Source organism: Cornus florida, unplaced genomic scaffold (assembly GCF_030987335.1).
Source record: "Cornus florida cultivar Cherokee Brave unplaced genomic scaffold, ASM3098733v1 CherokeeBrave_3.0.0_Hap2_Chr04, whole genome shotgun sequence".
In the NCBI taxonomy this organism is placed as follows: domain Eukaryota; kingdom Viridiplantae; phylum Streptophyta; class Magnoliopsida; order Cornales; family Cornaceae; genus Cornus; species Cornus florida.
Window position 1 is genome coordinate 65,541,163 of NW_026775574.1, and position 72,089 is coordinate 65,613,251.

Consider the following 72,089-nt stretch of genomic DNA (forward strand, 5'->3'; position numbering starts at 1 on the left):
GCTAAATATCATAACTCACTTATTGTTCTTGTGTCTTAAGATGTTTTTCAACAAAATTCCATCTTTTGGACACCTAGAATGACAAATTTGCACGCTTATCAGATTTTTTTTGTAATTTCGACTGCAGCATTTTGAAGCGGAAAAACCCATACCCGATTCAAAATGGTCTAAATATCATTACTCACTTTTTGTTTTGATGGCTTAAGATATTTTTCTAACAAAATTCTATCATTTGGACACCTATAATGCCAAATTTGTATGTCTACCATATTTTCGTGCAATTTCGACTAGAGCATTTTGACCCGAGAAGACTTAATCCAAAATTGGCCAAATATCATTACTCATTTGTTATTCTAGCGGAGTAAAATGTATTTTAACAAAATTACACTATTTGGACACCAAGAATGCCAAATTTACATGACTACCATATTTTCATATAGTTTTGACCAGAGCATTTTGATTCGGGAAAACTCATACTTGACACAAAATAGGCTAAATACATTAATCGCTTGTTTTTTTGGTTGCTTAAAATGTATTTCAACAAAATTCAAAATTCTAGACACCTAAAATGCAAAATTTATATACCCACCAGATTTTCGTGCAGTTTCAACAAGAGTTTATGACCCATGAAGACCTGCACATACCTGATCTAAAATGGGCTAAATATCATTACTCACTTGTTTTTATGGTGGCGTAAGATGTATTTCAACAAAATTCCATCGTTTTAAAACTTAGAATGCCAAATTTGCATGCCTGTCATATTTTTGTGTAGTTTCGACCAGAGCATGTCGACTCTAGAAGACCCATACCCAATCCAAAATGGGCAAAATATGATTACTCACTTGTTGTTCTGATGGCTTAAGATGTTTTTCAATAAAATTCAATCGTTTGGACACCTAGAATGAAAATTTTGTATGCCTACCGAAATATCGTCCAGTTTCGACCAGAGGGTTGAGAGACCAATGTGTACACATAAATGTGATGAAGGGATTATTAGGAATATGATATTTTTTTTAATCTAATGATTCAATGAAATAGTCTTTCCATAGGTTTAGTTATAGAATAAATTTCCATTCTCTAGAATGAATTCATTCCAATGGAATGCTCATTCCTGCCTTAAATTGAATACCAAATAAAAAAAATGGTTGGAATGGGTATTCCATTCTATTCCTGCACACCTAACGCATCATTAGGGTAGCAGAAGAGGAATGATACCATTTTAACTGCCCTTGGACAATAAAAACAACATCCCCAATGATAAACCTTTCTAGCAAAGAGTTTGGAGATAGCCTTGTAGATAGTGTTGCAGTGAAAATAGGTCTGAAGTCATTAATTGTGGAGGGGCTAGGGACTTTAAGGAATAGAGTGATGTAAGTAGAATTGATTTCCTTTTGGAGCTACCCATTCTCAAAAAATTCTCTCACTACTTTAAAAACATCCCATCCCACAATAGGCCATGATTTCTTAAAAGAGAGAGCATTATAGCCATCTGGCCCAGGAGATTTAGAATTAGACAGAGAGAAGAAACGATCCCTTATGTCATCCAGAGATAGCACTACCACAAGAGAGTCAAAACAAGTACTTAGAAGGGATTTAATAAAGAAAGAACTGAGAGCTTCCATACTTGCATAAGCACTGGTGTTGCCTAGCTCCCAAAATACTTTTGAATTGGTTGAGAGCTTTAACTTTGATAGCAGAAATGGACTAAGTTGTCTCCCCATTAGATAGAGCAAGGCTAGTCGTTTTCTTCCTGTTACACCTATTATTGATGGTCTACATAAAAAATCTAGTGTTCTGATCACCCACTTTGAGCCAGTTGACTCTAGCCTTCTATTGGAAAAATTGCTCTTTATCACAAGATAACACTTAGTACTTTTGAATAAGACATTTCTCCATGGAGAGTTCTTCATTAGTAGGATCAAAGTCAAGGCTGTTTTGACAACTCTTAAAAGCACCCTTAGCTTTAGAGACTCTTGGAGAAATTTCACTATACTCCTTTGTATTAGGAAGTTTCAGTTTGTGCGTAGGGATTTTTCACTTCCTTACAACTTGGAATATGTAGTACCATGAATTTGTTGATACCACACATATGCCACTACGGACATGTTATGGTCAGCTAAGAAGTAAAAGAATTTGAAGGGAAGGTTTTTCTTTGGCTTAACAATACCATTCTTAACCACCATATTAATAATAGAATGTCAATTAGAGACAACTAAAAAAAGATAAATTAAAATGATTATTGTAAATTTGAAAATAAATATGACAAAGTACTTCTCCAAATTTAATGAAACAAATACTGCATATGATTGTCGATTCACAATACTAATAGGTGATTTTCATATATTGTAGCATCAAATCATTCGGCATTCATTGTAGATTCTCACATGAGAATCCATTAAGATATACTCATAAACAAAATATTACATAAGTGCATATATGTGTACATCGGCCAATTGGTCAATCAAATATTTGTCTCCTATTAAAATTTGCATCATTTGTAGTCATATAAACTGTCTTCAACTATTTAAAATGACAAACATTTGCCAAGACCAAATTCCAAATAGACATAAATGAAAATTTATCATTCTTGTGAGAAAAAAAGACCCCAACCAAATAATAATAATAATAATAATGAAGAATAAAAAAAAAAAAAAAGAAATTCAGAGAAGTTACAAGACTCCAAAACAATAACAATTCAAGAGTTGGTTGCATCATCTATCATCTTGTACAACAAATTCTTGCGCCTCTCAGATGGCATGACAAAGAATGTACTTTTGTGCGCCTGACTTTTAATAGGGAATACCAATGTATCTAACTGAAGTTGCTCAGGGACCCCAATGTTCAACAATTTTGCAAATACTTCTTCTTTTAATGAAACAAATACTGCATATGATTGTCGATTCACAATACTAATAGGTGATTTTCATATATTGTAGCATCAAATCATTCGGCATTCATTGCAGATTCTCACATGAGAATCCATTAAGATATACTCATAAACAAAATATTACATAAGTGCGTATATGGCAATTAGTCAATCAAATATTTGTCTCCTATTAAAATTTGCATCATTTGTAGTCATATAAACTATCTTCAACCATTTAAAATGACAAACATTTGCCAAGACCAAATTCCAAATAGACATAAATGAAAATTTATCATTCTTGTGAGAAAAAAAGACCCCAACCAAATAATAATAATAATAATAATGAAGAATTAAAAAAATGAAATTCAGAGAAGTTACAAGACTCCAAAACAATAACAATTCAAGAGTTTGTTGCATCATCTATCATCTTGTACAACAAATCCTTGCGCCTCTCGAATGGCATGACAAAGAATGTACTTTTGTGCGCCTGACTTTTAATAGGGAATACCAATGTATCTAACTGAAGTTGCTCAGGGACCCCAATGTTCAACAATTTTGCAAATACTTCATCTTTTAAATAGTAACGTGGTCGAGCTCTCTCAAAAATATCAACTCTCTTTTGATAATTACAAGCTCTCTTTCCATAACAAGATTTCTCTTTTTCGACTGCCTCAGCTACTTTGTTAATTCTACCAGTGATAACTTCACACTCTTTCTCAAATAAATTAATCATCCACTCCTTTTTTTTTAATCCCCTTGTATATTTAATTAATAAACTAACCATATTTATATGTGGATCTATGTATATTTACAAAGTGAGCAAGAGAGAGTTTCTTACCTGCGTGAGAGAGATTGCTGAGATCAGTTGATAAAGTCCAACGTGAAGGAGAGTTCTTCTTAATAGGGTTTTGTGTGAGATAAGATTGTGGAGTTTATTTAATATTTGTGAAGGATAATACTATAATTTAATGTTTTTATAATAGCTCCACTTGTTTTCTCTAGTGTCTTCTACCCAAATTTAGGCAGATGAAAATTTATAAAAGATGATGGATGAATCATCTTTCTATTATCAAATCCTCTCCTTGTTTCTTCTTACTGAATGAAGGAACTTTATTCCTTCCATCCTATTTTCCCTACACTCCCATTCCTTCCTTCCTATCATAAAGAGCATCAGCATAAATATACATATGCACATATATTTTTGTAATCTATCACACGCATAAGAATATAAAACACAAATTGATTTTCAAAATTCTTTGTAATCCCACATTACAAGAACTATATTTTGTAAGCAGTGCCAGCAACGTGGATGGAACTTTTTTGCAAAAATGGGTGGCGGCAACTTTATCACTCGTTTCCCCCGTAGAAAGCGATGAATTAAGACAACTTCGAGACATCTTTTGCATCGGTCATCATACAAGTCTCGTGTTGATAATAGGAAATGCATTGTTTGATTTGGGGGGGGGGGGGGGGGGGGGGGGGTTTCAATAACTGCTACCCTAAATACCAAATAATTTTTGTTTTATGTGCAGGTGTTATATATTTGTACATTTTGTACCAGTCATCACTATTTTAAACACAAGTCTCATTTGCAAGTGTGCACCTTTTATATCAGTCCTCTCAATTTAAAACACATGCCCACGGCAAAAACAAAAGAAAACATCAGCCATATGTTGAATTAGGTATTTTCATTTCCTTATAGATGCACCATTGATTTTATTATTTTTTTATATTTGTACATTTTGTACCAGTCATCACTATTTTAGACACAAGTCTCATTTGCAAGTGTGCACCTTTTATATCAGTCCTCTCAATTTAAAACACACGCCCACGGCAAAAACAAAAGAAAACATCAGCCATATGTTGAATTAGGTATTTTCATTTCCTTATAGATGCACCATTGATTTTATTATTATTTTTTAAATTATTTTTAAATATCACTATGTTGAATGAGTTATGTATATAAATTTTAGGATAAATTGTACTCACACTCCTAAGGTTTAGGTTAAAGACAGGTAGTTACAACTTAGGCACTTCTTAGACAATAAAACTCCCTAAGTTTGGTAAATTGAATAATAATTATTGTCTTTTGACTTATGAATTGACATATTTAAAATTTGAATTTACCATTTTAGCCTTCTAAAAACATTTTAAATATAATTCTAAATCAAGGTAAAAGTACCAAATCAAGGTACAATTATCACAAATAGTTTCATTCTTTTTTTTTTGACTCATAAGTCAAATAAATCAATTCAAAAGTCAAATGAGGCAATAAGGTACTTTTATCTTGATATGAGAGATTTGAGGTGTCGTTATTCAATTTACTAACTTTGGGAAATGTCATTATCCAAAAATACTTAAGTTATATTTACATGTCTTTAACTCAAACCTAAGGTGTGAGTGCAATTTACCTTTAATTTTAATATTATATTAAGGGGCACTATTTTTCAAAAATTTATATTAAGCGGTATTTTCATCATTATAAAATACTTTGCAACAATTAGAAAATTCAAGTGGCTTTTAGGACAATTATTTTTTGAAAAATAGAATGAAGAGGATAATGGTAAAGGAAAGTACTGGTCATTGGTCAACTCATCAATTATTTGACTTGCTTATTTTATTTTATTTAAAAAAAAAAATGTTATGTGAATCTATTTGTGACTAATCAGTGTAATTTCTTTCTACAATTTGATGTACTAGATTGACAGTATGCATTTTGTTTTATATGGTACTGTTCTAAATTTCTAATGCTTTGCCTTTGCAGTATTTCTTTGTTCAGTATTTTTTGTTGGAATGTAGGATGTTTTTATAATATAAGTTTTACTTATTTTTTCCTTTCCTCTCTCTTATTTATTTATTTATTACGTGGCAATGGTTAGAGTTATTAGTTAGTGGGGGTAAGGGAGGGAGATTTGAACTTAGAATTATAGGGTGGGACACTTAGGGGAAGGAAATTTGAACATAGAATTATAGGGTGGGACACTTAAGGCTTGACCATTTAGCACTCGAACAATACCGCCACCCATATTATAGTAGGTCCAATAGTGGATAATTCGGCAATTTGGGACTCTTTCTAGCGTTTTGGGTGGTCTAATGGGATCTCCAAAATGTGGACCCAATTTTTTGGGCCGCGGAATGGGTCACCTATAATGTCAACCCTAGTGATCGCGGGCCAGATTTTTTTTTGCTTTATTTTTAAAGCCCAAATCACTGTAGCCCTTAGCCCATAATTAGGTTAAGGGCGTGCTTGATTGGAATAAATAACACAAACTAGTTTTGTAAGGTTTTTTTGGCTCTTTTTATTTACTTTTTCATTTTTTGTCCTCAACAAAAATGAATCAAAGAGCCGTTAAGGCACTGTTTGGCTGACACAAACAGTATCTTAAAGTTTTTTTTTAGATGAAAAAAAAAAAAGAGATAAAATTGTATTTTTTACAAAGAAAAAAATTCAAGATTTATACCGACGTTATAGCCATTTTAGAAATTGTTTGGTTGACCCAAACAGTGCCTTAGCGACAATTTAGGCCCATTTTTTTTTTTTTTTCTAACAAAATGAAATTTATTTTAAACAATGATTTTTTTAAAAAAAAAACAAATTGCCTTTTTTTTATCTTTATAAATAAACATATCAAATGATAATGGATATAGCCGTTAGAAAAAGTTAAAAAAAATTATTAAAAATTTAAAAAATATTAAAATATTAATATTTTTAGAGATCGAAAATACACTTTTGGAGTATCCATGATTGCTAAAATTTAGAGAGTCAAAAATGGTGACGTGACTCTTAAAAATGTTGATGTGACCTATAAAAAATGCTGATATGACAAATATAGAGATCCAAATTTTAGAAACTCCACTCGAGATACATTTAGATGCACGTTGGTTAACAGTTTTTTTATTAATGGGCTTAAGAGGCCTACAATGAAGACTTTTTAAAATTGGGCCGACTTAATTTAAATGAGAAGTCTCAGCCCAGTTTGCAAAAGGCCCATCTGCAAAATGAAAATATTTTAAATTCTGGATCATTAATTCCTTCCAATGAAAATGTTTTAGCCAAACCCTAAACCACACAAAGTTGAAGTTGTTTTACTGGGATCTTGAGACGTTTGAATATAGCCAAAAGAAAGTTCAAAGCATTAGAAGTCAATATGGATTTTTAGGTTTCATTAATTAATTGGAGAAAATCCTTCAACGCTTAAAATGTTGTATCATGTTGACTTCAATATATCTGTATATATAAATATCCCATCATATGTAATTATTATTCAACTCCAAGCCTTTGCTATAAATATTGGTGTTACAGTAGTGCTGTCGTATTTTTCACAATTATATCTTAGTGGTGAAATTAGATGTAATGTATTGAAAAACAGATATAACGTGTTAAAACGTAAATTTAATGTGACGAAAAGTATACAACACCTCTATTATAAGCGGAATTACAATAAAGAATTTAAGCTCTATAATTCAAGTATCTGATTTATTTCGAGTTGGTTTTGACAAAAAAAAAAAAAAAAGGAAGTTAAAATATATATATATATATATATAATTTGTAGGATTGATTTTTCATAAAATTAGTATTGAATTTTGACCCATTTTTCTTTATTTTGCTGGTCTCCAACTTTAATATTTATTGGAATCCGATTTACAAAAATGGTAACATTTGTATTGAAATAGGGAATAATGAATGTCTGGTAAAAACTATTAATTGAAAAAGAGGTCCTACCGGGAGTCGAACCCAGGTCGCTGGATTCAAAGTCCAGAGTGCTAACCACTACACCATAGAACCGCTTGTTGTTTGTTTAGCTAAAAACTTTTACATAAATTAATACATCTGTAGATTTATGTCCCTAATTTGCACGTTGCGGCGACTTCCCAATTTTTGGAGTGAACGCTTCGTACTAGATTATTTTCCTTATCAGCATTTAATTTCCTTAATAATGCACTTAATTACTTGTCTTAACAAAACACCCCCCTAATTATGGAGTTACTGATTGTATCAGATTGTATCACATTAATTTCTAAGTTGTATTCAAAATCCTAATGTTTCTCGATCCATTTAAATATCTTCCATCCTAATCAATTGAATTTCAGTCTTACACACACATAATCAATTGAATTTCAGTCTTACACACACACACATATATATATATTATATGTATATCTTCAAACCAAAAGAAGTATGGGGTGCCATGCACGGAATCTATTTGTAATTTACTTAGATTTAGGTGAATTTCCACGTCTTCAGATGTTTAGCTGCCACCCACATTAGCACATTCCAATGTTGTTTTTTCTTTTCCTTAATTGTTATATATACACACATATATATATATATATATATATATATATATATAAAATGCAACACCATATAAATGCATAAATTCAACAAATTCATCGCACCATTATCATCTTCGCTCTAAATTTTTTTTTAATATCTCGAGATAACCATGATGTAACATTTAATAAAAAATGACAATTTAAAATGACAATTTATTATCGACGTACTACATTATCTGTATTGGTGATAACCAATATTTCTTCCTTTTCCCCATTCCACCCTTATTAATGCAAGAGGTTCCTCATAAGCAAGCACAAAAAATTATTAACTGGTGATCAATCATACAAAACTCTCCCACTAAAAAAAATAATGCGACCCCATATAAAGGAATCACGTAAACTCGCCAAATTCGTCATTATCATCATCTCCTCTCCAGAAAAATTTCCAACATTCTAGGGTACTTGTGATGTGGCCACCAACTCAATAAAAAAATGGCAATTCACAATTCACTAAGTATTATTATATTATCTCTACTCGAGTATTCAATAGTTACTTTACCTTTTCATTCCAGCTTTAGTAGTGCAATAGGATTCCTAAAAAAACACGATATATTATTAGATGCTCATAAATTAAATTATTCAATATCAAAACTCTCTAATAAAAAAAAAAAATTTGAATCCCAGAAAATTTACAAGAGTTTAATAAGTTATTAAAATAAGGACAAAGTGAGAAAAATACGCAGAATATTTAAATTTTTGGCAAATATCACCCCTAATATATATTTTGGATATATGAGAATTATTAAGTTTGAAAAAATAATCAAAGAATGGTTTGACATCACTGTTTGGTTACAAATTTAGTCATACACATTGCACATGACATTCTTAATATATAAAATTTCAAAAATATCATTTTTCTGCCAACAATACCCTTATACATAAAAAAATAAAAATAAAAAATAAAAAAAAAAGAAGATACACTTTAGTCATTTCACATTTAATTATTATTTTTATCCTTTTTTTTATTTAATTATAGAGGAACACTATAGTCTTTTCGACATTCAGTCCCTTATTTGTTCAAAATTAAATGTTAGAAAGTTTTCAAAATGTATAAAAAGTTATACACTCTATATATATACTATAGAGATGTTTTTCGTTCCGAACTTTTAAAATAAATCTAAACGATTGAAGTGAGCGAGAATCTAATCGTTTCTCATCCGTCAAACTATCTTTCAATTGTCAAAAACCAATGAACATATATATACCAGATGTTTGGTTTTGGAAAAATTTGGGGTCCATTGGCCTCTCCATGATCACTACTTACAACGTGTATAAAAAGTTACACACTTCATATACGTACTATAGAAATGTTTTTCATTCTGAACTCTTAAAATAAATCTAAAAAAAAATTAATTTTGATTGAAGTGAGCGCAAATCTAATCGTTTCTCATCCGTCAAACTATCTTTCAATTGTCAAAAACCAGTGAACATATGTATACCAGATGTTTGGTTTTGGAAAACTTTGGGGTCCATTGGCCTCTCCATGATCACTACTTACAACACATGCCACATTTATTGTGTTTGGTGTTGTATTTATCTTAACCATCAATCATTGGATTGACATACTCAATCATATATATATATATATATATATATATATATATATATATATATATCTGTAAGCTTATCACGAGTACAATAATTTGCAATGACAATGACAATGAAATTGCCACGTTCATTAAAGATCAATCTACGTAGCCATTCTGAATAGTTCTTGCCATGTTCCAATTATTAGATTTTATGTTTGACACTACTAAATCAACGTCTAGAATTTAAAATTAAATAAAATTTAGTTAAAATTTTAAATTAAATTTTCTTTAATTCTAAATGAAAATTGTCAATTCTTCCAAACTCAACAAATTTGAAATTCTAGAAAATAGGATTCACACAGCACAAACTATAATCACATTACATGCAATCTAGATGTTGATATACATGGTAAAAAACCAACACATCATATTGCTAGGTAGATCGAAATAAATGAATCATCTTCAGCGAAATCTCTCTTTTGAACTCCGTAGGCCTTAATGTTACAATTTAGTTTTAGTCACGTTATCAACTTATTAATCTCAATGTTGAAATTTCTGCATGTTACAACTAAATTTGTGAATAGTAAAATTGAATAAGATGATGACATGACTAAAACTGAAATACGAGATTGACTCTTATGAAATTTAAGAGAGATTCCCAATCCGATTGTAATATATACAGAAGAGAGATAAAAGTTATTAGGAGTATTGATTTTTTCATCACTTGAAGAGGACAAAAAATTGTGATTGTTCACATAGTGATTTTTTAGAGTTAAAAGTCACGACTTCTCAAAATTATGGTTAATATTTGGATTAATGGTCACATCCATTCACATATTGCAACAATCATGTACATTCAAATGGTGTGTCTACATGACTCTTTTCGTACACTATAAAGAGTACTTGCTCCAAAAATCATATTACACATTATTTTTTATTTAATTTTTAATACTTTCGACAAATTTTGATGATTTTGTCGTATTCCGAAGATGTTCAGCAAACTCAAATAAAATGAGACAATTAACACATTAAAAAAGCGATCTCACACGTCTCAAAAAAAGGTCACAAATTATTTTCCTTCTATAATCTTGGTTTATTTTCCTTGTACAATGTAATTAACACACATTTATAAGAATGGAAAATTGACGTAACACACATGTTCGAGCACTCGTGGCCTCCCCATTCAAGATTCATCTGTCAAGCCATATGATCTACACCTAGCATTCGCACACACATTATGATGATAACAACAACAAGAACAAAAAAGGAATAACAACATCATTATTGTAAATAGGTCATTCAATTTGTCCTATACTTCCATAACATAACCGCTCAAACCGAGCTTCAAGAAAAAGAAACTCGCACCCATCCAAACCAATATAGGGCTTTTAACACATACCCAATTCAAGAAACCGTGCAGCCTCCACTATCAAACAATTCTAGAGAGAGAAAGAGTGAGAAACAGAGGAGAGAGAGAGAGTAATAATTGACAAATTAAGGGTGACGAGGCATGGGGTGGTGTTTTGCTTCTGAGGGAGAGAAACGGCTAAAAGGGTTTTGTGGGAAGGTCACGTGAACCAGGCTTTGAGCAGAAAAGCTGTGCTTTTGTGAGACTTAACGTGAAATTCTAAAAGGTACTACGTGTCCACGCGCTTTGGTTGAGGCGCGTGAGCGCGTGGTTGAGTCACAAGCCAACATTTTTCTATATTATTGTATGAAATGTCTCAATTTCACCCTAGACCCCAATTTGATCGGAGATTCATTTTAAATTAAAATCCAAGAATATCTGTTTCGGATATGAATTCAATTCGAATATATGAAGTTGTAACATGACAAAAATCAAAGATTTATTTTAAAAAAAATTTTAGGGGTAACAAACTCACAGACCAATTTGTTGTAAATGTTTGTATCTATTTGATAAGAATTGAATTCAAATATATGTGGTTATAATATGACGAAGACCACCAAAGGTTTTTTTTTTTTTTTTAATTTGCCGACTGTAGCTTTGATCATTCAGAGCTTTAAGAGATAAAGATAATATTACTCAATTAATTAACAAGCATAGCAGTACTAGGCTCCTATTTTCCTTTTAAAAGTTCGAATCTCGATTAAGGTATGTGTGTGAATACCAATTAAGGAAAAAGAAAAGAAAAGAAAAAAAAAAGATAAAACTTTTTGAGTATGTTAAAATTTGTTTGATCGAATTACTCATTAGGAGAGGTTATATTAATAAAATCTCATTATGTTCAAATTTTTTTATTATTTTTTTGACATTTAAACTTGGTTGAAGATTGTGGTTTTAGGGATTTTGGAAATGTACGCGACTAGAAGAGCACGTGAGGGTAAGACTTGGTGGCTAGTTTGGTGAATGATTTTATCGTACGCCACCTACTAAGCCCCCACTTGTCATGCAACAAGGATGAGTTCAATGCGCATACTCTCTCCTTCACCACCTATATAAATGTTCATCAATTCAACCCCATTTCTATACCTTCACCAATATCTGCATGAGATTGTGGGCACTGGTTTGAAGGTAGAGAGCTAGCTATGTTTAGAGAGCTGAGGTTTCATTAGATACCCTGCTTTTCCAATCTAGAGAGATAGAGAGAGTTCTGAGTTTCTTGATCATTGAAGAAATGGCTGTCTTTGACCTCCACCATCCACTAGTGTTCACATTTGGAATCCTGGGTATATATTTATTGAGAATTCTCATGCACCCACTACATATCATCTTCTAGAACTTCAAATTCATGACTCTGGTTTTGTTGGTTTTGTTTATTTATTTTTATTTCTTACAAAATGCTTAGTTTGATTTTAGATTGTTTTTCCAAGTCTCATGCTTTGTTTTTAGTTGTTTGTTCCAACTTTAGTCAGTTTTTTGTTTGTAGTGCTTCTTTGGTTTCCAAGTTGGTTTATCTATTTTTTTCTTTTTTAGGTGGTTTCTCTAATAAAAATGCTAAATTACAAAAACTTAAAAATAAAAATAATGTGTTTATGATCTTTAATATTATGTTCTTCCTCATCATATTAATAGTCTCATAATATCCTTGCTAGTACAATATGTGATTTATTTATTTATTTTATTTTGTATTTTTGAAATATTCATCATTTACTAATCTAATTGTTAGTCTAAGTAGATTAGATGTCCTATATATGTATTTTGTACGTATCTATTGTTAATTAGCTTATAGTTTAATATTGGGTTTAAAGAAAGTAACACGCTTCAATCATTTCAATTTAAACTAAATTTCATGTTTTATATACATATCAGTATAACATATGCAGAGACGTTTGGTGTGATCAACCATCCACAATGTTGTTGGACTAGTAATTTCATGCCCTATTAGTGAAAAAGAACAAAAATTCTAATTAAGGACAACTTGTTATAGCTAGCTTGTTCAACTGTATTATTGCTATTAAGAAATTGATGTCTTTAGGTATGTTTTTTCGTTTTTTTTTCTTTTAATGAGAATATATCTGAATATCTTCTGAAGTTTATCATTCCGAAAATACTAACTAGTTATTTTATTTTGCATTTGATATTTTAGGTAACATTGTCTCCCTCTTTGTATACTTTGCTCCATTGTAAGTAAATATTTACCCATTTTTATTTATTTTCTTCCTAGAGAATGTTATGCTTTATTTTTATAATTAGTAACCATAACATGTGGAAGTGATTTTTTTTTTTTAATTGCAGGCCAACATTTATTCAGATTTGCAGAAAAAAATCAACCTTAGGGTTTCAATCGCTACCTTACGTCATGGCACTATTCAGTTCCGCACTGTGGCTGTACTATGCATTCCTTAAAACAAACGTCATCCTCCTCATCTCCATCAACTTGTTTGGATGCATCATAGAGACAATTTACATCGCCATTTACCTTGTCTATGGATCGAGGGAGGCTAGGGTACTTAACTATATATATATATATATATTTTTTTTTAAATCAAGCACTTCTATATTCTAATCATGAATTTGGTACTGCAGAATCACACTTTCAAGCTTCTTGCTTTGTTGAATGTGGGCTTGTTCTCTATCCTTTTCGTCACACTCTTTTTAATTAAAAGCACCAATCGTGTAGAAGTTGTGGGCTGGGCTTGTGTTGTTATCTCTGTGAGTGTTTTTGCAGCACCTCTAAGCATTATGGTGAGGACCTACATATATATATATATATATATATGGAACATAGAGTTATATATGTTGCTCTTACAATATTCTTCTTAATTTCTAACTCTAATTTGTGATTTTTCTATTTCAGTTTCAGGTCATTCGAACTAGGAGTGTCGAGTACATGCCATTTACCCTATCATTCTTCCTTACATTGTCTGCAGTCGTGTGGTTCGCATACGGTCTACTGCAGAAGGATTTGTGTGTTGCTGTGAGTGATCTTCACAATCTTGTAATTTTTTTTTCCGGCCACTAATTTGATGTTAATTAAAGCCTCTAATTATTTTTATTTATTTATTCTTCGTTTTGTAGCTTCCAAATGTATTCGGTTTCGTTTTGGGACTGCTTCAGATGTTGTTGTATGGAATCTATAGAAACGCCAAGGAAGTGGTGGTGATAGAGAAGAAGCTGCAGCCGGAGCACATAATTAACATTGTCGTGTTGGGGACTTCGGAAGTGCATCCGGTGGATGCTCAAGCTAAAGAGAAGCGGGACAATGGGGGCGAAGAAGGCGAAAAGAAGAATGAACAAACGGATCATCATGAGAAAAGTGTGGCTTCTGCTCCTGCTCATGAACTCAGTCCTATTGAATGTACAGTTTGATTCACCAATACTTCGCTGTCTGCACAGCTTGGTACAGCTTGCTTTGCGCTTGTCATTGCGTCCATACATACTCTCTGTCTCTAGATCTCTCTCTGTGTCTCTCTCTCCCTGTCGATCTACATTTGTAATGGAATTTATGAACTTATGAAAAAAAATTAATGTTTATAAGACTTATTAATGTGGTGTTTAGTCCACCTAAAAAATTGACGTGGAGTGCTGATTTCCACGGGTCTATCCAACGGCTGTGATAGCTCCAAGTCAGGACACATGCTTCCCTATTGTCCCGGTGTCACTTTTGTTTCTAAAAGTTTGAAAATACCAGACTAGAAGACCTTTTCGCACCACTCTCTATTCCTCCTCAGGGTGAAAGGTCACAGCGACATGATTAATGGTGATAATGGATCGTGATAGATCTCACTTGATAATGATAGATTCATTTTATAATATCAATCACCGCCATTCATTCGCACGAACCTAATCAGTGTAGAATAATAGGAAATGATGCAGACATGAGTGGAATCCGATAAAAAGTTTTTGTCGTTGTCCTTGTAATGGGTTCGACATAGTCCTTGTACGTACAGCGTTGTAAGGCTCATTTGTAGGAAAGCCAAAGACTAAGAATCCAACATAGATATACAACTAATAAAAAAAAACGGAAAATTATATATAAATGGAGTCAAAGTTTCATATTTACTTAGAGGCTGAGTCAAGTTTCATATTTCTCTAAAATGGATTACTGAGGTGGCACATGGTTTTTTACTGTTTAGAAATTGTGGTGCCTAAAATACCCTTCCGCGAAGGTACTACTTTTTCTTCGAAGGTACTACTTTTTTGAACTGAAGGTACTACTTTTTGGTGTCCAGGTACCATGTTTTTTAAACACCGGTACTACTTTTTCTTCGAAGGTATTACTTTTTTGAACTGAAGGTACTACTTTTTTGTTAGGGAAGGGCATTTTAGGCACCACAATTTTCTAAACAGTAAAAAACCATGTGCCACCTCAGCAATCTATTTTAGAGAAATATGAAACTTTGACTCAGTTTCTAAGTAAATATGAAACTTTAACTCCATTTATATGTAATTTTCCCAAAAAAAAAACCATACACATATTGTATTTCCATCACTCCATAATAAAAATTTTAATTTATAAAATCCACTAATATCACTTCACCTGTGTCGAATCTCTCTACACAATTAATCAGTGTCCCAAAAAAGAATAATATTTTTTATTTTTAGTTACTCAATTAACAACTTGTGTTGAACTTGTGGACAGAGAAAATGAAAGGATATATATATATAACATATGGTTAATTTACTTATCTTTGTTTCTTTCTGATCTTCAATGTAAATGTATCAAGTGTCTCACACCTTTATTAACATGATCTTGAAAATATCAGACACGGAAAACCATGATTTTTTTTGCTCAGGTGGATCTGTAGAATTTTACAAAAAATATCACTCTACCTTATATTAGAGTTAAGAAAAGAGTTAAGTGCAGAAAAACTTCTAAAGTATGTTTACAGTGCATATCACATTCCTCATATCTAAAAAGTTAAAGGTATATTTGCACAATGTAAAAAGATTAGGGGTATTTTTTACACACTTTTTTAAATTGGGGATAAAAGTGCTACGTAGAGTATACTTTGGAGGTATTTTCCGCACTTGCCCCCTTAAAAAAACATCTCCTAGTAACGTGGATATAAGAAACTTGAATCCATCTATACTTGGATTTAGTTCGAACATGCAATTTGAACTTGGAAAAATCATACATAGAAGAATGAATGGGGTAAAGTTCTCTAGTTTTCTCTTCTCCAATCTTGATTTTTCAAAACTTTGTTTTAAGGTTCAATTTTTATTTTTTTCTTCTTTTTAATTTGAAAGGTAAAGTTAATTCTATAGATATTGTATAAGATCTATACAGCCCAATTAAGGGAATGTTTCCAAGGCCCAATAGGCACAGTCCATTATCACTACAATACAAGCCCGAAAGCAACCCAGCCCATAATGGAAGACTACCCACTACTGAGTAGTCTAAGTTACAGCAGACATAATTTACATTAAAAAAAAAACAGGCAACACTGGAAGCATGAGCCCTTGTCCTGCTCATCAATCAATCAGGTGGCCGTGTAGGTTTAAGGTAAGTCCCATTCAGTGGCGATGCATCTTGCCATAGCTTCAATTGGATAGAGTCGATGATTTAATTTAGTATCACCATGAGAGGGATTTCCCTTGATAGAGCCGGCGATTCCTTTTGTATCTAAACATCGTAAACAACGGCTGCCAGAGAAAGCCTGCAGATGGATGCTTTGTGGCTTACGGGGCCACCTTTCATGTGATCAGTTGAACTAGAAATGAGTTGTACCCATGAGGAGGGCAACATGTGGAAGCCTCCACGTGTTTGAAGAAATAGCCAGGTGGGAGTGCTGAAGGTGCACTTGAAGAAAATGTGGTAATGTGATTCAGTAACAGTTTTGCAAAGAGGACAGAGATTTGATTGTATCCTTTGTCTCATGAGTCTCCAATTTAGAGTGGGAAGTCTGCGGTAGATCGATGGCCAGCCACAAAACAAAATTATGCTTTGGCAATAGAGGGTTTTGTCCAAATGATGCAGTGCCATGGCACTGTAGGATGGTGAAGATGAATTTCTTTGAGTGTTTGAGAGATATTAGAGAAATCGTGCGGAAGATGAGATCCATTCGTATTTGTCACTTCTGCTTGAACAGGGCGGTGGGAGAAATGATGTGTTGCCAAGTTGTGGTAGGATTCTAAGCAATTCAGGGGGAAAAGCTCATGAGGAGTTCGAGATGAATGAACTGAGAGGAGTCATGCTGTTAAATGCAGAGGCATTAAAGTTAGACGTAGAAACAGGGCAGTGTAGAGGGCCATGGGATAACCAGCTCTCAAACCATAAATTAATCCTCTGGTTTCATTTCCAATTTCGAGCTTGATAAGAGGTTTGATGGCCGACCTCAACTACAGTAGCTTCCTCCAACTCCAGGAGCACTGGCTTAGAATTTGTACCTCCCAAATGCTTCCACCTTTAAGTGCGTTGGTGTTGACCCATTGTGTCAACAACATATCCTTCAAGATTAGGATGTGCTAGTAGTGTTTCAGGACTGCACATTTATTCCAAATGTGTAGATTTGGAATGCCTAGACCACCTGCAGATTTGATAAGGCAAATTTGGTTACCATGCTACCTTAGCATACTTCAGCTCCAACTCAGGTCTTGACCATAAGAAAGCTCTAAAGATGGAGGTGAGCTCAATTAAAGTACTCTTTAAAAGGATAAAATTCGAGCTGTAATACATTTGAGTACTGAAAAGGATGGCATTGACTAGCTGTAGTGTGCCAGCAAATGAGAGTGACTTGCTTGTTCGGTGCCTGATTCTCCCTGTAATCTTGCTTGTGAGCGGTCTACAATCAGCGCACAGCTATCAGTCAAATAGAAATTAGGGGAACTCCCAAGTATCTCATGGGAAGAGAGCTTTTTTCAAAATCAACCAGTGATAATATAAAAGCCTCAACTGATTCACTAACCCAAGAGAGGAAAATATAGTTTTTCCTGCTGTTGAGTTGGAGACCAGAGAGTGAAGAGAATTTTCCAATGGCATTCATTAGGATTTGGACTGAGGAGAGGCTTCCATGGCTGAATAACATGATGTCATTAGCAAATATGAGACATAAGGGAAAAATGTTTACATCTCCTATAGTATTTGAAGGAGGGATCAGCTGCAGTGTAATGATTTAGGATTGATGAGCAAACATGCATGACAATAACAAAGAGAAAGGGGAAGAGCAGGTCACCTTGTCTTAATCCTTTAACCCCATTAAAATACCCATGAAATTCTCTATTAATGGAAATGGTATAGGAAGGGGAAGTGATGCATGATGAGATCGACTAAATAAATGCCAAGGGAAAGCCTAAAAGATGGAGAGTATCAACCAGTAATGGCCTTGAGATAGTCAAAAGCCTTCCTCAGATCCAATTTCATGGTGCATCTTGGTGAAAAGGTATGGTTGTGATACCATTAACTAACTCATGGGTGATGTGTGGCGTGTGTAGTCCGTGGTTTAGCTCAATTTTAATATTTGTAGGACCACTACTTCTGCAATAGAATGGGTCGTATAGCATTGTAGGGTATCGTTCTTAATTTTGGAAAAGTACTTTCAATAAATACAACCAAACTATTTTATGATTTTTTGTTCTACGGAAACTATTTTGTAATTTTCTCAACCAAGCACTTTCTATTATGATTCTCTGAAAACTATTCTTAAAAATTATTTTCATAATTGCAATCCAAGTGAGGCCTTAGATTTCTGCGTGAAAATATGCTCCATAGTATCCCCAAGGGATATGCAGATAGAGAGCATGTACTTTTCTTCCAATCTATTGATCATCCGGAGCACAATCAGGGGCACGCTGGCATGCAAACAACTTATCTTTGGCAACATGGAGCTGTTGGAACGTGTTTTAAAATATATGGTTGTATTTATGAAGGATTTCATAATATTCTTAAAATATATTAGTTTCCTTCTTTATTACACAAACAAGAAGTTGTCTAATTGGTAGATGGAGAATAAAAGCTTTCATTCTGCACAAGAGCTCTTGGGTTCGAGTCACACATGCCCGAGGAGGTTGGAATTTTCACTCTCAATCATGATTGATCATCTCCCTTAATCGGTTACATGATCAAGCGACCGTAGCCATCCGATCTCTATTGGATTTTGCTTAAGAGTTGCATGATCAAGCAATCTGGACCGTCCACATGGGATAGTGGCAGATGGCCATCCAACGTATGATTAGTAAAACGACCTTTGGGATTCTAAATTAAGTATAACATTTAGTGCAACAAAAAATTGGAGCACTCTGTCTTTTTTTTGGTTTTTCCCATTTTTCATTTTTTTGACATTTTCGGGTCTTGAGTCAAGTGGGGTCAGGCCGGGTCAAGTGTTCGAAAAAAAAAATTTCAACACTTTGCATTTATTATTTTAGGACATATTGAACATATATATTTCATTTGGGGCACATTCGACATCATATTCCATTTTGGGGCAATTCTATAATTATTTTCTAGATGTTTCTTATTTTTTGTGCCCTTTCACAATTTTTGAAGTTGTGTGACCCACCTGTGTTTCCGTTTTTCCCATTTTTCTTTTTTTGATATTTTCGGGTCTCAAGTCAAGTGGGGTCGGGCTGGGTCAAGTGTTTGGAAATTTTTTTCCAACACTTTGCATTTATTATTTTAGGACATATTGGACATATATATTTCATTAGGACACATTCGACATCATATTTTATTTGGGGTGATTTTGTAATTATTTTCTAGATATTTCTTATTTTTTGGGCCCTTTCACAATTTTGAAAGTTACGTGACCCATCTGTGAACTACAACTTTTAAGAGCTGACGAGGATGATGAGGGAAACAATAAAGCCTCCTACAGCTGGCTCCGAATCCGACTTTTAAATCACCCCCAAAATCTCAAAATGTTCCAAATCGAAAATAGAGACGAGGGTTTTGAAGCCTTTGGTGTACCTGATGTAAAACCCTTCTATGGCAAGTCACGAATCACAAAGGTGCTAGATGATACCAAACTTTGAAGCCAAGAACAAAATGAAAAGAAAAAGAAAGGAAGAAAAGAAAAGAAAAGAAAAGTGGGAGTGGAATCTGGCCCCATATGGCTGGCTTTCTCTCTCTTTCCTAGCATGTACATATATACAATATATATATATATATATATATATATATATATATATATATATATATATATTTATTTATTTATTTATTTATTTTTTGTGTGAAAAGATTTTCAAAAGAGGTACATGTTTTGATAAATTTGTCCTACCCCCAAACAAAATAAAACACTGTCTTTAGTGTTTGAAAAAACAAAATACTGAAAAGTGGTGAATGAAATGGACAATGTACCGTTAGAGATAAAAAGAAAAATTGGAATGAATTACCTCTATTGATTTGGTGCTTCTAAAGTACAATCCTTACAGATAGTCATTGCAAAAGAGAGACCAAGTGCTCTTGAAATTGTGCAGAGTGTACCCCCAAACAAAATGTAAGTATATCTAACTGGAATATCAAAGAAATCCGAAAGAAATAGACATAAGAAGCTGGGTTTCCTTTAAAGAACGTTAAGTTTAACGTCTTCAGTCAGACACAAGGGGATAGTACCCCCATAGAGATCAATGTTCGATGAGGAGAATGTCCTCAATTTCATGAGACTTGAGCTTAAGGAAAGGTTTTAGACGATGAACATTAATTTAAACAATTCCCCAGTCGTGGGGTCTTGTACCTCAATTGCACCATAACTTGTCACATGTTTGACAAAGTATGGGCCTAACTAACGTGACTGTAACTTCTCGGGAAACAATTGAAGATGGGAGTTATACAAAAGAACCTTTTGCCTGATGGAGAAATCCTTTCGAAGAATGTGTTTATCATGTTCCAACTTTGTTTTTGGCTTTATATATTTTGGAACTCTCATAAGCATCATTTCAAATTTCTTCCAACTCATCAAGTTGGAGTTTCCTATGTTCATCGACTTTATTAGAGTCAAAATTCATGGCCTTAATGGCCCAATAAGCACGGTATTCCAGCTCTACAGGCAAATGACAGACTTTGCCATAAACCAAATGGTATGGGGACATTCCTATAGGGGTCTTGTAAGCAGTTCGGTATGCCCACAAATCATCCTGAAGCAGGAAGGTCCAGTCTTTCCGTGTAGGATTAACTATTTTTTTCTAGTATTTGCTTGATTTCCTTATTGGATACCTCAACCTAACCATTGTGGGTAATATGACAGGGCCACTCTGAGTGATACCATATTTGGACAATAAACTTCCAAATATGATAGGCGTGTATTTATGAACTTGTCGTTGTAAAATACACTCCACACAAAAAATAAATACCTACGACCATTTAACTAAAAATGTCTCATGGCAAGTAGGGTCGAATCACGCAAAGTGAGTTTTTATTTTTGGACAAGAGATTTTAAAACATTGATTTTGGAATTTGTCACGAACTAGAATTAACTCAAATCATAAAGAAATGAATACTGAAAAACAAAAATTTAAAGCAATATTAGAACAAGAAAATTCAAGTATATAAATTGAGAGTAAGAAAATTATAAGTAATAAAACAATAATGTATTAATTGAGAATAAAATTACAACTAGAACAAGAAGAAAAAAACTCTCTCAGAATCTATTCTATCTATCTCTACCTCCTTTGTTTTGTGCAAAAGGGTTGCCTATTTATAGCCAGATGAACAACACGGATCCACTTGCCTATTCCAACTTCTCTCATCAAAGGTCAATCACCTAGTCCAACTTCTCTCATCGGAGACCATTCCTTTTCATTGCCTAATCTAACATGTTGCTTCCTTACACACCATCACTCCTTATCTTTCTTTTCTTTGTTGACTTCTAACCACTTCCATTTTATTTCTTTACTTTTTTTAACTCATCATTTTTTCCCCTATTCTGCACTTCTTTTTTATATTTTTCTCTTTTCTTTTTCTTCAATGATGATGTGGTAGGTGATGACATGGCAGGTGATTGACTATGTAGCAAAAATATAACACCATTTTGTTGCACCTTGGATTTGAACTTGAAAGTTCTTAAATGATAATTTGCATAACACACCAACTTCCCTACAATACTCCTTGTGTACATTTTTTGTTATAAATAAATATAATCTTCCTTTTGCAGCCAATTCTTCACTTATTTTCCATTTTTGTTTCTTTTCTTCTCATTTTCAAATTGTGCCTACAAAATATAAAAATCAAATATAAGAACATTTAAATAATATAAAGACTAATTAAATGCTTATTTTTGGTGCATAAAATAATAGTTTTTGTGTACTTATCATAAAGCCAAGCCCTTGGCTTCTAGAATTCTGAAAAGTTAAAAGTCAAAGAATCCCACAATGCCAAAAGTGACCTTCAAACTTCCTCTCAAATACTACTATGCCATAAAATATCATCTCCCACTCAACTACACCAATGACCACATATACACTCATATAACTATATAAGTGCACCACATAAATAAAATCCTCAAAGTTAAATAAATAGATAAATTGGACAATATGAAGGAAAATACCCGAAATCTCATGGTGCATAAATCAAGATGCGTCAAAATAATAAAATAAAATAATTCAAAAAATATGAAACGTTACAGTGTGGGTGTGTAGAACATGATTATTTGCAATGAGCATATGTGAGCCATGTGTATGATGAGTATAAATGTGATATATGCCTTGATTAGTGTATATAAATGTTATCTCTATTACATTGGATTTATATTGGGCTTTTAGAATTGAAAAACATGTTAGAAGGGAATGAAATGACTTACATAGTTGCTACGTGGTCATTCCATTGTTGTATTTATATTTGAGCAATTAATTTGGGTATACAAAAGGGTGTATTATGGGTTGTATTCAAGGTGTTTGATAAAAGGTCTAGGTGGAGGCATTGTGTTCGATTTTGTGACGAGAGCTATTAAAGCTATGATTATTTTCATGAGGTGGAGTGAATGTCACATCATCCATGGGTGCATTGCATTGCACCATTACTTGTCATGGTTGTATAGATATCATTGTTGATTCAATAAGAGGACTCGGTGCCCAAGAGTTGTGAGCCCCTGTGAACATTGGCCAATGGGGTATGAAAGTGCACTATTTTATATTCATGTCAAGGAATTTGATTTTGGACATTTGGCATTTAGCATTTAGCATTTTGCATCATGGCATTCACATGAGTGAGTTATGTCATGGTGGTGTTCATGGGTTACACTGGGTTCATAGTCATTGGGATTATGTAGATTTTATGATTATTGTGGTTATTGTGATTACTTGGTTGACATTATTTGATAATGTGCTAAACATGTTATATGACTTGGTTATTTGTCTTATTTGGGTTGTGTCGGACTACCATGCTACGATAACTATAGTTAGGTTGCATAACCCCATTATTGTCACGAAGCCTAGATTTAAGAGCACGACCTTTCATCATTGGGATACCGATGATTTTTGTATGCCCTTGGAGATTCAAATGACGTAATTTATTTGTGTGATCCACCAATCCTATTGAGTTGTTGTACTCACCCCCATTATATTAACATTTTTTCAGGGTTAGACTTACTATGGAAGACGTTGGCATTTTGAGAAGTCTAGTGACTTGTTTTGGGAGACTTTATAATTTCGTGTATCTATGTGATTTCAGTTTCATTGTTTAATGGACTTATATATGTATTTGAGGCCTCCTGTATATCCTTGCCTCTTGTCACTTCATTTTTAAGATATGTAATGAGACCATGTAGACCAATGACTTATTGTAATTATCATTTTGTAAGTATGTATGCTTTCCTTGATATCTTTGCCATTTTTATGTATGATGTATATCATAGATGGATACTAGTATGGTAGGGTGGTAACTTATCAAAAAAAAAAAAATGGTAGGGTGGTAGAGTGTCTTACCAGCACCATTGTTATTTTCTTTCATTCCATCATTCTTGATTGTTGAGGGACTTGGATTCATGTTTTAGCACACCTTTGATGCATTCATGTTGGCCTAGGAGGTGCCCAAGGCCTTAGGCACCAAAAACTAGATTTTTTGGTGCCGTAGGACACCCTACGATCGATTGCACCTTTTTCGGGTCCAAAACCAAAAAGTTAAGTTCCCTACAACCGATCGCAGTTGCCCTAGAATCAATCGTAGTTGCTCATGTTCATAGCACCTGTTTTGATGGCCGAACTTCAATTGGCCATAACTTACTCATTTCAAATCCAAGTTAGGTCATTATTGTGCTCAAATTGATCGTCTCAAAACCAGATTTTCAATGGTTCCAGTATCATTCAATTATTCCAAACATGGCTTGAGTTATAACCCTTTTATTCAGGACTGGTCATAATTTTCTTATGCTAAAAATGCTTACTTTTGATGAAACTTTTCCTCTAGAGCCTAGTACCCTATAGGATGTTCATATATGTTTGGTATGACGTTTATGGACTCCATTTGGTACATCATTCATGGTTACGTTAGTTATGTAGCCTAATGTGGGCTTTAGTTTCAGCATTTTTGCTTTCGCATTTGAGTCTAGGTTAGTTTGACTTTAGTTTTAGCTTTTGCACTTGGTTCTCAGGTTCGGGTTTCATATCATTTCACTCATGAATTGGGTCACTTAGATTCGGGGCATGACAGGAATTCCTTTTTTATGGGAAAGTTATTAAAGGAAATAAATTATTCCTACATTTCATTGGTTCCCAAATGCCAAAACCCTTCTTCCCTACCCTTTATTAATATACAGTTGCTTAAAATTCCAAAAAATAATAATAATAAAATAAAAAATAAAAAACCCTTCTTCCCTAAATGACTACGTGCCCATTTCTTCTTGTAATTTCATGTACAACTCTATAGCTAAACTTCTAGCCAATAAGTTCAAAAGTGTACCCCACATTATTGATTCATCACAGACTGCCTTTGTTAAAGGTAGAAAAATCAGTGACAGTGTTTTACTTACTTAGGAACTCCTCCATGAATACCATAGGCCTTCTCCTTCACCTAGACATGATGTAAAGGGATATTTGAAGAAAGCCTTTGACTCAATCAGTAGGGGTTTCATCATTGATGTTCTGATTCTCCTAGGTTTTCCTCCTTTGTTCTCATCATGGATCAAGGAGTGTATCACTTCTCCCTCCTTTACAGTCTCATTAAATGGTGAATTGGCTATTTTAATGATGTTAAAGGGTTAAGGCAGGGTGATCCACTTTCTCTCACTCTCTCTTTGTAATAGTTATGGACTTCTTTTGCATTAAAAAAAAAAAAAAAAAAAAAAAAAAAAAAAAAATATATATATATATATATTTTTTTGAACCCCTCTTTCAAGTTCGATTGGAAGTGTAAAAAACTTGGCCTTTCTCACCTCTCATTAATTTATAGAAGATTCACTTTTTCTTTTTCATAGATACATAGTCTCTAACTATCCAAGTTCTTAAATAAGCTCTTGAAAAATTCTATAAACTCTCTAGACTTTCAGTTAGTCTTCAAGAGTAGCTGTGGATTTCTCCTCAAATCCGTTTCCGAGATGGGTCTCTTTCTCCATCGGACAACCATTCCTCGGCCTGTACCTAAAACTAGGATTCGACTGAGAGATCTTCGTCATCAAGCTTGTCCCAAAGAAATCCAATTTCACTTCAAGCCAGTAACATACAGAGGTCCTGTTTTCTTTCTTTCCCCCAGGATCTCCTATGAAATATAAAACATAATTCATATAGCATTTCTATAAATCCTGGATGGGGGATCGCTTGGAAGTGAGAAGCTAGGTGAAAGAAGAGATACTGACACCGCTTAAAGGTGCCTGTGGATCTATCTAGAAGTAAGCATCAAAGCTTACAAGCACACAAGTTCATCCTGTGTACCTGCCAAAATGGCATCGGAGTTTAGCACCTAGCAAGGTTTACTCATTTGACAGCCGTTGATTTTGCTTTTGTTCCCGCACATTCCTTTAGGTTTTCAAACAAAAAGGCTCTGCCGAATGCCATCGTTTATACATTGATCTAGTCAAGGCGGAGGAAGAAGCCAGAGAACGGGGTTGAAGTTGTTTTGCCGAATGAAAGGATTCGGTCTTAGAAGAAGCAAAATGGTATTGGAAGAGTTATCCTGCGATTCTTTACGCCGCGCGGATGAGTGGCAGACGCCTTTAGCGGATTAGCCTCTATAGGTAGGGGATGATAAAGACATAGCACCTAAGCGCTTTTCTGAACTCAGTGGCAGCGCGCTAAAAATGTGCGAAGTTCTTGAGGAATAGGTAGGAGAGGGGAGAGGGGACGCCTCTTGATCCAATCCGTCTTCCCCTGGCGAACCAAGGACCTATGGAAGTCGGGGCTACCCTGGGTTTGCCCGTTAATCTATGTTTTTGAAAGGGTTTTTCTTCGCTGGAAGTTTGACAGTAGTTCGAAGGAACATTCAGGTGCTCACGAGATAAGGGCTATTAGGTTTGGGTTTGGAGTTTGTGGACTTCAGCTAGCCTTTGCTTTGTTGGGCAAATAAAGATCCACCCCATACGGGCACCGCCTTTTGACCTCTCGTGTAAAGTATATTACACCTGCCCGAGGACTTCGTTCCAAGCTATCAAATCAAAAAGAATATTAAAGAAAAGCAACTGAATTTTTTTTTTTTTTTGAACCATCCGGACTTCAACATCTCATCCTTGCAAAGCTTAGATGTAGGATCTTTTGCTAATTAGACATTTGGGGTACCTTTTATTTCTACAAGGATTAGGGCAGTACTATCAATCTCCTCTAGAAAGGATCTCAGCCAGAGTCCCTCATTGGACGAACAAGTATCTTTCATATGCTGGTAGGCCACGACATCTCAGATCAGTTCTAGTCAGCAGCATTCACATCAACTGGGTAAATATATTCATTCTTCCTAAAAGCACCATTGCTGACCTAAACAAGATCTTCATGAAGTTTCTGTAGTCTAAACATTTATAGAAGTTGATTGGAGCTAAAATCTCACGGGAATGTGCTCACAAACTAAAGTCAATGGGTGGACTATAGGTGTGACGTCCCACATAGCATGGGGAGAAAGGTTTGAGACATAGCATGGGGAGAAAGGTGTGATGACCCGAATTTTTAGAATTTTAATTTAATTAGTTTATTATTTTTTAGACTGTCTAAATTAATTAATTATTTATTAAAGTTAGTGGCTTTTGAATTTTTGATTTAGTTTTGGGTTTTGACGTCCCACATAGCATGGTGGTGACATGGTATCCACTAAAAGTGATTCAATGGGTTTTGATTTTTCTGTCACCTATTTTATATATACTTTGATGGAGTTGGTAAATGGGAGGTTGGTGAAATGATGGAAAAGAAAAGAAGAAAGGAAAAGTTCGTGTGAAATGGGGCGGTTTTTTTGGTCCAATTTTCTTTTTGCTTTTGTTCACGTGGGCTGTTGCTTGGTTGAGAGGAAATAGCAAATGAAACGACTTTTGGTAGGGCCTACTAGGAGGGTTGTGGTTAAAATTCATTTGGGTGCTGGCTGTTCACGTGGGTGGTCTGTTTGGAGTAAGTTTTGGCTTTGTCTGGTGATGTAACAGTGATGGTCAACTGTTGGTGATAGTGGTGTGTCGATACAATTTGCCTATATAATTGGGTGCTTGTGACTTGGTGTGTATACAAAGACAGAAGAAAAATTAGAGAAGTTTGAGAGAGAAAAATAGAGCGACAGAGAGTTTGAGCAAACAGTGAGTGAGCTGAGAGTTGCAGAGGAGGCTGAGCTTGAGGACTTGTTGATTCAGTGAGGAAATCTCTTTTCAGTGTAGGGTTCTCTATACCTTGAATGGCATGGGAGGTTTTGATTAAATGTTTTATGAAATGTTTTTATTAAATGCATATTTATTTTGTTTATACTCACCTTATGATTTTTCCTACTGGAACTTTTGTCTCAACACCCTCCAGTTTCAGGTACCGAAGATGAACGAGGATCGCTAGAGACGGGCTTAGAATAAAAAGTCGGCGTTGTTAGTTATATTTTTTTTTATTTGGAGTTTTTTTTTTTGTATATTTGAGGAAATTGACTTTGTATAAAAGAGGGGGGTAATTTTTATGATCCTGGATACACCACATTTTTCCTCATTTTGACAACTGTCCATTTACGAATACAATACTTACAACGCTTCACACCATTAAATCAAGAATACAACAACTTTACATTTATATTGCTAATCATTATGACAAAATAAAAATTAGTTGGAAAATAGCAAGATGAATCACAGGTTGATGGCATAAATGCGTATTATTACTAATGTAGCATCTCAATTAGTTAATAACATGTTTGCTGAAGAAGATTATGCACAACAGAATGTTTAATGTGGAAGAAGCCTAGAAGTGATAGATAGCATAAGTAAAACATGGACATGATCACTCAAAATTTTGAAAGAAGACCTAAACTTCTGCTCTTGTTCTTCTAACCGTTAAATTACACTCTTCTTCCTTGCTTTCTTCTTCTATATTCCAAGAAAAGGAAAACAAATGTGAAAAGGAGAAGTATGTGTTTGGCCCCAATTCTCACCCTCGGTATTGGAAGGAAAAACTTGTGCAAGAGCTGTTCAAACAGACGTGCTCATGGAAGATGGCTTTTAATGTTTCTTCACTCCCTCCAGATGCAACCAGAAAAGCAGCGAAACAGAGCCTGGTAATGTACATTTGGTTATTTACCCATTGGTGCCATCGAAACTGCCTTGGGCATAGAAACTCCCCACATTTTTGCCTCTGCAACAGCTCGTTCTCTTTCCAAATCCCCTTTTAACATCCTTGCTGTTTCTTTTGGAGAATCATCCCTCTCAGACGCTTCCAGGTCCCACGTACGTCCAGAGCCTCCCCCATCTTCGTTCTTTGATATTCTTCCACCTCTCTCATCTTTGCTTCTTTTATTATCCTTGTCCCTGGATGATCTGTAGCTATGGTCGGCCTGGTTTGCCAGATAAGAGAGGGCAGTGACCACATCCCCAATGGGAGGACGGGCAAGAGCCTGTTCTTGGATACACATGGATGCCACAGATAGAGCCTGGTAGAGTCCCCGCATCGGATACCGACCCTGCAGTCGTGGGTCTGCCAACTTTGCACATTTCCGTCGGTCATTGATCAAGGGACGTGCCTGCAAATACAAAGAACATTACCACCACTCAATTGTTACACAAGCAATAAAGTGTATACAGTTGTAGGAGAAATGGCCTACCATATAGGCAAATAAACTACAAGATGATTAAGAGGATTACCCATGTGACAAGATTATGTTCTCGTTGAGGTCTGGTGCTGTCAATGGCTTTACATCCGGTAATAAGCTCCAAGAAGACTACCCCAAAACTGTAGACATCGGACTTCACAGTCAACTGTCCTGTCATGGCATATTCAGGAGCACAATATCCGTAAGTGCCCATGACCCTTGTGGAAACATGTGACTTGTCTCCTGTAGGACCAAGCTTCGCAAGCCCAAAGTCAGAAAGCTTTGGGTGATATCCTTCATCCAATAAGATGTTCGATGACTTGAAGTCCCTATAAATAACTGGAGGTTTTGCTTTGTCATGGAGGTATTCCAAACCTTTGGCAGCACCAGCAGCAATTTTCATTCTTGTGTTCCAATCTAATGGTTCTTTATCAGGTGGAAGATCTGTGAAAGATCATTTTAAATATTAGTGAGAATATAGTCCATTCCACTCTGACGGTAGTGGTAAAACACATCATAGATATTATGAAGCAAGAGATAAAAAAATTACTCATTCGTATAAAATCCAAGAGAAAACAAATCTTCCTATTAATCTCCTTCAATAGAACAAGGAATATTATACAGGCACATCAGTTTGAAATGTGTGAGATACGTATTTGTAATATTGGCATTGTTCGGAGTCAAAACTTGATGATCGAGTTGTATCTTCGTTTATATTGAGTCTCGGTCTTTTAGAGCTGAAGCTCAAGTGCCTCTTACTGTTGAATATTTCAGGCATGTGAATGAGGACAAATTAAATTTATATGTTTTGGGTTGGTTGTGAGAGCATTGAACTTTTTGGAGTCAAAACAGGTCAATTTTTAGGCCAGAGCAAAAATAGAACCGGTTTGTGTTTATAACAGAACCGGTTGCGTTCTGAACAAAACTGGATGCATTTTTCTGAATGTGTTTTGGTAACTTTTAGGTTAACTATTTTTACCCAAATAATTAGGGAAGTACTTGTATGATTTTAAAACCTCTTTTTACCCTATTGAAAGGGCTCTCTAGTACATATATAACATATCTATCTCTAACCCTATAGAAGATTGATTGCTTCAATTGGAAAAACAAGATTTTCATATTTTACATGAACAATGAAGCTTTTTTAGGGATCTAATTGTGTATTTTTAAGAGCACACTCTTAAACATGAGAGTGATTAGGGTGATGTTCTTCTAATGATGAACACGGAATCTTCAGAGTCTACACCATATTACAGATTGATAAGATAAGCAGAATTTCTTCTAGCCTTCACAAAATTCAGGTTTGAAGGAAAAGGAGGTCTCGATCACAGTACTAAGGGTTCAAAGCATTCGAGGAGTGTTTGTTGATCTACCAGCATCCCTTCTACAAGGATGAGTAAGTCTGAAGTCTATTGCATTGGGATGGGATTGTCAGAGATGGTTCTTCTCTCTGTTAGTTTCTGTTTAGGGCTTGAGCCCCTTTTTTAACCAAGAAAAGGAGAGAAAGAGAGAGAGACTGAAAAAAAGCACGCTTCGCATAATTAACAGTGTCTTCTTCAGCTATTTGGGTCTAGTAATGCACAGAGTTTTTCTGCCTGAAAGCAGGCTTTTCTTTTAAAAACAATGTATTTGTTTGGCAACAAATATTTTTGTTCTTTGTTTAGAACAAAAGAAAATGCGGCCATGCTAGGACTCACAAAGAATCCAATGAAATGGAATACTTGCCAAACAATATTCCAAGTATGGCTGCGAGCTAAGAAGCACGGAAACGAATATGGGACACGGATACGACACGGATACAGCAACACCGAAAATTCTAAAAAATTCGGACAAGAACACGGCAAATAAGAAATATATTATATATATATATATATATGTTGTTGTACTTTAAGAAATTAAGAATAATTTGTTGCCAAACAAAATGTAATAACATGAAATGAAATTTGACAAGTAATGTAGTTTGTTGATGAATTGAGGAGAGGATTCATTTGGTCTTTACTTTACCTTTTATAGAGATTCAAGTTGGTAACTTCCAGCAACTCCCATCATGTTCTTCAACTACCAGTATTCTGCGTTTACCGGAATAACTTCTTGTAGGTGCTACCACATTCATTCACTTCTAGTTTTAAGTTCAGCTTATAACTTCCATACCTTTGGCCGAAAGGAAGCACAAAAATATTTGTTGCCAAACAAAATGTAATAACAAGAAATGAAATTTGACAAGTAATGTAGTCTGTTGGTGTGTTGAGGAGGGGATTCATTTGTCTTTACTTCTAACTTTTATAGAGATTCAAGTAGGTAATTTCTTCAGCATGGTAACTTCCAGCAACTACCATCATGTTCTTCAACTACCAGTCTTGTGTGTGTACTGGAATAACTACTTGTAGCTGCTACCACATTCTTTCACAGCCAATCTAATGCTCAGCTTATAACTTCCTTACACCCACGTTCTGGTGTTGCACTTTGATTAGCTGAGTTGTCTTTCATACAAAACTCCACTAACTTCATGGTTCATGGTGGTTACCTAATCCCATAAAATCTCTCTAAGTGGTTGCATAAAGATAGGGTAGTTAAAACCAACTTGTTTCCTAGTTTTATGCTCAGCTTATAACTTCCATAAACCCACGTTCTGGTGTTTCACTTTGGTTAGTTGTCTTTCATGCAGAATTCCCCCAACTTCATGAGTGGTTATCTTATCCCATAAAATCTCTCTAGGAGGTTGCATGAAGATAGGGTAGTTGCAACCTAACTTGACGTCTACTAGAACCATTCAAGTTTCTAGTCTCTAAAGACTCCACATCATAGCAAACACTTTCATCATAACATATGTCACGGTTCAGCCTTTGATTGGCCTCTCAATCAACAATCTTGAAATATACTCTAACCCAACATGATCGGCCCACATCTCAGTCTTCCCCTAGTAACTGGTCACACGTCAGTCTTCCAGTGGCATTCAACTGATAATTTTGGTATAAATAGTATCATCTCAACTATTTTGGTTTAGAAACAAAAACCTCACAATTTGACCTAGTCAAAAGTGATGCTTCAATTGTAGCATAAGAGTGTAATCTATTCTCATCACCCCAGCATAATTTTTTTTCTTTTCGCTTAGCCACAATTATTTCATCACTAAGGCCCACTAGATCCAAGAACTTTTTACTAGTGTTCTTATCTTTCCTAATCTTCCTTGCATTCCCACATAAGCAAATTAAGACATCTCCCATCACCAACCACATGCTTTGTGGTTCATAGCCGGTTCCATTGTTGATTTTTATTGCAATAATAAAAATTAAATTTAGTCTTAATTTCTCAATATCAAGAATTGACCCTTGTAGGATTGACAGCCACTAAGAATTGAATCTTCAAACTCAACCTTTACCAGTACTTTAAGTTTACTACCACGCTACAACATTTCTGGACATATTTGTACTTACAAACAAAGCGTAACAAAACAGGGCTTGATTATAGTCTAGTAACTCCATAATTACAAATTGCACTTTATACAACAACAAAAAAATAAAAATGAGAAAGAAATTTTTATCAGATAAAGAGAATAATATAATAAAACGTTACCGTGGAGATGATCTTCTAATGATCCCGAGGGCATGAATTCATAGACAAGAAGCCGTTGGTCCCCATCAGCACAGTACCCAATCAAACTCACTAGGTTAGGATGATGTAGAAGGCTGAGCATAAGAACCTCCACAAGAAATTCCCTGTTGCCCTGAAGCCCATTTCTGTCCAATTGTTTAACAGCAACAACCTATGTAAAGCACATCTTTATCAGCACATATGGAAAGTCAAGAGAAACCAAAACAACTATAGCTTTTTTTCTCTGGGGTGGGGGTGGGGGACGGGGAGGTCAAGTGATTCCACGATTTACATGACATATAGCTTTCTCAAAATCTAAAGAGCATGGAGGATCAAGTCCACTTCAAGGAAAAATATTGAGCAAAAATACTAGTGCTTAGAACTCAAATCAACTCAACCATTTTAATTCATTTTCTCTTTCATTTTATATCCAATACGTGCTACTTCAACCGTTTTACGAATTTAATCATTTCTCGTCTTCTCACAAATTCATCAACATCTGCATTAAGATGAGAGAATGCTCATCAAATAAGCAATACAAAAGAGCAAAAATATTAGTGATTAGAACTCAGATCAACTCAATAAAGCCTTAATACAACTATTTGACACTGGTTACATGAATCTTTTTCCATCATTCTGTACTTTCTGACATGAATATTTTTTCGTCATTCTGTACTTTCTGACATATTCCTTTTTCTACTTTCTACAATAAACATCAACGCGGATCAAGTCACTCTTCATCATTAGTGCAGTTATTTTTCTTCCCAACACAAGATCAAACATAAAATCAATTCTTTCATTTATATCCAATAGGTGCTACCTCAACCGTTATACGAATGTAATCCTTTCTCGTTGTCCCAAAAATCCATATCAACATCCACATTAAGACGACGACCAACCTAGAACGTGTTATTTCCGGACCACCCAAATTCTTATATTTATATTAGTTATTGTTGAACACACAATATGCTACATGTATCCTATCATGCCTTAAAATTTCTTTTCATATTCCAAATGATATGACTTGTTTGACTTCTATAATTTTTTTTTTGGTTAAGTAACTTCTATAATAAAAGAACACAGGTCTTCTTATAGAGTCTGCAACTTACTATATAAGGTATAAATTATACCAAGTCCTTAACCCAAGTGGTGTCTCCTTCCTTCCAAATGGAAAGTTGAGGGTGCAAATCCCCAATAGGACAAATGTGAGTGGGTGGGTTGGATTGGGTGGGGAGGGGGTGGTGGGTGTTGGTTGGGTGGGTGGGTTACCTTCCAGAATATATATATATATATATATATATATATATATAATACATTACTTACAGGTCGAGCCATTTGATACTTGTTCAAATAATTTTTTAGTGAGACGAAAATGAAGTACACCTTCAAATAATCACCTTCCTACTTTCTTTGAATAATTAAAGAAATTACATAATGAGAAGAAAATGAAGTATACACCAGTATTAATTTCAAATCTAAGTTGCTCTACTGTAATTGAAAACTTCTTCATGAAGTTTGCAGGTAGAAAATTTCTTTATATAAGAATCTGATCTACCTTTTTCCCAAATATCAAATACACCTAAGAATTTTAGGGACAGATATCAACTAACAGAGTAAAATTATACATATGGATAACAATTAAATGATGGGTTGTAACTCTACTTATGATGGTAGGGGGGAAAAAGTTATGGATAAAACAGTAATCACCTCAATACAAAGCACCAGCAAATACTATTTTCGCCAGAAAGTAGAGCTCAACTTAAGTAGAGGAATGATCAATAAATATTTTGGAGCTTGAGTTCTTAATAAAATTATTATAATAAAGATTTTTTTTATAATTTTAAAGTGCTCAATTACGATTAGTAAGAGGGGCCAACCAGGTTATAATAAGGAATTTAATATAGTTGGTATATATTTGACTTGAATTGCATATTTGAAACCTTTTTTTTTTTTATTAGTAAGAATGTATTAGGCATATTTGAAACTTTGACTGAATAAAAACTTTTTTATTGTGCTATTTGAAGATTAAATTGAAACTCCTTAACTAACCAAATGAAAATCAATCCAAAATTCTTTTTTTTTTTTATAAAAAAAAAAAAAAAAAAAAAAAAAAAAAAAGAAGAAGTAAACTCAGAAAATGCAGATTTGAATACAAAAATGAAGTTTACATATAAAAGAAGACTGCTAATGGGAAAGTTTAATCAACCATATTGTGGGAAGACCAGAAAGAGAAATTTGACTGGCAATGTAATTTAAAGAATACAGCATTGGAGTTTTCTGATCTGTCAGATGTTCTCTTCAATTTTCCTTTTAGTTAATACTGTATCCCACTATATTAGTTCTTTATGCCTTACTTTTAGATGTCTTGATCAGATTACTTGATCAGATTACTGTTTTAAACTTTCTTTGTCCAATTATTGAATAAATTTTGATTTTTTATTTAAGAAAGAGTTTAATTTGAAACTATAATGGATTGAAGATTGTTTCCATTTTCTATGTGTAGAATCTTCTAGATTGTCCCAATTAACTAACTATGCTGCATTTGTTGCCTTCTACAAGAATTTGGAAAAACATATGAAATGTTCATTTATATGATGAAAATCCTCATTTGAATCAAATTACCTCCTTAATATTGCAAATCAATATGGAACTAACATTCTTAATTTAAGGAAGAACCAAAAACTTTTACCTGACCCGTGCTCTCGAGCCGCCCTTTGTACACACGCCCAAATCCTCCTTCCCCTAAGAAAGACTCTGGCCTGAAATTCTTTGTTGCAGCAGCAAGCTCACGAAATGCGAATGTTTGTGCACCGTTAGGAACATCAGGCCCTAACTTTTGACCTGATGATTCCATCCATGTCCCCACATTGCTTCTTGATTTGAGTCTATCTCCTCCTGCAAATCCAATTAAAACAAAGAGGAAGGTATAGATCAAGCACCAATAAATTGTTCAATCATGTCATCCCCAATCAACAACACCAATATCAAGAACACAAAATCTCAGAATCCTACAGCACACCTCCCATATTTTGCAAGTTCAGTGGCTTTGGTGAAACAAAAAAATTAACACAACAACAACAACAACAACAACAACAACCAAAGCCTTTTTCAGAACTACGTGGGTCAGTAGTGGTGATCAAAAAAAAAAAAACAAAATAATAAAATAAAATAAGGGACGATCTGTTATGCTATAATCCAAACCAAATCAGTAAAAAATCCAAACTTCAAACTTTCACTGATAAGATCTACTTGGAGTGCAGTACCATTAGAAAACTAAATCACCAAATGAAGCTCATAGTGTCACTAAGTGACACAACCCATAAACATCTAATTATTGTTTCAGTCATTTGAATAAGTTGAACACTTATTCCACATCTAATTTCAATAGATTATACAAGAGGATCTAATTTCAGGACATGGAAAAATAATACTTATAAACAGTATCAAAATAAAAAACAACTAGTCCTGAATATTTATAAACATTTATAAACAATATCAAAATAAAAAACAATCAGTCAGTCATGATCAATCGGATTTATATAATTAAAAATAAAAATAAATCATATACAGATATTGTTGTTTGACATGTATATATGTTTGACATGTATATATATAAAGACTAACCAGAAGATAATCTAGATATATTGGAAGTGACTTGTGCGTGGCCAATCTTATGATGATTTCGATCATCATAGGGTTTCTGAGGATTAAGATTTTCCGCATCCTTCGAATCAAAACACGGAAAGCACCCCATTAATCTTCCCAATCCAAAGCTTCAAATCCTTTTTTTTACAGATATTCGATGAACCCAAAATGGATCAAACCTTCATGCTATTGCAGTAATAATTTCAAAGATGAATCTATGTATATGTATCAGAAATTCTCCGATGAGTTTGAAGAGGTCGACGAGATTGGAAGTGAGAGAAAGAAACAAGCAAAGCAAAATCAATACGAGCCGAAGTTGGAAGAGCAACCACAACAGAAGAGATTAGGAAAGGGTATAGGTATTGCTTGCGGTGAGAGACGATAATTTACATTGTTATTGGGACAGAGCTTTAGCCGGCTTTGTCTTCAGCTCTTCTTTACATAACCGTCTGCTGTCTCTTGCATCTGTATGTATTTATTTATTTATATATATACACACACGCATATATATATATAAGGTAAATAATGTGCATTTCCATTTTAAAAAAATAAAAATAACGTAAATATCTCTTATAAATAAATGACTCTTAATGATCATAATGTCTTTTTACATTAAATTTATGCATTAACTAAAAGTTAGAAGAAAAAACATTAAAGTCTAACATCGGGGTCATAGTTTGTCAACAAAATGGGATATGACTTTAATATGTGAGCGGTGAGAATAAATTTTATAAAACAGAGTTAATTAATCTAAATAAAATCCAATTAAAAAAATAGACAAATGAACGATTCAATAAACAAAATAAAAAATTAATTAATTAATTTCATAGCATCGTTTAATTAAATTTTGTTTTTGTAAGTTTAACTTAATGGTTTTTATTTTTTTGTGATCGAATTTGAATCAATCACGGGTGGATAAATTTATTGCAAAGATAAGATTGATTTTCATTCCAAAAAATTGATACCATGGTTATATTCATAGAATAATAATTCTTCCTCTAAATAAAAAACTTCTTAACAAATCTCTCCACCTCTTCTTATACATATATGCATCATATTCGTTTACTTACAGCTTAGAGATGCGTTTCCTAAATAAATCTATATATACTCTCTCTTCAAATAAGCAATAAAAACTATCCAAATAAAAGAACTATCCAAATAAAAGAAAGAAGGAAATATAAATAAACAAAATAAAAACGCGGCAAGAGCAATTTAGTGAAAGAATAGTCAAATTTATTTAGTTAAATCCCAAATACAGGGCTCAATATATGTGCAAATTTATTTAGTTAAATCCCAAAATACAAGGCTCAATAGATGTTACTATTTATATAGGAGCTTCATTCTCTCTCTCTCCAAATGAAATTAAAAAGGCTTCTACTTTAATCCCTATTATTTTTAATACCATAATTGCCCTTCCTTATTGGGGTTGGAATTCTAATTGTCAAAAATATATTTGCAAAAATGGAAGCCAATATTAGCAAAAGTAAAATAATAGTACCAGCACCAAAAAAAAAAATTGAGAGTCCTTGTTGGTTTTATAATTCGGAATATATATATATATATAAAGGTGTGTTTGTGTTGGATGCTCTCTCTAATTGGTTTTTCTTTTCAATTATTATTATTTTTTGTGTGTACATTCTTCTCATCATCCTGATTATATCTTGGTAAGAAAATAAAAAATTAAGTTCCTCTCTTCATTCAAAAATAATAATATATATATATATATATATATATTATTATTATTATTTTTGAATGAAGAGATATATATATATATATATATATATATATATTATTATTTTTGAATGAAGAGAGGAACTTAATTTTTTATTTTCTTACCAAGATATAATCAGGATGATGAGAAGAATGTACACACAAAAAATAATAATAATAATTGAAAAGAAAAATCAATTAGAGAGAGCATCCAACACAAGCACACCTTCCCAAAGTCCAAAATAAACAAAATATAACAACATTGAAATAACACCTATACTTCTACTCAACAACATAAGCAAGACAATAGCACAAACACAAACACAAACACAACAACAACAACAACAACAACAACAACCAAAAAAAAAAAAAAAATTACAAATAAGTACAAATTGTGAAAAATAATAATAAAAAAATAAAATAAAATGAAACTTTAATTATAAAACAAATATAGAATAAAATATTAGAGTTAAACAAGAACATAAATTACATGAAAAAAAATTATTGACAATTTACAATTGCTTATTTATGAATTCAAAGCACACAAAATTGACCATATTATATAACAAATAATTTGATGACAACTCAAAATTTTGTATGTTCTTTATTTGAGTTAGTCCTTTCAACGAGTATTTCAAAAATAATAAGTATTATACATTCCACCCTGTTAATTTTTATTATATATAGCAATGTCAATAGCAATGTCAATAGATACACCTTTAGCTTCGTCAAATTTTAATTTAGGAGAAAATTTGAGAGAAAACCTTAATGAAGTAAAGGAGTTAGAATTGTAAAAGAGTCTCAAGTATAGGAGATAAGGGATCGAACCAAATATAAAAAATTTTAGGAAAGATTAAAAAGAATTTCATTGAGTTATGCCTTTATATAGAGGGCAATTATAGTATTAAAAATATAAGAACTAAACTTAGTATGATGTAAGGATTATTTTAAGATATAAAGGAAATTAATTGTTAGAGAATAATTATGAAGAGTCAATATCAGTTCCCATTATATATATACCATTTACACGTCCATGCATATATGTTTCCCTATACACGGGCTGAGCCAACGTCGGGCAATTTGTCCCCCCTTACCTGGTCCCGACTATTATAAATATGATCATTTTTTTCTCTTTTATGTGTATATATGAAAATTTTTAAATAATGACCTCTAAAATTATTAGTTTTAAAAATTATCTCTTAATTTTTTTTTTTTTCTTTTTACCCTTTAAATTCCTTTTAAAAAAAGTTAAAATTTACTTTTTAAATTAAACAATAATTTTTTTTTGTCATTTTTCTTTCCTTTTTTTTTTTTTTTTTTTTTCTTTTTTCTGGCTCAGCCCCTGTAGACATTAAAATTTTAAGGGACTTTTGTTTTAACAAATTGACCAATTAAATATAGATCTAATGTTTAATTAAGTTATTTAATTGGTTCAAGCTTGGTCCACTTAAATTATTTAATTAGCCCAGCCCAGATGATTAAATGAAAAGATAATTATTCCTAATAAAATATATTTAGAATAATTATTTTCAAGGATAATTATTATAATATAACCGGCCCGGCCCAGATATGATTTTATTCTTATCAGGAGATGACACATGTCATCATCCTATTAATTCAAAAAACCAATAAATAGAGGCCTGGAGGAAGAAGGGAGGTCTAGAAATTGAAAGACTCAGAAATCCTCCAGAATTCTAGAGAGAAATACAAAAGCTCTGCAGACATTCATCCCTAACACCAAAAAACCTGAAGGCGAAGAGCAACAAGCACATCAAATCTTGTTATTCTTCATCAAAATTCCACAGTAATCAACAACAAGCACATCCAAAGTCATGCCGTTCTTCATCAAAATTCCACGGTGATCAACAACAGTCACATCCAAAATCGTATCGTTCTTCACCAAATTCAACAAATTCTCTCTGAAAATGAAGAACAACAAGCACATCCAAAACCGTGCCGTTCTTCTTCAAATTCAACAAAGAACAACAAGCATATCAAAATCGTGTCATTCTTTCTTTGTGATTCAACAAGTTTGACGAATCACCACACAACACTGCTCGAAATCAAGCTTCGTCAGCCTTCGATCAGAAATCATTGGCGGTCTTCTGCAACTACAAATAATTAAATAAGATTGTCAACAACCCGATTCAACATCAAGTTCCAACAACCCTTGAATCCAACCAACATAGGAGATCGAATCAGAGGATATATATATATTTTTTTTTGTAAAGAATATCTCTTTTTTTTTTCTTTTCCTAAATGAAAGGAGTATATATATAAAACAAAATAGTACATAGAAGCATACGAGGACAAGCCCTTATAAGGGAAACAAACCAAGTCCTACAAAAAAAAAAAAAAAAAAAAAAAAAAACAAAAACAACATAGGCTAAAAGCAACTGAAAATTACAAAGCAGATTAACCCCTAAGACATCAAGAACCTCCCATAGTATACTTTTAGCTAGCTTCTTAGCCTCTCTTTCTTGGTTATCCTGTAAACGATTATTCCTTTCCCACCAAATGAAATACAATATTGCAGTAAACATAACTCTAGCCATCTTCTTAACATCCTTTCGTTGCTAAAATTGGATAAACTGAGTTGCTAAATCAAAACCCCTCTGCAAATTCCAACCACATATTTCAGCTAAGAAACACCATACTTTCTGATAGGGAAAAATAACCTATCTTGACCAGCCGCCAGACCTCTTCGACATATTTCGTTATCAGAGATAAAGATTTTCATCGGATAAGAATGATGACATTTCTTATCCAGGATAATGAATGACGACGTGGTTCAGAGACTGATAGGGAAAAATAACCTACCAGCCACCAAACCTCTTCGACATATTTCGTTATTAGAGATAAAGATTTCCATCGGATAAGAATGATGACATTTCTTATCTAGGATAACGAATGACGACGTGGTTCAACAGGATGAGAATAACCTTGACACAATTTGAGAAAGTCAAAGGAGTAAATCATATCCCCGACAAATCTGGTAACAAACGATCTTCTCTGATCTTGCATAAGCGGATCTCCCGTGGGACCAATTTGATTCCAATCGACAGCCATAAATAAGGCACCAAGCCGTTAAAGAAGGTACGGGAGAAAATACCCCTAGAGAGAATATACATAATTATTATGTGATACGATTACAAGTACTCACTTGATCGTCGGAGGGTCCTCGGCTGGCACCCTACCAGTGTCATTCGAGATGACGTCCTTTTATTTTGCAGGTAAATGCCGTCGTTCTGAGTTGCGAGGATTTTCGCATCAACAACAGGCGCCATCTGTGGGAAAGATTAGTTCTCTGAAGAAATAATAATCTTGACGCGACTTGGCTCAGACGGCAAGACGAAAGTTTCCGATCATGGAAACCATCCTAAAGTCATCAGTTGACAACGGGTTTCCATGTTCTTATATAAGGACGGGACTCTACATCCTGACTACCTGTCCATTATACTGGGGGCAGAACGGTGGGTTGCGTGATGCCGTCCAGTGTATGAAGACAATAATCAAAATTTGGCACGTCGACTCAGGCAGTCCAATGTGGTGTTTTCCATCTAGCGATGCTTGGTCCCTTCACTACTGAGGTTTGTTTGTCTAAGACCAAACTCTTTCTCATATCGGGCAGTAACCAATTACCAAGGCCTGATCATTAAAGACTGGTGTGTCGCCGCACCACAAGCTTAGAGAGTGTGCATTAAGGCAAGGGCCAAGTTTTACATTTATAGAAGCCACTACTACCTTCATTAAAAATATAGTTAGGGTGAGTAGGGATCGTCCCAAGGAATTGGAGTCGAATTTGGTTGTGGAATTGCTATTAGGGTTAGTAGGTCGAGTGATCAAACAAATGGTTGGTTGGTTGATTAAACTAGCGAGCAAATTAAACTAAATAATTAAATGCAATAAAGAGTAAGTAAGAGAGAGAGAAATCTTAGGGTTTAGAGGTCACCACCAAACAATGCTTTTTTACACCCTTAACTAGTGACTAATGAGGGAAATGTATGTTGCAATATTGATGTGTGTGTGTGTTTGGTTGATTCAATTAGCAAGGGTGACAAATTAAGCATACATTGTCTAATCAACATGTGAAAAACACAACATATCTAACAATTAAGTATATATTGTCTAAATAGTATGTGAAAAGCATAATATATCTAGCAAGTCATTAATCCTTTCATTAAGCTCACAAGCCAAATACACCACAAGGTTAGAGACATATGCTACTTGCATTTAAAAGTATGGAACATCAAATAACAAGAATGGATTGTCCTCCCATCTAATAACTATGCTACCACTACACTACAATTAAGCTAATGACATGAAATTAAACTAATTAAACTAAGGGCGAGGCACAATCCATCAAGAAATGAGCATGAACCATCTAGAAAATTACAAGAGCATTCCTTTAAGCACTATATTTTAACAATCTCTAGATCTATGACATTAATACACATAGACATGCATCAATAACACAAGAAATATAGATAAACACATGAACATCTATTTTAGCATACATAGACATATGGATAGAATGAAATGATCAATTGGAAGCATTAAACCACATTAATCATTGAATAAATAAAATCTATATATATAAAAGTGCCAAAACATGTATTACAACACTAATCCCTCAATAATACACAAAATCAAGATTTAAAAAGCATGCTTGGGGCTAACTCTAGCCCCAAGAGGATGTCTAGCCACTCATGGTAGTGCTTCTCTAACCCTCAAGGACTAACTCCATGGTAGAGATTTGCTCCTTGGTTGATGAAGAGTCTCCAATGGTGTCTCTAACCTCCTCCTCCTCTAAAGTTGCTCTTCAAGAGTTCTTACAAGGTATATGATGGTATGATATGAGGTATTGTTCTCCAATGTAAAAAGTAATCCTTATCTTTATATAAGTAGGTCAAATGACACCCAAAATGAGCTGGGTCGTGCACAAAATATTCCCCAATGATTGGATAAAGGACAACTTTCAATGAGCTGGAAATTTAACTTTTTCGCACTGGAGGAAGTTCGATCGATAGAACCTTGGACTTTGATCGATCGAACATGGCTGAGATCTATCGAACTTAGCCTAGATCGATCCTCAATGGTGGCACTTTCTGGATAAAGACAAATCTGAGATATTATGAAGATATTTTTGGGAAAAGGACAAAAGTGGTTGGTAGGGTGGTACAACTAGATAAGATCAATTATTTGGATAAGGATAAGGTAGTTCGATCGATCGAAGAATGATGTTGGATCGATCGAACTTTTGAGATCTCTGAAAATGTCATTATGGCTCTGATCCATCTTGAAGTGCTGAGATCGATCATGTTAGATCGATCGAACTTCGATCTGAGATCGATCGAAGATGTTGATTTCCATATTTTTCTTCCTTTTGCTTCCACTTGGCTCGTTTCTTTGATTCATCCCATAATTGCTTTATTTCTGCTCTTATTTGGTTGAGTTAGCTTATTTTCGGGATAAATGCCTGAAAATGGAAATAATACGAAATCAATCTAAAACGGTAAAGTAAGATAGATAAAGGTACTAGAATGCCTAAGTTTAAGGGGTTTAAATACGTACTTTTCAGTACTCATCACACCCCCAAACTTAAATATTGCTAGTCCCTAGCAATGAACTAAAAAGTAAATGAATGAAATGAACAACTATACAACTATGAACTAGAAAATAATAAATGGATAACGCCACTTTCGTAGGGAACACGATTGCACTTGGCATATGCAACAAGCCTTTGAAAACCCCTAGGTTACCCCTAGTGGACGAGTGAAGTCTCGTGAAGGTTTCCAATGATACCCACAAACATTAAGCTCATTCTTTCAAAAAAGGCACCAATATTGTAAACAAGCATTGGGAGAAAACTACCTCACGTTTGCAATTTTTCAAACATCTCGAAGCAATCTCCCAAAATCTCAAAATCAAGCAAGCAAGTATAGTCCTCCACACATCAAGAAAATGATCATGCAAATCAAAACAACTCTAGAATCCTTTTTGAGTGGACCGACATCAAGTGTGTTGCTATCTGAGCCAACTAAAGAATTAATCACATTCTTACCCTCAAACTAGCACACAAATCTAGTACCGATCATCAAGACAAAAAGTGGACCTTTTATTAAAGCTTATTGATCTAGGTGTGCTTATTCTATTCACTCGATTTTTTTTTTTTTAATTTTTTTTTTTATAGGATCAAAGATGGAAGCATGGTGCAGCGTGTTGATCTATTAAGCTTTCTAGCGATTCATGAGATCGAGCGTTAGGTCAATGACTCCTAAACCAGTCGGCTTTAGGGCATTAGGCGTTTAAACACCCTTACGGACTTACAAGCTCAAATCAACTAAGCTAAATATCAAGACAACCTCCATCTAATCATTTACCACTTCTCACCTTTTGGGATAAGTCCTCACTTTTTTATTGTTTTTGCAACTTCTTCTTCTTCTTCTTCTTCTTCTTCTTCTTTTTTTTTTTTTTTTTTTTTTTTTTCATTGAATTCAATTATTAACTTAGAGTTTGGGCCCTCCACCTTTGGCGCGAGAAGTTCAGTGCTTGATAAGGCTAGAATCCCGGCAACTTAGTGAAAAGGGATTGTTATCTACCTTTATCAAGAATGAAAGCTTTCAATGCACTACTAGTCCAATTGGGATATAACCAATTCAATAATCAACAAAGTATGTACCCTACAAGTGATGCTAGTGTGCGCCTGTGCTAGTGTAGAATACTAGAGTGAATCTCAAAACAATCACAAAATCAAGATGATATGGATCACAAGTGCAAGCAAGATGTCAATCTTTCGAAAAATTTACTCCTAAATGACATCCATAAGGCATACAAGGAGTATTGAACTCTTAAGTCAAGCAATTTTTAAATTTTAAGCAATATAGTCCTCAAAAGATCAAAATCATAGCTAGATATGGACCAATCATAGAAAATCTTTCAAGTACACAAGTTATGCTCAAAATTTTGAATTTAAAAGCAAACACTGTAAAGTACACCATTACCCCCAAACTTAAACGGCACGATATCCTCAATATGCAAAGAGAACAAAAGGAAAGAGTATACCAGTGCAATTAAGGTAAAGAATGATCGGGACTGAAGTATCCGAAGTAGGTGACATAGCCCCCCCAAACTTGGGATTAACTGTGGTCCTAAAATTTGGCACTCGGATAAACTCATCAGATAACAAAAAGGGATAATCAGTGCACAGTGGACATGTAAGTGTAAATGAAATAAAATAGTGAGAGAGGTATAAAGGTGGTCCTGAAAATTGTGTAGCATTTTCTCTCACTGTAGTCACTGTAATGCACCTGATGGAGTCAAACAGACAGATATAAGAATATAACACATGACATCCATAACAAAAACATATATAAAGAAAATAAAGTACTGGATATATCAAAAGATGAAAGCCGACAGACCGACTGCAAATAATATACAGTAGTATAGTATAAAAAGATAGAAGAACTGGAAATCTCAGGTGGAGGAGGCAGGTCGGGCAGGGCGAGCTCCGCAGATATCGCGAGATATGTCTCGGAGTGCAACCATGACATCCGTATAGAATGTAGCAAAATCAGCTCGGTGGGCTACAATATCGGCTCGAATGGCAGTAGTATTAACTCTGATAGCAACCACTGCATCCTCAAGAGCCTGAAGACGCCCTCCAAAGCCGGGGGTTTGACTAGGAGCCTCAGGTATGGATGAATTAGAAGAAAGATCCTGAGTCTGCTCCTCCTCGTGTACTGGCGACCCAGCTGGAGAGTGCTGCTTTGCGTCATCCGTAGGTCGCTCTAAATCAATGTCTATATGCTCCGCAGCTGGACCTACTAGTACATCGTCCGCTGCGGGATCTGCTGCTGTTGCCTCTGCATTCTCATCCTCGAGCTCTTCTGTAGCCACTACTACGTGGTCCTGTAGTCTAGTGATGATAGCATTATAGTTCTTGTCCCAGTTCTTCTTCAAGAAGTGATAGGAACCCCTCTTAGGGTGCTCCCGAGGATGAAAAGGGTAACGCTAGTCAATCAATATCTAGGTGATGAGGTGGCCAAAAGGGAGAGACTTAGCCTTTCCGGGCTTCTCCTTGCTGATGTATTCGTCGAAGAGCTTCCTCATCACGCTCTAGACGAGCGCGAGGATAGATACCCAGTGGCCTGTATAAAATGCGTAGAGGGCTATCAAATAGTCTCCTCGCCGCTGAATCTTGTGCCTAGCCATATATATTTTCCGAAAGAGAATGGAATCAAAGAACCACAGGTCATCTGGGAAAAAAGTGCGAATGGCGAAAGTCTCGCTATCGGCATGGTGACCTGTAAGAAATACTGCTATGTCGGCATAAGAAGGCCTGTAAAGCCTCGGATATATCTTCTGTAGCTCCGGAGGGCATCGGTATGGACAATGGCATGAGCGGGCTAGCGAGTCCACAATAATAGTAATCTGATGGCCATCTATAGTAGTGACCAGCTTTGCCGTGGTACGCCGGGACGGTCGAAGGTTCTAGAAGAACATTTGTACTAGCCGTGGGTAGACTGGCTTTGTAACTGGGGCAAGAATAGCTACAAGGCCTCTCTGGATAATGTCATGGAAAGCTGATCGGGTCAGCACCGATCTGGAGAAAAAATCTGTGTCGAACACTGACTCATGGTCCACTGCCATATGCACATATCTAGGCGCGGGCCTATCACGCTCTCGAGCTGGCTGAGTTGGCTGGTATGGTGGAGATGGTAATGGTGAATGCTCAGCTCCAGCATGTGATGGAGATGGTGATGGTGTAAACACAGGCTGAGTTGCAGAAGTGGATGGAATATGATCATCCTCAGCCTCATGAGCAGGTGACTGAGGTGGAGTAGGCTGTAAAGGCTCCTCCTGTGCATGAGAGGGCTCTGCTGGCTCCTCTATCCTCGGTCGGATATGTCTCTGAGGCCCGTGTTGCCTCTTGGCAACAGTCTTGCGCTTAGTCATAGCCTGAAAAATAATTTAAAAACTTGCAAGGGCAGTTAGTGCTAACATAAAGAATTGAAGGCACGAAATAGAAACATGTATGTCAAATAAGATAGATAAAATATATAGATGACATGAATTTATGCAAGTGACAAGATATGAAGCATGTTAAACAATGTAAGTAGGAAATGCATCTAATGTGGAATATTACACGCATTAGGCATATATGAGGTAGCATGAATAAAATACATGATGAATGAAGTGTGTGTATGAGATCTGTGAAGTTTGATTGATCAAAAAAAGGTTTGAGATCGATCTCAAAACTTCAATCGATCTGAGAAATGAAGTTCGATCGATCTCTCAAGATCGATCTGAGATTAAAGTTCGATCGATCGAACTGTGTGAAGGTGAAAACTGAAAGGCCACAAATCTGTGACATTGGAAGCACGGGGGCCACACGAACAAGGTCGTGGGCCCATCAACACAATAATTCAATCAATCCTACTCACTTAGCATGGCCCATACTCCCATAATCAATTCAAAACTCAAAAATATATAACCATATATACATATATATACACATATATACAAACATGCTTTAAGCTCATCAATGGTGGATTTCATCAACAATACATCCTAGATCTAGCATGTAGGCAACATGTATTGAACAAGTTGAGGCTTAAAATCACAAAATGTGGCTCGGATCTTACCTCAAAGCGCGAGAGAAGATGAGAGGAAGATGGAGATGAAAATCCGAGAGGAGAGAGAGAGTATCAAGGTTTGGATCTCACCAGAGGTTCGCCGGAGAAGATGATGATGATGGGTGAGTGCAGCGGCAATGAGAATGAAGGACCAAGGGTTTGGAGGGTTGGATCGATTTAATGAATCGATCTTGAGACTCTCCAGGTCTATTTTTAAAAACATTTCCCGATTAGTTCGATCGATCGAACTGAGACTTCAGATCGATCAAACTTTGATGATCTCTCTTCAAAGTATTTTTGGAATTTTTGAAAAATTAAAACTAAAATTTAAAATTTAAGAATAGAAAATATTTTTGGAGTTTTTGAAAAATAAAATAAAATAAAAATATTTTTGGATTTTTGAAATAAATAAAGTAAAATCTTTTTTTTCTCTTTATTTATTTAAAATAAAATAAAATCTTTTTGAATTTTTTTTTTTTTTTTGGAAAAGAAAATAAAATAAAAATATTTTTGGAATTTTTTTTTTTTTTTGAAAATTAAAAAGTCAAATGAAGTCAAAATAGAGAATTAAAGAATTGAGATCGATCTGAATAAAATATTCGATCGATCAGACAGAGAGCAAAAATATGCAGGTTTTTGGTTCAAAAATTTGGTTAAGTGTTGGAACTTGCAGATCGATCGAACTTTGAAGGTGGATCAATCTAAGGTCTTCTGATCGATCTTGAAATGTTTTCGATTGATGAGACAGAGAGCTGAAATATGTAGGTTGATGCAGGCTCAAAAATTTCTAAGTGTTGGAGTATGAAATCGATCAAACTTTGAAGTTGGATCGATCTAAGGTCTTCTAATCGATCTGAGAATAAGTTTGAACGATGGGACAAAGAGGTGATTTGGATGCAGGTGGATGCAGGTAGAAAATTTTTCTAAGTGTTGGATGCAGGTGGAAGTTCGATCGATCGAACTCTTATTTGAGATCGATCGAACTTATGCAAAATGCTCAATCATAACATAAAAATTCATGCAATCCTAATCACAATTCACAGCAATGCATATGAACCAAAAACAAGTATCTAGACTTCGCAAGAAATGAAATTTGAGATAGAAATGAGGGAGGAATTTTGACACCCTACGAAATGTCTTGCTAATCTTTAACGTCTCTAGCAAGACATTGGGCTCTTTTAACCTGGATCAAAGATCTTGTAATGTATCCCCTCCTTGTTAGGGTGATAGATGCTTTGAACTCCACCCAACAAATGGTTCTTTAAAGAACTTGTTGGATTAAGCTCAAAAGAAAATTTTAATCCCTTGTCAATGCAATCACAACCTTTGGGCTTCTATATTCTTTCAAAGCAAGAATTTGAAACAACACTTTGAGAATGCAAGGTTGAAGATGATTCCTTTGAAGTTTTGGTCTTACACAAAAGTTCATTTCCTTGACATTGAAGATCATGACATTTATCTATAACATTAACCTCTCCTTCATATTTTTCAAATGAGTTGGGTGTGGGATTGAAGATATTCAACTTCACCTTCATGTGGCCAAATGAGATCTTCATTATCCCCGTCCTACAATTGATGTTGGCATTAGCGGTTGCCAAGAAAGGACGGCCAAGGATAACGGGAATTTGACTTTTAGGATTGGGGACCGGTTCCATGTCAATGACAACGAAATCAATGGGGAAGAAGAATTTGTCAATCTTAATCAACACATCCTCAATTATACCCCTAGGCTTCTTAATGGATTGGTCAACAAGTTGTAAAACTACCGACGTCGATTTCAATTCACCTGGCCCAATTTGACATAAACCGAGTATGGAAGAAGGTTAACACTTGCTCCTAAGTTAAGAAGCGCCTGATTAATGATATAATCACCAATTATGCATGAAGTAGTAGGTGAACCGGGGTCCTTAAACTTTGGTAAATTGTTATGTTGCAAAATTGAGCTTACTTGCTCGGTTAAAACCAATTTTCTTGGTGTTTGGCTCTTGTTCTTCTGCTTTTGGGTGCACAAGTCTTTCAAGAATTTGGCATAAGCCGGAATTTGCTTGATTGCATCTAAAAGTAGAAGATTAACTTTCACTGGCCTAAACATTTCCATGATTTCATTGGTTTTTACCTTTTGCTTGTCTTTTGAAATGAATCCTTTTAAGGCATCCGGAAATGGAACTTTTGGCTCAAAAGTCTTTTCAAAGTTTTTCTTTGAAGTCTCTTCAACACAAGAAGTTTTTAAATCACTTTGTTTCAAATCATTTTTCAACAAAACCTTTTCAAATTCATTTTTCGGCAAATCTTTCTTCAAATCATTTTCAAAATCATTCTTCAAATCACATTTTGAAATTTTCTCATTCACAAGATCATGTATATGCAATGAAGGAGGAATGGGATGTGAAACGGGACGGGTGACAACTTGAGGTTGCACTGGTTCACTCTCTTCATTGGATATTTCCACTTGATTGTCCACAATCCTACCACTCCGCAAGGTAGTCACTGCATTAACATGTTCAACGGTGTGGCCTTCCGATGAGGAATGGGTTTCCACAACACATTGTTGCTTAGGTGGGGCATTCATAGGCATCTTTCCCTTCTCTCTTGCATTAAGAGTGCTTACTATTTACCCTACTTGGGTTTCTAGCTTCGTAATAGATTGAGAGTGGGAATGAAGCAATTGTGTGTTAGCCTCAAGAGTGCTCAAAGCATTCAAAACTTTTTTTTCAAAGGCGGGACTTCTAGCATTTCCTTTGGAATAAGATTGGTTGGGAAAATGAGAGTTAGCAAATTGATTCCCTTGTGATTGATAAGGTCTATAACCTTGGGATCCTTAGTTTTGAAGTGGAGGTGGAATGTACTTCCCTTGAAACCGCCTTAGGAAGGGTTTGAGCCCTCTCCTTGACTTTTCCAAGAGAAATTCGGATGATTTCTCCAACTTGGATTACAATGAGTACCATAAGGATTGTTCCCTTGGTTCACAAAAGCTGCATTGACTTGTTCATTAGGTTCATTTTGCACTTGTCTGTGAGGATAATGAGAAGTAGAATGAAGAACACTAGAACAAGTCATACATGTTTCATTTGATGCACGATGAGAATGGTTAGGGAAGGAAGATACTTGGTTCACCGAGTTTTGGTTAATAAAAAATTGATCAAACCTTTGAGATAAAGACTTCATTTCGGCAGCTATTTCATTTGAATGGTCGACTTGATGTAATCCAACACTCTTCCTACCTTGTGAATTTCTACCATTCTTGGATGATAATGTTCTATGAAAATAATTTTCACTTATGCTCTCATAAAGACGCCACACGTCATCCTCATGCCTATCAATGTATGAGCCACCCATGGAAGCATCAACCATGCCTTTGTAATTGTCCGATAAGCTCTCAAAGAAATATTGAACTAATTGCCATTTGGGCATGTCATGATATGGACACTTCCTAAGCAATTCATTAAAGCGTTCCCATGTCTCATGAAACGTTTCTCCATCCCCATGTGAAAATTCTCGAATTGAAGTTCTCATGGCATTAGTCTTAGAAACCGGATAGTACTTCTTTAAGAACTCTTGTTGCATTTCTGCCCAAAAAGTGATTGAAAAAGGCCTAAGATTGTTAAACCAATACTTTCCCTTGTCTTTCAAGGTGAATGGAAAAAGTTTGAGTCTTAAGACCTCTTCCGGCATGTCCGTATATTTTACGGTGGAACATACTTCTAGAAACTCATCCAAATGCTTGTAAGGTTCTTCACTTGAGAGTCCATGATAGTTAGGAAGCATTTGAATGGTTTGTGGCTTAATTTCATAGTGATGTGCTCTAAATGGTGGCAATTGAATGCATGTCGGTGCATTATATTCATTAGGCACATAGTGATCTCTTAAAGCAAGTGGGGGATTAGTAATTTGAGGTGCAACATGGGCACCTTGATTTTGATTTCCTTGAATGATGGGAGGTTGTGGAGCATACATTGGCCTTGGCATTCCAAATGGAACTTGGCCTTGTTGTTGTGGTTGGTGAATGAATGGCCTAGGCATATCTAATGGTGCTTAAATGTTCTCATGATGCACATTTGGATGGAGGATACCTTGTTGGTCTATGTGACCAAGGTCCTTTACATGCTCTTCATTATGGCCTTCCATTGATGTAATGGATTGGGTAGAACTAGAACTTCCTCTTCCCCTAGGATTTCTAACTATAGATTCAAGATGCAAATCAAGAGGGACAAGATTTGGTCTTAGTGATCTACGACCATGCATGCACAATGTAAAAACACATAAACACAATGAATGAACAAACACTTCAACTTCACAACAATTCAATGAAACTTCCTCCACAAATACTTAACCCATACTCCTATGCTTTAACATCAATGATGCAAAGAACAATTAAAAATGCCTCCACGCGGGCTCACGATTTATCTAAGAAATTAAAAACAAACCTCTACGCGGGCCGACGATTTAACTAAGGGATTGAGTAAGAAAAAGCTCACAAAGGTCCTTTAGCACTTCAACTCCAAATTTATAAATTAGCTTAGCAATTTTTTTTATTTTTTTATTTTTTATTTTTTAGCATTTTTCCTTGCTTGCTTAACTCTTTTGCTTGAATGCTACTTTGCTTGCCTCCTAGCTCAATGCTCCTTGTCAGAGATGAACAAACACAATAAGCAACAAAAAGAAAAATAAAAACAAAGTAAAGATACGATCAAAAGAGTACTAATTCCAAATGAATTCTACAAATACGACGTTGCCTAATCCCCGGCAACGGCGCCTAAAACTATGGTGTGTTACCGCACCACAAGCTTAGAGAATGTGCATTAAGGCAAGGGCCAAGTTTTACATTTATAGAAGCCACTACTACCTTCACTAAAAATATAGTTAGGGTGAGTAGGGATCGTCCCAAGGGATTGGAGTCGAATTTGGTTGTGGAATCGCTATTAGGGTTAGCAAGTCGAGTGATCAAACAAATGGTTGGTTGTTTGATTAAACTAGAGAGCAAATTAAACTAAATAATTAAATGCAATAAAGAGTAAGTAAGAGAGAGAGAAATCTTGGGGTTTAGAGGTCACCACCAAACAATGCTTTTCTACACCCTTAACCAGTGACTAATAAGGGAAATGTATGTTGCAATATTGATGTGTGTGTGTGTTTGGTTGATTCAATTAGCAAGGGTGACCAATTAAGCATACATTGTCTAATCAACATGTGAAAAGCATAATATATCTAACAATTAAGTATATATTGTCTAAATAGCATGTGAAAAGCACAATATATCTATCAAGTCATTAATCCTTTCATTAAGCTCACAAGCCAAATACACCACAAGGTTAGAGACATATGCTACTTGCATTCAAAAGTATGGAACATCAAACAACAAGCATGGATTGTCCTCCCATCTAACAACTATGTTACCACTACACTACAATTAAGCTAATGACATGAAATTAAACTAATTAAACTAAGAGAGAGGCACAATCCATCAAGAAATGAGCATGAACCATCTAGAAAATTACAAGAGCATTCCTTTAAGCACTATGTTTTGACAATCTCTAGATCTATGGTATTAATACACATAGACATGCATCAATAACACAAGAAATAGAGACAAACACATGAACATCTATTCTAGCATACATAGACATGTGGATAGAATGAAATGATCAATTGGAAGCATTAAACCACATTAATCATTGAATAAACATGATCTATATATATAAAAGTGCTAAAACATGTATTACAACACTAATCCCTTAATAATACACAAAATTAAGATGTAGAAAGCCTGTTTGGGGCTAACTCTAGCCCCAAGAGGATGTCTAACCACTCATGGTAGTGTTTTTCTAACCCTCAAGGGCTAACTCCATGGTAGAGATTTGCTCCTTGGTTGATGAAGAGTCTCCAATGGTGTCTTTAGCCTCCTCCTCCTCTAAGCTTGCTCTCCAAGAGTTCTTACAAGGTATATGATGATATGATATGAGGTATTGTTCTCCAATGTAAAAAGTAATCCTTATCTTTATATAGGTAGGTCAAATGACACCTAAAATGAGCTGGGGTCATGCACAAGATATTCCCCAATGATTGGATAAAGGACAAATTTCAATGAGCTGGAAATTTAACTCTTTCGCACTGGAGGAAGTTCGATCGATTAAACTTTGGACTTGGATCGATCGAACATGGCTAAGATCTATCAAAGTTAGGCTGGATCGATCCTCAATGGTGGCGCTTTCTGGATAAAGACAAATCTGAGATATTTTGAAGATATTTTTAGGAAAAAGACAAAAGTGGTTGGTAGGGTGATACAACTAGATAAGATCAATCATTTGGACAAGGACAAGGTAGTTTGATCGATCGAAGAATGATGTTGGATCGATCAAACTTTTGAGATCTTTGAAAATGTCATTATGGCTCTGATCCATCTTGAAATGCTGAGAACGATCATGTTGGATCGATCGAACTTCGATCTGAGATCGATCGAAGATGTTGATTTCCACATTTTTCTTCCTTTTGCTTCCACTTGGCTCCTTTCTTTGATTCATCCTAGAATTGCTTCATTTCTGCTCTTATTTGGCTGAGTTAGCTTATTTTCGGGATAAGTGCCTGAAAATGGAAATAATATGAAATCAATTTAAAATGGTAAAGTAAGATAGATAAAGGTACTAGAATGCCTAAGCTTAAGGGGTTTAAATACGCACTTTTCAGCGCTCATCACATCCCCAAACTTAAATATTGCTAGTCCCTAGCAATGAACTAGAAAATAAAGGAATGAAATGAATAACTATACAACTATAAACTAGAAAACAATAAATAGATAACGCCACTTTCGTAGGGAACACGATTGCACATATCACATGCAACAAGCCTTTTAAAACCCCTAGGTTACCCCTAGTGGACGAGTGAAGTCTCGTGAGGGTTTTCAGAAATGATACCCATAAACATTAAGCCCATTCTTTCAAAAGAGGCACCAATATTGTAAACAAGCATTGGGAGAAAACTACCTCAAGTATGCAATTTTTCAAACATTTCGAAGCAATCTCCCAAAATCTCAACATCAAGCAAGCAAGTATGGTCCTCCACATATCAAGAAAATGATCATTCAAATCAAAACAACTCTAGAATCCTTTTTGAGTGGATCGGCATCAAGTGTGTTGCTATCTAAGCCAACTAAAGAATTAATCACATCCTTACCCTCAAACTAGCACACAAATCTAGTATCGATCATCAAGACAAAAAGTGGACGTTTTATTAAAGCTTATTGATCTAGGTTTACTTATTCTTTTCACTCGATTTTTTTGATTTTTGATTTTTGATTTTTTTATAGGATCAAAGATGGAAACATGGTGCAATGTGTTGATCTATTAAGCTTTCTAGCGATTCATGAGGTCGAGCGTTAGGTCAATGACCAAACCAGACGGCTTTAGGGCATTAGGCGTTCAAACACCCCTACGGACTTACACGCTCAAATCAACTAAGCTAAATATCAAGACAACCTCCATCTAATCAATTCCCACTTCTCACCTTTTGGGAGAAGTCCTCACTTTTTTATTTTTTATTTATTTATTTATTTATTTTTTTCATTGAATTCAATTATTAACCTAGAGTTTGGGCCCTCCACCTTTCGGCGCGAGAAGTTCAGTGCTTGATGAGGCTAGAATCCTGGCTACTTAATTAGTGAAAAGGGGTTGTTATCCACCTTTATCAAGAATGAAAGCTTTCAATGCACTACTAGTCCAATTGGGATATAACCAATTCAATAATCAACGAAGCATGTACCCCACAGGTGAATGTTAGTGTGCGCCTGTGCTAATGTAGAATACTATAGTGAATCTCAAAACAATCACAAAATTAAGATGATGTGGACCACAAGTGCAAGCAAGATGTCAATCTTTCGAAAAATTTACTCCTAAATGACATCCATAAGGCATACATGGGGTATTGGACTCTCAAGTCAAGCAATTTTTAAATTTTAAGCAACATAGTCCTTAAAAGATCAAAATCATAGCTAGATATGGACCAATCATAGAAAATCTCTCAAATACACAAGTTATGCTCAAAATTTTGAATTTAAAAGCAAACATTGTAAAGTACACCATTACCCCCAAACTTAAACAGCACAATGTCCTCAATGTGCAAAGAGAACAAAAGGAAAGAGTATACTGGTGTAATTAAGGCAAAGAATGATTGGGACTGAAGTATTTGAAGTAAGTGGCATAGCCCCCTCAAACTTAGGATTAACTGTGGTCCAGAAATTCGGCACTCGGATAAAATTATCAGATAACAGAAAGGGATAATCAGTGCACAGTGGACATATAAGTGTAAATGAAATAAAACAGTGAGAGAGGTATAAGGGTGGTCCTGAAAATTGTGTAGCATTCTCTCTCTCTGTAGTCACTGTGATGCACCTGATGGAGTCAAACAGACAGATATAAGAATATAACATATGACATCCATAACAAAAGCATATATAAAGAAAATAAAGTACTGGATACATCTAGAGATGAAAGCCGACAGACCGGCTACAAATAATATATAATGACAAAAATGAAGTATATCGCACAGAGGTGTAGTATAAAAAGATAGAAGAACTAGAAATCTCTGATGGAGGAGGCAGGTCGGGCAGGGCGAGCTCTGCGGATATCGCAAGATAAGTCTCGGAGTGCAGCCATGACATCCGTGCAGAATGTAGCAAAATCAACTCTGTGGGCTACAGCATCAGCTCGAATGGCAGCAGTATCAGCTCTGATAGCAACCACTGCATCCTCAAGAGCCTGAAGACGCCCTCCAAAGCCGGGGGTCTGACTAGGAGCCTCAGGTATGGATGAATTAAAAGAAAGATCTTGAGTCTGCTCTTCCTCGTGTACTGGCGACCCAGCTGGAGAGTGCTGTTCTGCGTCATCCGCAGGTCGCTCTAAATCCATGTCTATATGCTCAGCAGCTGGACCTACTGGTACATCATCCACTGCCCGATCTGCTGGTACTGTCTCAGCTGCTGCCTCTGCCTCCTCAGCCTCGAGCACCTCTGCAGCCACTACTACGTGGTCCTGCAGTCTAGTGATGATAGCATTGTTGCTCTTGTCACAGTCCTTCTTCAAGAAATGACAGGAACCTCTCTCAGGGTGCTCCGTGTAATTTTCAAAAGGATAGAATTGGAAATTTTATTTTATTTTTCATTGATTAATTGATTTAGTTATGTGTTAGTTTACTTGATTATTTGTGTAATTGTTTTTAATTGCATTCATTGTTTAAGTTAATTAATTAATTATCATAATTATGGATTTGATTGTTTTATTTAATTATTTTAATTGGATTAATTTTGTGATAGTTAATTTAGTTAGTTCTCAACGTGACTGTTATATAGCTTTTCATTAGGTTTATAGTTTTCATAGGCAGCCGTCATTGATTGTAACCTAGGTTTACATGTGGGCCAGGTTATATATGGATTAGGGTTTAATGTCTAAAAATATATATATGTATATTATAGTGGATTAGGGTTTAAAACAACACAAAACAAAACGTAGGTTTTCTATAGAACAGAAATACAGTGAGGTATTGAGAGACACAAAGGAAGATAAAGAGAGGAGGTCTAGGTTTTGGTCTGGATTAAGGTTGGACCAAGAAGGAGGAAGGAGAGGTGTTTCTGGGTTGAACCAAGGCACTGGAGGAGCAGAATTACAGTTTAGGACCCAGACATATTTTACAGAGACGGTGAATTAGAATTTTAAATCTGAAATTCAAAGACAAGTTTTTGATCTTCTTTTTCCCAGGAATTTGTGTTCTGTGCATGCTTAGTTATACTCCAGGAATTAAAGTAAGACTTAATGACATCGTTTATACATGTTGTAATAGTATTAAACATCATTGAATATAATTTGTTTTCATAGTCTTACACGTTCAGCTTAAAATCTGATTGTCAATGCTTTACAAATTGATGTTTTATTCCATTCTTGTTTGTATAACTCTGTCTTGCGGTTACTCTGGGATATGAGTGGGATCTTAAAACCTGAAATTAAACATGTTAAATAAGTTTCTAGCATCATGGAATTAAATCTGGTTCTCAGTCGACTATAAGTTCAGTCTTTTATATGGTTGCCGTTGTGTCAAACTTTGATATGTTATTCAACTAAAAGGGGTATGACTCTGTCTTGTGATCAATCTAGGATGAGGATAGGACTTTAAAAATCTATAATGAAACTGTTTTTAAAGACTGGAAATCACCGGAGTCAGAGAAGACACACGCAGACGCAGCCACGGCTCTTAGAGTAGGCTTCAAAAATGGAGGGAGCCTGCTCCCAAAACACAAGAGCTGGCTCTTTAGGGTTGAGAGCCAGCTCTCAACCATCTAGAGCTGGCTCCCAAGGAAGGGGAGCTGGCTCTCCTTGAATAGATAGGGCTCTTTGAGTTTCAGAGCCTTCTCTTTCTTTTGTTTTTGCGTATATTAAGTTTTAATGGACTGTTTGGCTAAGACTGAGTTTCTGAAACTGTTTCAAGGCTACTAAATGATGTAATACACTGCTTAAGACTTATATAAGAATTGAGAAGTAAGCTTAAATCCAAAAATTTGGGATCGAATTAGCCTAAGGTTCAAAGTAAACCTGTAGGAGAAAAGGTTAACATAAACTGGTAATGGCTTACTGTTTTAGGGATTTAAGTTTCTCTATATGACTTAGAATCATAAATCATGTTTTGCAGCTGAGTTATAAGTATTCTGTTATTTAATTACATGTATGCTTAGTTGGGATTAACTGACAATTAAATCTGTTATATATCTCATCTGTTACGACACTGTTTGGAGGAGGTAATTGCATAATTGGATTCTGTCAATTTAAAGGACTGGGATTTGGATTCTAACTCTGTTAATGGATGCATGATTTAGTTTTACACATGTGAAATTATATCTGTGCTTATTTTGGAATATAGTTGATAACTATTTATACTGTTGTTGGTCAACTATGTTAAATGGAGGATTTAAATGCTATGATAGTTGATAACTATTTATACTGTTGTTGGTCAACTATGGTAAATGGAGGATTTAAATGCATTGACTCATATTAACAATTTAAATGGTTGGAATGTGATGTTTAGGTTCTGTAATGAATGTCTAATGTCATGTTATATGTACTAAACTATATTTATGTATATTCTGGATAACTGGACAGTAACAATTATTGTCTTTACAATTATGTTGTTTGGAGGATTGTGTGCACCGGTATGGGACGGTGGCATACTAGGGATGGATTAGTAAAACACTAAATCCTACCTATTTTGGAATGAGTTGGATTAACTTTAAAAGGCTAAGTCCTACTTATATAGATGTCTATGCACCGGTATGGGATGGTGGCATATTAGGGACGGTTCAGTTCAAAACATTGAGACCTACCTATATTGGAAATGGATTAGTTCAAACACTAAGTCCTACCTTTATTGAAATAAGATGGATTAACTACAAAAGTTAAGTCTTACTTATAACTATGTGTTAGGTCAATAAACTATTTGAATGACACACCTTGAACGGACTTTATATATTTATGTTATGGTGCTATGGTATGAGCTTGAGTCTCAGGACCATGGTTAGGGTGCGTATATCGCCCAGGATGGATAACTGGACAGTGGTTCTGTTCCCTAGTAGGTCTTGATACACATGACCACATTACGTGCGATTTGCATGGTATCCCTACTCAGGCTGAGACATACCTGTTGGACTAGTGAGGGTCCTATAGTGTGTAATATATACATATATGGACTACTCTAGATATTGTTGAGTCTATCTAAGATGTATCTACGTATTGAATTCCTGTTTGGATCGAAGTAGATCTTGCATCTGGGCCTGACCCACTCTATTATTTTTCAGGTGGTTGACAGTACCAGGCTTAGAGCGTGATCGTGTTGATGCAGATACAGACACTCACTCTTCCAATTACATAGGATTTCCTTTCTATTTTAATGTTGGATTTTAACTCTGTAAATGAATTCAAGGATTTGGGATTAGGGGTCCACTAGGTGGATTCTTGAGTTGTACGGTTTTAAATTATACTTAATTTATTATTTCAAGTTTGAGGATTTTTATTTTAGATTTCTTTCAGCGTATATTATTTTATCCTTAAATTCAGTTTTTAATTTCTGCTTGTTTACATATTAATTGTTTGGTATCCCTCGGATCTGTGCTCGGACTTGATCACCCGTGGCTCTAGAATCCAGGGGTATCACAGTTGGTATCAGAGCCCTCCAGGTTCTTGTGTCCTTAGGAGTGTCTTTCGTTAGAAGTCTTCCGCGTTGCATCTCTTAAAAAAACTTAAAGCCATATTAGGATTCATGGTACTCTTTTACGGTTCATTAGGAGGAGCAGCTGATGTCAATTATATTCGACAATTATAGAATGGTTGATACTAGAAGGAGGATAGGGTCCGCGGTGACAGCGAATCAGACCGAAGGAGTAGAGGAGTACGTTATCAAGTTCTCTATCAGAAGCAGAATTGGGATTGAAGGTTAATTCCAGTTGGCACTACTTTTAGAAGTATACGCCAAGGAAGGATTTAGGAGTGTGTTTTAGGATACCGCATAAAGGGACCAACACGATTTCAGTGTTCTCCTAAAGGAGGCAACCGAGGAATATGAGTCCAAAGAGGACTTTAGGGGAGTAGTTTTCAACATACTCAAGAAAGAGGGTATTGAATCTAGGAAAGCAAGGATCACGCGAGAGTGATCTTGTTCGCTAAGAGTATAGTGAACGATGCTAGTCGAGATGGCATGGATCGACCTTCAGATAGTTAACCTTTGGGATTACCTTTAGAAAAGGTAGATAAAGTGAACTCTTTAGGAGTTTAGGATCGGATGGAGTTCTTCTCAGACCGAAGCGATGATTTTATATCACATTTCGAGGAGTATGGGGATTAGGTTAGGACATTCTAAGTTGCTTTACAAAGCTACTTTGGACAGTTAGCATTCCGTGTATAAAGAGGATGAAGGTTAAGCCTTTGGAATTTACTGAAGCAAATGGATTGTGTTGAGCTATGATTTGAGCTTATGTTTCGAGGTTGGATGATTTCCTCTGAAACTATAAAAGGGAGATTGTGAACCAATCAGGTAAAGTTGATTTCGAGAAGGGGCTTTTCTTTGCTAAGAGGAACAATGTTTTATGTAGGGTTCTATCGTGTTTTATTGTGTTTTTATTGTGTGTGTTTTATGTGTTTCCTTTTCATTAATAACTTAGGATTGGGATTACGGTTTAGTTGGGGAAACAAGTGAGTGATCAGTCAACTACCGTTTTGGAGGAATAACGTTAAGTACACTAGAATTTTGGGCATGGGGTCATAGAATTTGGTAGGTATATCTAACTTTTGCCAAACTTAGACATGCGTAGTTATAGTACGTTTCGGGATGGGATAGGTAAACCAGTGGTTCGAGTCAAATGATATAGAATCATTTGATAGACTGTAACGTCACGATGGTTTATCGGAGGAAATGACTTGGTTAAATATCTTCTCAGAAACTTTAAGCGGGTGTTCCCAAGTCAGCAGGAGGATTTTGTACTGGTTTAGGTACTTATAGGAGCGACACTAATTGAGGATAGTAAACGGATTAACTATTTTTCAGTCTATCCTTAATCAAGAATTTGGTTCCTAAGGGTGTGATCGAACATCTAAATATGGAAACTAATGTTACCAAACTAGGGATATTGTCCTTAGAAAAATTGTGAGGAGGATGTAAGGACTGAGGTTCACAACTCTTAGTTCTTTAATTATTCTCGGAGGAGACCTGATGCTTCGCAAAAGGAAGCAGATGTTTGGGAGGCAGGTAGGAGGAGGGACATAATGCTTTGTCGCAAAGTATGATATCTAGTAAATAATCTAGATGGACCGTCAGAAATCATTAGATCCTTGCAGCCACTTCTCATAATAGAGTGGGACTGACGGAGTAGTTTCGACAGAACTAAATGAGAGATTGCTGATTCTACATAAGGGTCAGGATTCTGGGTGACTGATACAATTAAATCAGCTTTGTGTTGTCTATTTTAGAACTGGTAAGATATCAGTTCCTACAAATAGCACGGATCACGAGACGGCTTAGATGGACAGGTGTGGTGATTCACACTTTGCATTAAGTTGCGTCTAGTGGAGGTGGTGGGGAGAAGGCTGATTTTATCAACCGCTATGGTAATTAAACCTTCGGTGGTTATTTTGAAAGTCAGTTAAGTTTTCGCATGAGGAAATAATAACACTTGCTATTACCAGGAAAATGGAGGCGATCAACTTGGAATGTTTGGGCTGACCCCATAGGCGGTAGTACCTTATTCCGATGAGTTTAGGGTACTGAAGGAGGAGTAGTAGTTGTCTTTCTGATTCTGGTAAGGTCAGAGTGACTGAGGTGTAAAATTCATAAATTTTACATTGCGGTTAAATGGATAGGAGTTATAGTATGACTTATCAAGTTCGTCTTGGTGAGCTGGTATGGATAGAGTTAGGTATATCACTGTTTCTAAATGTATCACCTGCTAACAAGGTGGAAAATTGATACTTGGATATCACTGGAGGTTTTAGCCACTTCCTATATCGAAATGGGAGTAGGACTAATCAGGAGGGGATGGTTGGTAGAAGTTACCAACATTAGTTGGAATTTTAATTCCATATGGTTTAAGAATAGTGGATAGAGCAAGTTCGCTTGTGGACTACACTTTAGTGGTGTTTACTTTGGCGCTTCTTATCCGTTCTCTATTGCGCTGATAACAGAGTTATAACATGTGGTTATTCAATATAGAAGATAACTGGTGCTGTGTCAAAGGAGTTTTCTGTAGGTGTTGGAGCAACAACTATGGTTCGCATCTTTAGACGGGAAATGTGATCACGATATTATATTTAAATCATGGCAAATATGCTTAGGATATATCCTAGGTTGGCATGGGTAATTGGAAGCGTTACTTAGCTTTTCAGATATTATCTGTGCTATTGTTGGCACAAGGGGGTTCGTGCGACAATGTCTGGGATTTTGGATAGTAGGTGGTGCCGATCTCTCACTGGTTGGTCCGGCCTGGAAGCGAGGTTATATGATCAGACCTTGACTTTATGTAAGGATACATCGGAGAAACATACTCTCTTTTGGTAATGAGTGTGTACAGTTTAGAGGCGGCAATCGGATTTTATAGATAGTTGAACTCGTACATAAGAGTTCTCTATCGGTTGTTTTGGAGGAAGGTTAGTTTTCTGTATTACACTGCTTTTTCACGAATTTTGCTAATCGAGTTAGGCAGTTACTTGTATTATAGCGTTACCAACTTGTTAAGCGCTGCATGCATAAGAATTTTATGCGTCTGTTCTATGGAACATAGAGGAATAGGGATCATTACCTTTCGCTAAATATTGGGTACGATTGGATCGTTGATAGATACAATCTGGGAGTGGTACAAATATGCTATTTCTTACATATGGTATATTGTTGGATATGTTGGAATTTGATAGAGCTCATCTAATGAAGCTGTGCCACATGAAAACGGAAATGAATTTGGTAAAGTCATTAATTCAGAGTTTCGTGAATTCCGGGACGGAATTCCTTTTGTTAGGGGGGAAGAATGTAATACCCCTAGTTTTCAAAAGGATATAATTGGAAATTTTATTTTATTTTTCATTGATTAATTGATTTAGTTATGTGTTAGTTTACTTGATTATTTGTGTAATTGTTTTTAATTGCATTCATTGTTTAAGTTAATTAATTAATTTTTGTAATTAATGATTTGATTGTTTTATTTAATTATTTTAATTGGATTAATTTTGTGATAGTTAATTTAGTTAGTTCTCAACGTGACTATTATATAGCTTTTCATTGGGTTTATAGTTTTCATAGGCAGCCGTCATTAATTGTAACCTAGGTTTACATGTGGGCCGAGTTATATATGGATTAGGGTTTAATGTCTAAACCTATATATATGTATATTACAGTGGATTAGGGTTTAAAACAACACAAAACAAAACATAGGTTTTCTGTAGAATAGAGATACAGTGAGGTATTAAGAGACACAGAGGAAGATAAAGAGAGGAGGTCTAGGTTTTGGTCTGGATCAAGGTTAGACCAAGAAGGAGGAAGGAGAGGTGTTTTTGGGTTGAACCAAGGCACTGGAGGAGCAGACTTGCAGTTTAGGACCCAAACATATTTTACAGAGACGGTGAATTAGAATTTCAAATCTGAAATTCAAAGGCAAGTTTCTAATCTTCTCTTTCCCAGGAATTTGTGTTCTGTGCATGCTTAGTTATACTCCAGGAATTAAAGACTTAATGATATCGTTTATACATGTTGTAATAGTATTAAACATCATTGAATATAATCTGTTTTCATAGTCTTACACGTTCAGCTTAAAATCGGATTGTCGATGCTTTACAAATTGATGTTTAATTCCGTTCTTGTTTGTATAACTCTATCTTGTGGTTACTCTGGGATGTGAGTGGGATCTTAAAACCTAAAATTAAACATGTTAAATAAGTTTCTAGCATCATGGAATTAAATCTAGTTCTCAGTCGACTACAAGTTCAGTCTTTTATATGGTTGTCGTTGTTTCAAACTTTGATATGTTATTAAACTAAAAAGGGTATGACTCTGTCTTGTGATCAATCTGGGATGAGGATAAGACTTTAAAAATCTATAATGAAACTATTTTTAAAGACTGGAAACCACCGGAGTTAGAGAAGACACACGTAGACGCAGCCACGGCTCTTAGAGGTGAGAGCAGGCTCCAAAAATGGAGGGAGCCTACTCCCAAAACACAAGAGATGGCTCTCTAAGGTTGAGAGCCAGCTCTCAACCATCTAGATCCGGCTTCCAAGGAAGGGGAGCCAGCTTTCCTTGAATAGAGAGGGCTCTTTGAGTTTCAGAGCCTTCTCTTTCTTTTGTTTTTGCGTATATTGAGTTTTAATGGACTGTTTGGCTAAGATTGAGTTTCTGAAACTGTTTCAAGGCTACTAAATGATGTAATACACTAATTAAGACTTATATAAGAATTGAGAAGTAAGCTTAAATCCATAAATTTGGAATGGAATTAGCCTAAGGTTCAAAGTAAACCTGTAAGAGAAAGGGTTGACATAAACTGGTAATGTCTTACTGTTTTAGGGGTTTAAGTTTCTCTGTATGACTTAGAATCATAAATCATGTTTTGCAGCTGAGTTATAAGCATTTTATTATTTAATTACATGTATGCTTAGCTGGGATTAACTGACAATTAAATCTGTTATATATCTCATCTGTTACGACACTGTTTGGAGGAGGTAATTGTATAGTTGGATTCTGTCAATTTAAAGGACTGGGATTTGGATTCTAACTCTGTTAGTGGATGCATGATTTAGTTTTACACATGTGAAATTATATCTGTGCCTATTTTGGAATATAGTTGATAATTATTTATACTGTTGTTGGTCAACTATGGTAAATGGAGGATTTAAATGCTATGATAGTTGATAACTATTTATACTGTTGTTGGTCAACTATGGTAAATGGAGGATTTAAATGCTATGACTCATATTAGCAATTTAAATGGTTGGAATGTGATGTTTAGGTTCTGTAATGAATGCCTAATGTCATGTTATATATACTAAACTGTATTTATGCATATTCTGGATAACTGGATAGTAACAATTATTGTCTTTACAATTATATTGTTTGGAGGATTGTGTGCACCGGTATGGGATGGTGGCATACTAGGGATGGATTAGTAAAACACTAAATCCTACCTATTTTGGAATGAGTTGGATTAACTATAAAAGGCTAAGTCCTACTTATGTGGATGTCTATGCACCGGTATGGGACGGTGGCATATTAGGGACGGTTCAGTTCAAAACATTGAGACCTACCTATATTGGGGATGGATTAGTTCAAACATTAAGTCCTACCTATACTGAAATAAGATGGATTAACTACAAAAGTTAAGTCCTACTTATAACTATGTGTCAAGTCAATAAACTATTTGAATGACACACCTTGAACGGACATTATATATTTATGTTAATGCGCCATGGTATGAGCTTGAGTCTCAAGACCATAGTTAGGGTGCGTATATTGCCTAGGATGGATAACTGGACAGTGGTTTTGTTCCCTGGTAGGTCTTAATACACATGACCACATTACGTGCGATTTGCATGGTATCTCTACTCAGGCTAAGACATACCTATTGATCTAGTGAGCGTCCTATAGTGTGTAATATATACATATATGGACTACTTTAGATATTGTTGAGTCTATCTAAGATGTATCTATGTATCGGATTCCTATTTGGATCGTAGTAGATCAGGACTTGCATGTGGGCCTGACCCACTCTATTATTTTTCAGGTGGTTGGCAGTACCAGGCTTAGAGTGTGATCGTGTTGATGCAGATACAGACACTCACTCTTCCGATTACACAGGATTTCCTTTCTATTTTAATGTTGGATTTTAACTCTGTAAATTTATTCAAGGATTTCGGATTAGGGGTCCATTAGGTGGATTCTCGAGTTGTACGGTTTTAAATTATACTTAATTTATTATTTCAAGTTTGAGGATTCTTATTTTTGATTTCTTTCAGCGTATTATTATTTTATCCTTAAATTCAGTTTTTAATTTCTGTTTGTTTATATATTAATTGTTTGGTATCCCTTGGATCTATGCTCGGACTTGATCACCCGTGGCTCTTAAATCCAGGGGTATCACACTCCCAAGGATGAAAAGGGTAGCACTGGTCAATCAATATCTGGGTGATGAGGTGGCCAAAAGGGAGAAACTTTGACCTTCCTAGCTTATCCTTGCTGATGTACTCATCGAAGAGCTTTCTCATCACGCTTTAGACAAGTGTGGGGATAGATTCCCAGTGGCCTGTATAAAATGTGTAGTGGGCTGTCAAATAGTCTCCTCGCTGCTGAATATTGTGCCCATCCATATATATGTTCCGAAAGAGAACGGAATTGAAGAACCATAGGTCATCTGGGAGAAAAGTGTGGGTGGCGAAAGTCTCGCCATCGGTATGGTGGCCTGTAAGAAATACTGCCATGTCGGCATAAGAAGGCCTCTATAGCCTCGGATATAACTCCTGTAGCTCAGGAGGGCATTGGTGTGGACAATGGCATGAGCGGGCTAGCGAGTCCACAGTAATAGTAATCTGAGGGCCATCTATAGTAGTGACCAGCTCTGTCGTGGTACGCAGGGACAGTCGGAGGTTCTGGAAGAACATCCGTACCAGCCGCGGGTAGACTGGCTCTGTAACTAGGGCAAGATTAGCTGCAAGGCCCCTCTGGATAATGTTATGGTAAGCTGATCGGGTCAGCACCGATCTGGAGAAGAAATCTGTGTCGAACACTGACTCATGGTCCACTGCTATATGCGCATATCTAGGCGCTGGCCTATCACGCTCTCGAGCTAGCTGAGCTGGCTGGCGTGATGGAGATGGTAATGGTGAATGCTCAGCTCCAGCATGTGATGGAGATGGTGATGGTGTAAACGCAGGCTGAGCTACAGAAGTGGATGGAATATGATCATCCTCAGCCTCATGAATAGGTGACTGAGGTGGAGTAGGCTGTAAGGGCTCCTCTTGTGCATGAGAGGGCTCTGCTGGCTCCTCTATCCTCGGTCGGATATGTCTCTGAGGCCCGTGTTGCCTTTTGGCAACAGTCTTGCGCTTAGTTATAGCTTAAAAAATAATTTAAAAAATTACAAGGGGAGTTAGTGCTAAAATAAAGAATTGAAGGCACAAAATAGAAATATGCATGTCAAATAAGATAGACAAAACATACAGATGACATGAATCTATGCAAGTGACAGGATATGAAGCATGCTAAACAATGTAAGTAGGAAATGCATCCAATGTGGAATATCATAGGCATTGGGCATATATGAGGTAGCATGAACAAAATACATGGTGAATGAAGTGTGTGTATGAGATCTGTGAAGTTCGATCGATCACAAAATGGTTTGAGATCGATCTCAAAACTTCGATCGATCTGAGAAATGAAGTTCGATCGATCTCTCAAGATCGATCTAAGATTGAAGTTCGATCGATCGAACTATGCGAAGGTGAAAACTGAAAGGTCATAGATCTATGACTTTGGAAGCACGGGGGCCATACGAACAAGGTCGTGGGCCAATCAACACAATAATTCAATCAATCTTACTCACTTAGCATGGCCCATACTCCCATAATAAATTCAAAACTCAAAAATATATAACCATATATACATATATATACACATATATACAAACATGCTTCAAGCTCATCAATGGTAGATTTCATCAACAATACATCCTAGATCTAGCATGTAGGTAACATGTATTGAACAAGTTGAGGCTTGAAATCACAAAATGTGGCTCGGATCTTACCTCAAGGCACGAGAGAAGATGAGAGGAAGATGGAGATGAAAATCCGAGAGGAGAGAGAGAGTATCAAGGTTTGGATCTCGCCGAAGGTTCGCCGGAGAAGATGATGATGATGGGTGAGTGCAGCGGTGATGAGAATGAAGGACCAAGGGTTTGGAGGGTTGGATCGATCTAATGAATCAATCTTGAGACCCTCCAGGTCTATTTTTAAAAACATTTCCCGATTAGTTCGATCAATCGAACTGAGACTTCAGATCAATCAAACTTTCATGATCTCTCTTCAAAGTGTTTTTGGAATTTTTGAAATTATTGAAAAATTAAAACTAAAATTAAAATTAAAAATTAAAATTGAAAAATAGAAAATATTTTTGGAGTTTTTGAAAAATAAAATAAAATAAAAATATTTTTGGATTTTTGAAATAAATAAAGTAAAATCTTTTTCTTCTTTATTTATTTAAAATAAAATTAAATCTTTTTGGAATTCTTTTTTTTTTTTTTGAAAATTAAAAAGTCAAATGAAGTCAAAATAGAGAGTTGACGAACTAAGATCAATCTGAACAAAATGTTTGATCGATCAGACAAAGAGCAAAAATATGCAGGTTTTTGGTTCAAAAATTTGGTTAAGTGTTGGAACTTGCAGATCGATCCAATGATGAAGTTGGATCGGTCGAAGAGCTTCAGATCGATCTTGAAATGTTTTCGATCGATGAGACAGAGAGCTGAAATATGCAGGTTGATGCAGGCTCAAAATTTTCTAAGTGTTGGATCTCAAGATCGATTGAACTTTAAAGTTGGATCGATCTTAGGTCTTTTGATCGATCTGAGAATAAGTTCAAACGATGGGATAGAGAGGTGATTTGGATGCTGGTGGATACAGGTCAAAAAAAATTCTAAGTGTTGGATGCAAGTGGAAGTTCGATAGATCGAACTTATGCAAAATGCTCAATCACAACATAAAAGTTCATGCAATCCTAATCACAGTTCCTAGCAATGCATATGAACCAAAAACAAGTATCTAGACTTCGCAAGAAATGAAATTTAAGATAGAAATGAAGAAGGAATAGGGTTTTGACACCGTACAAAATATCGTGCTCGTCTTTAATGTCTCTAGCAAGACATTGGGCTCTTTTAGCCCGGATCAAAGATCTTGTAATACATCCCCTCCTTGTTGGGGGTGATAGATGCTTTGAACTCTACCCAACAAACAGTTCTTTGAAGAACTTGTTGGATTAAGCTCAAAAGAAACTTTTGATCCCTTGTCAATGTAATCACAATCTTTGGGCTTCTATGCCCTTTCAAGGCAAGAATTTGAAACAAGACTTTGAGAATGCAAGGTTGATGATGATCCCTTTGAAGTTTTGGTCTTACACAAAAGCTCACTTCCTTGACATTGAAGATCATGACATTTATCTACAATATTAACCTCTCCTTCATATTTGTCAAATGAATTGGGTGTGGGGTTGAAGATATTCAACTTCACCTTCATGTGACCAAATGAGATCTTCATTATCCTCGTCCTACAATTGATGTTGGCATTAGCGGTTGCCAAAAAAGGACGGCCAAGGATAACGGGAATTTGGCTTTTAGGATTGGGGACCGGTTCCATGTCAATGACAACGAAATCAACGGGGAAGAAAAACTTGTCAATCTTAATCAATACATCCTCAATTATACCCCTAGGCTTCTTAATGGATTGGTCGGCAAGTTGTAAAACTACCGACGTTGGTTTCAATTCACCTAGGCCCAATTTGACATAAACCGAGTATGGAAGAAGGTTAACACTTGCTCCTAAGTCAAGAAGCGCCCAATTAATGATATGATCACCAATAATGCATGAAGTAGTAGGTGAACCGGGGTCCTTAAAATTATGGTCTGTGCAATTGAAAAATTACAACATTCTATTAAGGAGCAAGATTTGAAAATTGCCTCGCTAACAGAAAAATTAAAATTTCATGACGACAACGCTGAGTCAAGCAAAGGTCGAATTCCTGATTCTAATTCCATGCCAGAGACCACTCCAATTAACAATCAAAATGACATGTCCACTAATCCAACAATTAAAGCTGCCTACGTCACCTCACTTTCTATCCAACAACTTCAAGACATGATAGTGAATTGCATAAAAGAATAATACAGTGGCGTCCCTTAAAGTGCTCGTATATACTCAAAGCCTTACCTAGAAAGAATTGACATCTTGAAAATACCAGTTGGGTTTCAACCTCCAAAGCTTCAACAGTTTGATGGAAAAGGCAATCCCAAGCAACATGTCACATACTTTGTAGAAACTTGCAGCAATGCTGGTACAGATGGTGATATCTTTGTTATACAATTCGTTCGTTCCCTCAAAGGAATGCATTTGATTGGTACATAAACCTCAAAGTTAGAGGTATTGACAGTTGGGAGCAGATGGAACGAGAATTTCTCAACCGTTTCTACAGCACTCGTCGTACTGTAAGTATGCTGGAGCTTACAAACACAAAACAGATGAAGGGTGAACCCGTGGTTAACTACATTAACCGTTGGCGTCCTCTAAGTCTTGACTGCAAGGATCATTTGTCTGAAATTTCTGCAGTTGAAGCATATATGCAAGGCATGCGCTGGGAGCTTCTTTACATTCTACAAAGGATTAAGCCTTGCACATTTGAAGAGCTTGTTACTTGAGCCCACGACATAGAGCTTAGCATGGAAAATCATGGTGCTAGGGACGATGTTCCTAATATACCCGACAACTTTCAAGAAGATGAGGGAAGTGAGTCCGCAAAAGAAGACAATATACTTTTTAACTCGGATGACGAAATAGTTTCATCTTTCATTATAAGCATCATCTCGAAAAACCTGCATCAAGAAATGCACCATGCTATAACAATGACTTCAACTGAAAGTGCTAAATCACAGGGGGCATTAAGTCAAGGAAACCAAAAAGAAAATCCTCAAAGTGATGACGAGATAGTATGTGCCCTCCAGTATAAACTTGGATTGTCATCTGATTCTTGCAAAGTTAAAGAATAATTAAAGTTGAAGTGCTCCCAGATATGAGCCTAAACTATCGATGACATTCTTTGACACGAGTTTAAACTCTCTACCTAAAAAAAATAAGAACTCCTTGACACGAGTATAAACTGTCTACCTAAAAAAAAAAAAATCAAGAGCTCCTTGATACGAGTTTAATCTGTCACTCAAAAAAAAAAATGGCACTCCTTGACACGAGTTTAAACTGTCTACCTGAAAAAAAAAAATCAAGAACTCTTTGATACGAGTATAAACTGTTTGAAAAAAAAAAAAAAAAAAAAAAAAAAAAAAAAAAAAAAAAAGAAACCTCTTTAACAAGAGTATAAACTTTTTTGAAAAAAAAATTAAACTATGTGATGACTTGATCCCTGTTCAGGGTACGTAGGCATCTTGGAGGCCTGTTCCAAGTTCAGTCCACAAAAAAAAAAAAAAAAAAAAAACCTCTTCAAAGTTGTAAAATGGTAAAGTGTGCTCATCACGAGATATCAAAAGGACTAATCGCAATTAATCAACTTGGCTTACTATCAAAATATTGTTGTCGTTCGTTACAAATTTTCAACTTGGCTTACTATCAAGATGTTGTCACTCATCATGCGATATCAAAAATGCTTGTCGCACCTATCAACTTGGCACGCCACCAAAGTATAGCTGCAAAGAAAATTTTTATTTGTCGCCAAATTGTAGCTGCAAGGAAGAAATTTGGCCCGCAGCCAAAGTGTAGTTGCAAAGAAGAATTTTGATCTGTCGCCATAGCTATAGCTGTGATACCCCTCGGATCCGAGACATAGGTTGATCAGGCCCAAACCCAAACCCAAGGGAATATCAAACAATTAATATTTTAAAACGAACATAGAATATAAAAAGATTTATGACTTTAAATAATGAAGTTGAAAGAAATATTAAATATAAAATCCTCCAAACTTAAAGATTTATAAAATCCAATTCTCCAAAACCTCCAAGAGTACA

The 72,089-nt window shown here is 35.4% G+C and overlaps 1 protein-coding gene, 1 long non-coding RNA gene, 1 other non-coding gene and 1 pseudogene across 3 annotated transcripts; 2 read left to right on the top strand and 2 right to left on the bottom strand.

The window, feature by feature from the left end:
* Window positions 1-7,580: 7,580 nt before the first annotated feature.
* Window positions 7,581-7,652, bottom strand: TRNAQ-UUG (transfer RNA glutamine (anticodon UUG)). The gene has a single exon. It is a non-coding gene; the product is annotated as a tRNA-Gln (tRNA).
* Window positions 7,653-12,198: 4,546 nt separating this feature from the next.
* On the top strand, window positions 12,199-14,674 carry LOC132303387 (bidirectional sugar transporter N3-like). Its single transcript, XM_059800625.1, has 6 exons — window positions 12,199-12,417; window positions 13,278-13,314; window positions 13,427-13,637; window positions 13,718-13,876; window positions 13,989-14,108; window positions 14,210-14,674. The coding sequence occupies exons 1-6, from the start codon at window positions 12,366-12,368 to the stop codon at window positions 14,498-14,500; spliced, it is 870 nt and encodes a 289-aa protein (XP_059656608.1). The 5' UTR covers window positions 12,199-12,365; the 3' UTR covers window positions 14,501-14,674.
* A 13,017-nt stretch (window positions 14,675-27,691) lies between these two features.
* Window positions 27,692-28,118, top strand: LOC132303389 (uncharacterized). Its single transcript, XR_009481193.1, has 2 exons — window positions 27,692-27,830; window positions 27,971-28,118. It is a non-coding gene; the product is annotated as an uncharacterized LOC132303389 (long non-coding RNA).
* Window positions 28,119-28,288: 170 nt separating this feature from the next.
* On the bottom strand, window positions 28,289-36,938 carry LOC132303388 (serine/threonine-protein kinase PBS1-like; annotated as a pseudogene).
* Between the last annotated feature and the right edge of the window lie 35,151 nt (window positions 36,939-72,089).

What these genes read in the sequence shown, in the direction of transcription:
- LOC132303387 (XM_059800625.1), top strand. Translation starts at nt 12,366, where the DNA reads ATGGCTGTCTTTGACCTCCACCATCCACTAGTGTTCACATTTGGAATC. An exon ending in TTTGTATACTTTGCTCCATT is followed by an intron (nt 13,315 to 13,426) that starts GTAAGTAAATAT and finishes TTTTAATTGCAG; the next exon opens with GCCAACATTTATTCAGATTT. An exon ending in CAGCACCTCTAAGCATTATG is followed by an intron (nt 13,877 to 13,988) that starts GTGAGGACCTAC and finishes TTTCTATTTCAG; the next exon opens with TTTCAGGTCATTCGAACTAG.